The 72,089-nt window shown below is 44.4% G+C and overlaps 1 protein-coding gene across 1 annotated transcript; it reads right to left on the bottom strand.

Annotated features, from left to right (window-relative positions):
- Positions 1-9,785: 9,785 nt before the first annotated feature.
- Positions 9,786-35,378, bottom strand: LOC115329447 (ferric-chelate reductase 1-like). Its single transcript, XM_040214341.3, has 4 exons — positions 35,334-35,378; positions 30,742-30,962; positions 13,804-14,017; positions 9,786-9,927 (listed from the first exon to the last, which is right to left on the bottom strand). The coding sequence occupies exons 2-4, from the start codon at positions 30,953-30,955 to the stop codon at positions 9,795-9,797; spliced, it is 561 nt and encodes a 186-aa protein (XP_040070275.1). The 5' UTR covers positions 30,956-30,962; positions 35,334-35,378; the 3' UTR covers positions 9,786-9,794.
- Between the last annotated feature and the right edge of the window lie 36,711 nt (positions 35,379-72,089).

Genomic DNA, 72,089 nt, shown 5'->3' on the forward strand with positions numbered 1-72,089 from the left:
TATAATGTAATATGTCTGCACGTTTAAGTAGAAAATGTTCATGTTGCTGCTTACTAAGTTACACAGTTTTCAAGATAATTTTTTTTTAATGTTGAGCGCGTTGGGGAAAGAATTAGACACGTGCGAAATGTGCGTACCAGTGAACGAACACACACGTCTGTGTTTTTCTCTCGAATGAATCTCTTTCGTTCATATGTACTTCTTTCTGTCAGTTGTAACGGGGCCAATTGGTTACTTTTTGGGTTAAATCAGCAAATGACTGACGTGAACCTCGGCATGTTGAACGAGCATACGCATTTAGATGATGCTGCGGTTGTCTTTACTGCGCTACTGAATCATGACGAGACCGTTATACGTGTTTAAGTATATATAAGTTTCTCGCTGTAATCGCTCTTTATAAAAAGCAATTAAATACCGCTATTTATTGATCAGACTAAAAGTAGCAAAATACGTCACGCATTCCAGTTAAAAAGAAAGAAATGAAATCGTTTCGTTACGAAAAAATTAACGAAAACAAATTTTATTACGTAGGATGCCGTCGTCTTAGATAAACACGGTTAACAATTGACGCGTCTCTGAAAGTTAGTAGAAGTAAAATAATGGGCGTAACGTCGTATGCTGTTGATGACGGAAGGTGACAGCTTGGTTTGACTCGCTAATAAATAGAAGGCGACTAGACATTTCTTGGAATAAAGTGTGGTACAAAGTTTACTGAATGTAAGAAAGTTGATTTTATTTGGGAAAGAAAAAAATGAAAGATGTTCACAAATCTCTGTAATGCGAAATTAGAGCGCAACCCTTGAGGAGGAGGAGGGAAGGGGATGGAAGCCTCCCCTCCTCCTCCTCCTCCATACCGTCCCCTCCTTCCACAGTTTCCCCACTCAATTTAGCTTGAAAATTGACGCCACATAACCTCAAGACCAATTCAGTTTCCCAGCTAAATCTAGCGGGGAAAATGACGTCACATGACTTCGTGTCAAGTCACCCATGAACAAATTCAGTTTCTCCGCTAGATTTAGCGGGAAAATTAACTACACGTGACCTCAACACCAATTCGATTTCCCGCTAAGTTTAGCGGGGCGGAAGAGCTGCGCTCTAAAACAACAACAAAAACAACAACCCGACCTCAAGTATTGCGGCGGCATATGCACACGGCGTGCCGTCCGTGTACCACATACCTCCGCTTCGTATCACCTAATAAACCAGGGCGCTAAAAAAAGAAAGAACACGAAACGTTTACTTTTGCGAACAATTATATTCTTTCGGGGCCGTTTTCGAGAGCCGGACATAGTACCTCTAAACGAGACGGGCAACTATCAAAAGAAGCACTGGTGCGCGTCCCCCCCCATTAACCCGAATATTTCGAGTTCAAGTTTCTTTCCGTGCACACCCGCTTCAATCGTTATTATCTTTTCTCCTCTCTCGTGTTTTCTCTTTTTTTTTTTTTTTTCATTAATTCTCGCGGCGGCACAGTTTGCCGTGACGTTTGATTCGAGGCCCGTTGTTGTCGGCGTTTAAGTTTTCGTGTTTCGCGGACGGATGTATATATGCATATACACCGTTTCACATTATACACTGGACCACAACGGACGCTACGAGCAGTCCCGGCCAATGCAATGTCACGTGGCCTTTAATAGGACCGCTGCCGCAACACGCTGGGTGCTTAGTCACGTGACAGATTCGCAGAGCCGGATTTGCCAGGATGGATCGTAGGTTCCGCTGCGCTCCTTCGTAAGCCGAGACGAAGTACAACTCGACGTGCGCGGCCTTTTCGAGACTTCGTGTTCTCTGTGCACGCTTCCGCAAACGTACGTCCACACGCCGAGCGTAGAGCACGTCGACCAACAGGTCCGCGTCAGGAAGTGCGTTTCTGTCTGGGCCACGACCAGGAGTAACAGCTACGGCAGTGACGACCCGGCGTCTCCGCGGGTGTTCCTAGTGCGGCTTCCACGACGAGAGCCCCGGATATGAAAACCCAAACACGTGCCGGGCGGTAGAACGCGCCGGTGTCAAGGGCACCTGTCTTTCTGGCGGGTCGTTGTTGTTGAGTCCGTCGGAAAGAACCCCCTTCCGCGAGCAGTGTGTTGTCTTTGACGACGATGGAGGGATTGCGGACTGAAGCCGTATTCTCATGGCGATGAAATGTATACTGGTAACCCGTATCGCGTGGTTGCAGTCATGTTATGTTTTCTTCGTGTTTCTATCGAGGTGAGCTTGACAGCGGAAATCTCAAATGCTTTGGAACGGAGTTAAAACTGTTATTTCCCAGACGTTTCTGTTTTTCTTTTTTTGGCACCGTCCCTCTTTTTTTCGAGACAAACGAAAATGCCGAAATTCGCAAAACGCTGGGAGACGGCCTAATATGTTTATTAAAACCTCAGAACTGGCGCAGTCTTGTAGAAGGGGGGATCGGTGAGTGAGCGCGTTAACGCAGCGCAGCTAAGATCACGTGCAGCGAAGGTCGCAGTCTTCAGACCCCAGACAACTTGGGTTCAATCCCTGCCCGTTTCGATCTGAACGAGCTTTGTACCTGCGTGTGTTCGTGCACGGTCGCTTCGTGAGTGCCGCTTCACCAGAACATGCTTAGAAACGGTGATCCAGCTGAGTTTCCCGAATGTGTCACTAAAGCTACGACCCAGCGGACAAGAGCAATGCTTATGCATTGCTCGTTCCTCGTGCTGCTCCTTCTATACTCCGTTTCACCTTATGTTGTACCGCAGCGAAGGCTAGAAGCGCGAGCTCATATACCGTTGGCAGCTGCCCTTTGTGCACGAGAGCTTGTGCCGCCGAGGTGTGCCATAGAACAAGGAGCTCGCGCTTGTAGCCTTTCCTGCGGTACAACACAAGGTGAAACAGAGTATAGTTCGCCACCAGCTACTGTGACTAAAGCCCCGCTGGTCAGCGCCACCTGGCTCTATATTACTCAATGCGGCCGATCTGAAAACTCTCGTTTACCCCGTCAGAAAAACCTTCTCGACAGGCTGCCCCCCCCCCCCCCCCCCCCCCCCCCGTTACCAGCAAAACAGAAACTAGTATCGAGCGTTCGTGGTTCGTGTAATCATTACACCTGATGCACGTTCAAGACCCCTGTACTGGCAAAAGGTATTCCATATAGCGGACACGACAGGTGCCCCTTGATGCTGAATAAATTTTTCGTTGGCGAAACATACAGACAACATAATTGAAGTCAGGGTGTATTTTTGAAACGAAGTAGCCAGTGGTAGCGAAAGAAAACAAAACAACAACGAATGTTGGCGCTTCTCATTCGACTCGGGCTCACTTGGTACAATGACACAAGTTATAGGATCGCAAGAAGCGAGTGTGGTGTTCTGATCACGAATCTACCTGTCAGGCGTTTCGATGTAGGAAGTTTCGGTGCGGACATTTCGGTGAGCGGTCAATCAAAATCGCGAGTTTTTTTTTTAGTATTTTTTCTAACCGTCATAAACACTATTTTAGCTAGAAATGCATTTCTGCACTTTCTAATTTTGTAGACTTGGTCATCCATTTACGGTCACCTACTGATGTACGACCTCACTGACTATGGTAGGCGCAGCACCATCTTGCGTGAGGGCTGGAGACGTTGGACGTCATGGTTCGTTTGCCGGTGTCTCTTTTCCAACGTACGCACTATAGATGCATCACATCGTGTTTACACGTTGGTTCGATAGAGGCATTCTTAACGTCTTCTGAAAGGTTATGGGCTTTATTATTGGTAATCCGTGTAGGAAGACTTAGCAGTAAGGAGCTTGAGAATGTTGAAACTCACCCGAGACTGTAGTAAAATGTGGGAAACTTCGGGGAACTTTGAGACGTCCTTCTTCCTGTGTCCTTTTTCCTCGACGAAAGTTCCCATCTTTTACCACAGTCTCCTCTAATGTTCAACATGATCAACATCCACCAGCTCACCTGCACACTCAACCTGTTTCTGACTCTGTAACTCTACAAATTTCCCATTGACATATCGGCTCTTAAGAAAACATTTAAAAAACGAGGTATTTAGTCCTAAAAGTTTATTATTTAGGCTTCATTACAAAATACTGAAACTCTCGCAAGACGCTTGCACATACAGTTGGTTTCATTAATGCAAAACGATCCGCTTTTAAAGAAAAACAATTTAAAAGCGTGGGCGAGATGGGTTGAACGCACTCTAAACTGACCGCAAAAATCGATTTCTTAGCTTATCCCTCTGGGATAAACTACAGAGGTGTTCAAAGCTGGTGCATTAATTAACTGAGAGTATGAAGACATAAAACCCCCGAAGTCGAAAGAAAGAAACTAAAAACTGGCGTTGTCTGTAAAACAATTATCGCTACGCCTTTTTATTTCAGAATCATCAGAAAATAGTTGTGGGCTATTCTGGCGTTTACGATTAAAATATTTGTGAAATGGAAAAGAAATATAATTGGCTTACCTATGCTTCACTTCGACTGTCCCAAATAAGCGCCACAGTAACACATCATAATTTTTAGTGCAGATACAGAGCATAGGGAAAACATAGTTTTTGATTTTTCTTGATTTATTCAGGTGAGCCAATCTTTCTACAATTTTAGCGAACGCGTCCACCAACCTCAGGCACCTCTGTAGTAAATCCCAGCGCGATAAGTTGAGAAATTGATTTATGCAGTCAGTCTGAAGTGCATTCAATCCATTTCGCCCACGCTGTAAATCTTCTTCTGGGTGACGCGAGAAGGGACACGTGACTGTGTTGTCGGTCACAATTTATTTTGGGTAAATCTCGGCGCTCTCTAGAGCGATGGAATACTACATGGCAGGCATATGATCGTATGAGAAGTATGATAAGCGTTGGCTGCACGGCAAGTTGACAGATTTCGGAGTTCTCGTCTCGCTCTCCAAATGCATTCCTCTGGTATCCGTGCTATTTCACGTCGTGTTTCTTGAAACTGGAGAAAACAAATTGAAACTCATATTTACGCCGAAAATTCTGTCCACCGAAAAGTCCAATGCACCGAAACGTCCGTACATCGAAATGTCCTGCAACAAAGATTCCGTGCACCGAAAAGTTTGTGCACTGAAAGTTCCGTGCACCCAAATGTCCGGGCACCGAAAAGTCTATGCACCAAAAAGTCGGTGCACCGAAAAGTCCGTGTACCGAAAAGTTCGCGCACCGAAACGACCGCACCGAAACGCCTTACACAGAAAATGCACTACACCAAAATGTCCGGATACCCCTTACCGAAACTTGCTGAATAAGTCTATTCTACGACATTCCTTAAAATTACGCCACGAGTTATTCTCATCCCTGCTGAGATCCGCCATGCAAGGGGAACACATTTAAGAAGCAGAAGCGACGCTATATAAAAGCAACGAACCAGCAGCAGAAAAAGAAAAGCCGCGGTTCACTTCGGCAGAACGCATACGCTCTGACATCGTAAAGTCGCCTGCTTCCGATGCAAACTGCGCCATATTGAATCGCCATACTGGAGAGCAGACAAAGCGTATCCGGGTACCGTTCGGTAACCTCCGCAAAATATATAATTTGAGATTCAGTCCTTTTCGTTTTGTTTCTGAAGCAACGCACGAATTTTCCCCATTTTCTGCTTCGGCGCTTCGTGATCCCCCCTAAGCCTAACCGACCGACGCGAGCACGCAGTCGTCGCCGCAACCGGTGGTTGTCGGAACCACACCAATAGGAAGTATAGTTGGTATAATTTTCACAGTCACTCGGCGGTGGCGACACGGATAGCCACGGCTCGGTTTCAGGCAAGCGCGATCTTCATCCCCCATTTCGCGAGGACGCCATTCTGGCGCAAATGCGAACATGTTGTATTCTTCGCTCTGAATCCTATAGAGCCGTTCGACGGCGCCGCAACGCCTCTGATCGAGCGCCTACCGAGCTGGAGGTAAGCATGACGGTGGCGCGGTGGCGACGATTTGGGTTTGAATGGCAGCGAGTCCGGGCTCACTGCTTCATGACGGACTTCTTTTTTCGCTGCAATCCCTGTTTTGTTTCTATACGTATGGGCGGCGGATGTGTGTTCGTCTTCGCGGGTCGTCGCTTCAGATGATGAGACCCCGTTTTTTTGACGGTATAGAACTACCGCGGCAGTTTTACGGGGAGCTATCTTCGCTCGGCTTATGTCTGTGCGTAAAGAATACACAAACAATAAAAAGACGGGGGCCGGTGTGGGTTGTTCGACGTAGATCGACCGTGAAAACGGTCGGCTTCTGACGATCGCTCAAGCTTGCTCTTTACTCTGATTTAGCGTTTTAGCCTCCAGTCCTCGTTCTGTAAACGATTTGATTCTTGTAGAACGAACAGTATTTGCTTTTATTGCAAAAATAAAAGTTTATTTAATTCTTTGCCTACCACAAAAATTAAAAAACAAAACAATTTGAAAGTACCGAATTTTTTTATGTGCCTATAAATTTAATATGCAATACAAAGTCCAAAAACAAATGCCAAAATATTTATTATGAGAAATCTTTGAACACATTGCAAAAGAAAAAGGGGCTAAAGTTCCGCTTCACTGCATTATCGCGGACAGTACACATCACCTTGTACATGGACGTTCAGGCCGGGCGTAGCAGTACTGCAAACAGTTCACATCACATTGCACGCAAAGTGAACGGAAAACGTGGAGGGGTTGGAGGGGGATTTTCTACACTGATTCTAGTCCATACCGACACGATGTCCTCATCGAAATCGGAGTCGTCTGAGCTCAAAGCCAATAAATCAGTTGCATTGCTGTCGCTGTTCGATGAAAGATTCATTTCCTCGTCTTCTGAATCTGAAGAGACGTTACAATATCTTCGTTTTCGCCCGAAGTTTGAGGCAAGATCGTCACTATAAACGCAGCGACCAGAAGTTGACGTCGCCACTTTTTAAATCCCCTGTTGCTTGCGTTGGAACAATTTTCTGTCAAATTCAGAAATTTACCAGGTTTTTATTTTCCGTGAAGTGCCATCTATCCACGGCAAAGCTCACTAGAAACACGTGGACTAGCCCAGTTCGTCCGTGGTAGCGTCTTGGACCCCGAATCAACGTGGACGAGTCCGGCTCGTCTTCGAGGGGAGCGGTACAAACAGTGTGGACGAACTCAGGTAGTCCATGGTAGGGAAAGGGTTAGTATATATATTAAATAAACTTTTATTATATATATATATATATATATATATATATATATATATATATATATATTAAAACTTTGAAACTATATTGAAACTTAAAAAAGAAGAAAGAAAAACATCCAGACAAAAAGGATTTTTTGTTTCCTCAAGACAACTAGGTTTCTTTCACCGAGCACGTAATCACAATGCAGATAAATAATGCTCACCGAAGGCTTAAGAGACAGATGATCATGTATTTTCTTCCCCGATTATTTCTTCATGCGTTCTTATCTCCTCATATTGCAATGTGATTGGCTCCGGAACGATCGTAAGATCACGTCACGTGACCATGCTGCCGCATGATTTGGCACGACGGAAGCCAGCCAAATTTAGCGGATGACGTCAATTTCGTGTCGCACATTTTATGACGCTCTTTCTCTATGTCCCTTTTATATATGGAAATTTCCTGCATAGGCTTCTTTTATAATAAATTTTACGTAAAAAATTAAGAAACAAAAAAACGAGCTCACAATCTAATAGAGTGGTGAAGAATGAGGCGGTGGGAGAAGTTGGACAGTCAACCTATTTCTTCGATGCATAGTTTCAAGAAGTTGATGAACTGCTAGATTGATAACGCCGTGGTAGCGGTACTTTCGACTCTAATGGCGCACCTGCTTGGCGCGGTAAACATTATTTGAGTGAGTGGTTGCCGCGACACTTAAAAGAAAGTAGCGCACATTTGTTTTCCTCGATTCTTGAACCAAAAACGGTTTGGCCAACGGCCGTAGTAAACTAACATTGGAAAGATGTGTTAATGATTGCTTTTAACCACCGAAAGATGTGTTAATGATTGCTTTTAACCACCGCTATTTTAAGCTTCACCTGTTTCCACAATTGGCAACTTACCGTGTGCCAGGCATTTTGGGAGAAATGGGACAGTGGCTCAGTTTTCTCTTTATAAAGATTGGTGCTCTGACTGATAGATAAACCCTCAAGTTAACCTGAGATGATGGTGAATAATGTAATTTTTGTTCATATTGAATTTAGGCTACCAGATATTTGCTTTGCGTAAAATATTACCGCACTCTTAATATCCGGTCCAAAACCACGGGTAACTGGAGGAAAAAAGGACAACTTCACTCGGGCTTTGTCTCTCATTAAGCTCCGTCTGCGTATAAGGTTCACTTGTACAAATTTTAGCGCTATATTGCATGTGTCCCGTTCCTGTCTAAGGGAAAGGGTGGAATGGGACACATGCAAAATTGTGCTAAAAATTTCACTAGCGAATATTAGAAAACGAAACACAATTTGACACAGGCATTTCTATTTTTGTTTTAAGTTTCTAGAGGAAGTAGGACAAAAAGCTGTTCAACCGACGTGAAGGCTCTTTCACGCTTCATATGGGACCATTAAACTTGTTTCTGTGTGCCCATTAAACTACACAAAAATGTATAGAGTGAAAACCGTCCCATTCCTCCCCATTCTCCCTTACATGTTGTGACACATTAAGACCGAACCGGCTATCCTTGCTTTTTTTTTTCTGTTTGCCTTTCCTTCCAAATAAAAAAGTCTGTTTTCAAAACTACTATTTTGATGAAAAATCATCATTTGATGTTCCAGCGGAAGTGGCAATAGTTAACGCTCAATAATCCGTAGTATTAATAAAATGCGAAAAAAAGCGAAAGCCGTTTACAACTCCCTATAACGCCGAATTAGAGAGCAGCTCTTGAGGAGGAGGAGGGAAGGGTACTGAGAGGAGGGTATACCCCTCCTCCTCCCCTCATTCTGCAATATCCTCCGGGGAGGGGGGGGGGGGGTGGGGCTCGTGCGGTGCATTATGGGACATTTCCCATAATGCACCGCGCGGTTACGCCGACGGCGACGCCGACGCCGACGCCGCTCAAGCCGGAAACGGGCGCCTAAGAGCTGCGCTCTAAAAATCGATATTGTGTTTGATCAGTTCCGCCGCGCAGTGAGGCCGTAGCGTGGGCCTGCGTGATTTTTATCAGAGCTGTCGTGTGCATGCGTACGTGACAGAGTGATGAGGAGAATGGCGCTCGGAGAGGCTCTACCAAAGAGGCTTTGCAGACAGCTGACGCTTTTGTCTCCTCTTTGCAGCTAGTGCAAGCATTGCAATTAAGCCGCACCTCAGACAGTCAGTTGGATACACTCTAAACACCAGGAACACCAAGCGCCGCCCGTGTCGTGAAACGTTAATCCGGCATCGCAGTCGCTCAATGCACGTCCGATCCAACTCTCGACTCTTCTTTTACACACCTAGGATGGCTTAACATACCTAAAAAGAAAAGAAAAAAAGAAAAAAAAGAAGAGCGCTGGGAGCCTGTTAGTTGTTATTCGATTTTTTGTTTCATCAAATTTTTATTACCTTTCCTTTCCTCGTGTTCACGTATATCAATGTGCATATTTAGATAGCAATTTTTTATGTTGGATGCATTCTTTATTAAAAATAAAATAAGGACCGCATGTTCAATATGGTTGCTCTGATGACCACTACCTCTACACAACGTCGCTATTTATAGTAATATTTTTAAAAAAAGAAGACAAATAAATCCTCAGGAACACACGCATACATGCATAAATACATATTTTATTATATTTTTGATACAGATAGCGCGACTGCCAGACAAGGAACCAAAGCAATATTTCGCACTCAGCCAAACACATGCCACACGTAAATTAACACAGCTGCGGAGTTCCTTTCCTCATTTTGTGTATAAATAATTTTCCAAGGGGTGCGAATATTCGTCCTCTTCCTGCCAATTGATCAAGTTGAGTCTAGGAAGTGTGCCGGCCAGACCTAAATAGAAGTTGCTGAAATCCTTTACAACGGTGACCCTACAGACAAAGCAACAACAAGAATAACACACAGTTAGAACCATAAGTTTGCCTGGACGGTCTCACATAAAGTACAAGGTGATATATTACACCACGTTGTTCCTTTATTGAGCCATAGATATTAGTTACTGTAATCTCTGACAGCTCAAGAAACATGGGGGTATGGCGAGTTACAACATCCCAAAAACTTGGAGTACACTTAAGCTTCTCCTTTAAGAGTGGAACGCGACTGCTAAATATATAAACTCCTGCTCGTTCCCGAGACGTGCGAGCGTCTTCTACGTGGCCCAGTCAATAGCGTGTCTGGCTCGCAACCGAGGGTTCGGGGGTTCTAATCCCTCCTAAACACTTGAAATTTTTCTTTAAGGAAAATGAACTACATTATTATGTGAAACCATTTGAGACACGCGGTGACCTGTAATTCGCATGACATGTCACGTTTTAACCACTCATTCCACGCGTGACGTCACGTTCCCTTGAACGTTGTGGTTTGTTTGAAATTCCCGCGCGAGGTCTTCTGGCTGTGACATCATTACCCCATGGACCAATCAGGATTTTCTCCTCCTGCCAACACCAACACCTGTTTTCCTGTGACACGAGGTCCCGAACGCTCTCGCGTGGATCTTGCTCCGCGACGAACCAGATTGCGGCGTTGGTCGATAAGAACACCGAAAAACTCGGCAAGAAGCGTGAACGTTATAAGCCAATGCAATGTCTGGTTCCCCTCAAGGATGCAACGAGGTAGTGGATATATAAGTGTGTAGGATGTCGACATGAGGAAGTACCTGGGAAGATAAAAATAAACACTGCAATTTTCTTCTTTTGTTTTATAAATTTGAGGCTACCAGTGTTTGCAATAACAAGGCAAACAACAACGGCAATAAAAACATATCGAGACTTAACTATGATTGCGTATAAAAGGATGGCGTTTGTCGCCACTCCTATGCCTCTGCGCGCGCACACACACACACACATACGCACATGCACACACACACACGCACACACACACACACACATCTTTCAAAGTTAAATTATTACGTTCATTACTATAGGGAAATTAAAGTACAAATTCCAATAAAAATAAAATTAAAAATAGCTTCGAAGAATTGGAAAAAAGAAGATGTGTACTTGATTTAAATCAAACTGTCTAGTTTAGATAACATTTATATTTTGTTAATTACTTCGTCTCGAAGTAACACTTCTTTTGTTATTAAACTATTTTCAGAAATAGCGTATTCAGATATCAGTAAACCCGCAGACAAAACAAAATATGTATAAAATGTTTATCCACTGTAAAGCAAATTAAGTCGTAAGGTTCAGTTGAGTTGAGAACTCTTCAGTCTTGAGGTGATCCACGTTGTATTATTTGAATACCGGCTGCTCGATTATTTTATTTAGTGGACAATTTCACTTTGTTCTTGGCATGTGAACGCAAAAGTAGACAAAGGACACACAAAAACGCGTCAGACACGGACGCTGTCCGTGTTTGACGTGTTTTTGTGCTTTTGTGTGTCCCTTGTCTCCTTTTGCGTTCGCATACCAAGATGTTTAACCAACACGCTCTGCTAATTCTATCTATGTTAACTTCGTTCGCCGTAATGCAGCAAGAATGTGGGCTGAAGATTTGATATGTGTTTGCCTCATACGCACACTTTTTAGATTGTCTCCATCATATAAATCTTTCTTACCAAAAATATGTTGCTTGGAGTAAAATAAATGTTCAGGTAAAAATCAATCAGAAGTGGTAAAAATCAATCACAGAAGCGGTAAATAAAATATCGAAATGATTTTTACAGCGAAGCTGTATCCCTCTACCAGCCAAGGAAATTTTCGTGTCGTCGGCATTGTAAGCCAAAAACTCCCGGCGAACAATTGAAGGCAAAATAGCTTATCTCCTTTGATATCATGCATACAGCACACAGCTCAGTATCCATTTCAATAAAAAAAACCGCAAAGAAGCATCAACAAAACAAGCATCAAAACCACATGATGGATGATAAGGCGCGTACGTGAACAATAGGAACACCCTCCCACGCGTTCAGGTAAAGATTAGGTTTGCAGCTGCTTTGAAAGGGGTTGACGTCATTCGAAGCCCTCGTGTGAAGTGAAAACCGCATAATGGATGATAACGGCTCCTGCGAACAATGCGAAGCACGTTCCTTCTCCCCGCGTGTGTTTTCGTGTCGGCGTTCTCGCGGAAAAAAAGACTTCCGAAGATTGAAGCGAAAAGTACAAACAGCACGCATACAACATACAGCACGACATTCGATTCAATAAAGAATAAGTACAAAACAAGTATCCTAACCATATATTGAATGATAAGGAGCTCCTGAATACAATGCGAAGCACGTAGTGCTCACCGCATACGCTCCTGGTGAAGATTACTGTTGCCCAAGCTGCCGCGGCGGCGGCAGCTTGCGACGTAGGGAGTGACGTCACCAGCCTTTCATATATAAAAGAAGAACCCGCCAATACCCCGTTTCACCTTACGTCCGGACGCAGCGGATGCTACGAGCTATCTTAGCCAATCCCGTTTTGTGGACGTGGCCCGTGATACGCTTTCCGTGCGTCGCTGTGCCCCCTCTCTAAGGTCATGTGACACTCATGGCCTCCGATTGGCTCCGATGACTCGTAACGTCCTCTGCGCTAAACGTAAGATGAAACGGAGTATAGCAACTGATTTCATTGTTGCTGCAGCACCGCGATGAATAGGCACCGCATAGTTAGGACTCCCGAGGGGCAGCGTGAATACGAGGAGCGGCAAAAGGGAAAAGAGACGGCAATACGACCAGCGGCGGCGTGCTGCGACCGGCGGCGGCATTTCGTATAGTGCAGTAGGCAATCGTTGCAAGTGATACCACAGCTTCGCTGACCAACCGCCTTCACAGCCGTGGATTGGACCCCCATTTTTTTAAATATTTAATTGGAGTTATATTGTGCAAGCAGTAAAAGATAGTAAAATTGTGAATTACATTATGATATAGTTTTATTATTCGATCTCCACCGTGAAAAATAAAATGTTCTAGTTCGAACCATTTGACAAGATATGGCCACATACAATTAAGCACAGAGGTTGCCGATTCATTGATCTGTGCGAAACGCTAATTTACCAGTGCCTAAAATAGTTTTGCTAAATATTCCTCATTGTAAAGAGGCAGTACCAGCTAGCTACCCCTACAAAACCACAGGGTGTTTTAGCATACGCAAAAAAAAAAGAGGCAACCGGCAAAAAAAAAAAAAAAAAAAAAGGGCCTGGTGAGGCTAACTAAAAAAGTAGCAATAGAAAAAGTGGGCTATACGAAGCTTTCCTATTTTCGTGCTACCCACTTAATCTCACGCCCATAGGTACCCAACACAAGACACGTAATCTCCATTATGAATTCCAAGGAAGAGTAATATATTTAGAAATTCTTCAGGGTAGGTTAAGTTTCTACCAGCATTACGAGTTAGTCTCAAACAATTGCAAACTTACTTGCAGATATAACCCTAAGATCACATAGCAAATTCCAAAGCTGCGAAGGAGATGGAAATAATTGATATCGTAGTTTGGATAAATTAACTCTGAAGTGTTTTTCAAGTTTTTATAGGGTAAACGGTATGGCCTAAACCGAATGAAGGGCAAAGGACGACACACAGTTTCTACTTTCTCTCGTGTCCTCGCCCTTTGAAAACTCGGCTCCACCTTTTCTTCGTTCTCTCAAGAAAGTTAGATGGTTTGATTCTTTTATTCCTACGCCCCAACTCTCTAGATGGCCCTCGTTGCTTAAAATATATTTGGCTAGGTGGCGCGAGTCACCGCCCGATTTAAAGAGAGGAACCGCCTTGCATCCTCCCATCCATCCAGGTCTATTGAAGAAGGTAAGCGGAGCTCCTCACTTGAAATGCACTTTGCCCGCGCGATCGGCCGGAGCCACCCAGTTGACCAAGACGTGGCGCTTGTCGTCGTTGTCGGTGTGCGTGATTCCGGCGCAGTGCGTCATCTTTTTCGCGTCGGGTCCGGTGCTTCTGAAGGAGCCCAGGTCCTTTTCGTTCTCGTCAAAGGCCTTGATGAGGAATCCCTTGAAGGGCGACCCCACGCTCAACAGCGACACTGTAGATACACACATCATCATCATCATAATTTTTTGAGACCTGCAGAAGTAATACGTAATGGAGTTGGCATACTGAAAAAATATATAAATATTTCAAATAAATCAATGAGCACACCATTGCCATTATTCCAAGACACTGTAATCTAATTTTAGGGGCTAGAAAGAAAAAATAGCAGTCGCTACAAATACGGTCATGTCTCGTTAATATGGACCCCGCTAATAGAGAGTTTTAGTATATCGTGTTTTCAGGCCACGCTAATCGTAGCGGGAGCTCGCGCTGCCACTTCGACGCATGCTTTGAAGCGCGCGCTCGTAGCGGTAGCGGGCCTTTGAAAACAATCCACTAAAACTCCCTAATATAGAAACCCCGCCATATATGACACCACTTTCGGGGACAAATTAGGAAAATGCATGCAATTTTCTCTCGTTATTACGGACAACTCACATTATAGACAATGTTTTACGGGAACGAAGGTGTCCGTATTAACGGGACATCACTGTGTAGTAGTGTTATTTGTAGAAACAATTGTGTCAGGTGATGCATTCCACTCTTTTATTGCGAACTTGAAGTAAAGTGAGACCCGCACTCACAGAGCACTATAGGACTACCATAGGGTACACGAAGTGGCTTTCATTCAGGTGTCTTCACGGAAGGTGTGCTCGAGTTTGGATCGCCCAGTTCCAACCTGGCGAGCCATTCCTTCCTCAGTGTTTTTCTCTTTGGAATAATAATAAAACTCGCACCCCATTTACAGTGGTGGATGTTGTATTGGGATAAAGCGCTGGATATTCTATTTTTATTATCCAGCGCTTTAGTACCGGAGTAGGAAACAGGTAACCACCATTCCCCGCACCTCGACACTTTAGCAACATGAGCGCTTGCTTAGCTCGACAACATGTATAATTTCACCCAATAAAACAAGGTTTACAGTGTTAGCCAAACTTCGCACGAAACGAGCTGATTAGCCAAGGAATCTGCGCCGGCTGCTCGTTCTCTCCTACTGGCTCTTTCGATTCGGTACGAAAATATATGTTCCATATAGTGATAGCAGTCTCATGCAGCTGAAAAACGCCGCAACAAAAAACTAAACGAACAATTGTTTGGATATTGAATCTCTCTCGCCGAATAAAAACACATTAAAGAATAAAAAAATAAGGGTACGTGGAGGAGATTCTACGTCATAGTTCTCGATTCCCGCTTAAGATGACAGTGAAATGCGTGGGCTCCGGGTAAAAGGAGAAAAGACAGGCTTTTCACCTCCAGAGCGGGGTGTGATATAGAAAGTAGGCGATTCATTAGTCTAACAAGCACGTAGCTTTCACTTGTGGAGGTGGAAAGCCTGTCTTCATTCTCATTTCCTCCGGAGCCCACACATTTCACTGTCATCTTAAGCGTAAATAGAGAACTTTGAGTCACCATGTTCTCGCAGACTAAAGTCCTGCTGTATAAACAACTAACGACTAATTTTTTTATTTTTTTGAGAATTAGGACGTTAGTTTCTCTGCGCGTGCTCGCGCTGACTGGCGGCTGCTGGCTCGTGGAAAGATCGTGCACCACTTATTATATACACTAAAATGTTTGGTTCAGTATCCCTTTAAAGAGGTCAGGAAATGAAATGAAGTGGCCGTGAGCTCTGTACCTCTGAGAAGGGTGGAAAGTTGGGCTAGTTGCTAGTTATTCATTCTGATTTAAAAACGCCCAAAAAACGAGGATAGGATAAGAAAACTGGTACGACGGACAAGCGGTCACTCTGAGGTTTCAATAAGTATACCAGTTGCGAGTGAGCGCTTGTTTATCGTACATATTTTCTTGCTCTGTCCTCGTCTTTTTTTTTTTTTTTTTAAATCAGGATCTCTACCTCTCGCTTCAAAATCGGTCATCGAGAATCGCAGTGGATATCGCGCTCGTGACGTCAATGGCCCCCGCACGGCCATGGGTGTTGTAGGTGCTAGCGTTGTTCCGCTTGGTGGCGTCAACGTGTGACAATCTCGCCTAGTAGTAATATCCGAGGACAGTACGCCTATACATAGCTTGCCCATAACATCATTCGCGGCCATGCCAGTATTTTATGTGCCACGAGCGTTCGGTTCACCGCAGCTCGAGGGAACCAGTAAATGAACCTTCAGTAGCTAGCAATGGCGACACCTGTAAGCTATGTGTATTATAAGCAGACTTGTACGTAAAGCGTTACAAGTAATGAACCACTTGTAATTGATTACATTTTACTGTAATTTTTTAACGCTTAAATTACTTCCTTAAAGGAGTAACGATCCTTGTAATTGAATTACTTTTTTGCTGTAATCGATTACAAAATTACCCATTTCAGTTTTTTTCAATTCCTTTTTTTTAGGGGGAGGGGGGGGGGGGGGGGGTAGAGGAAGAGCTTACTCAAGGATTAGTAGGCCGCTTCACTATGCTTCGTTTCCTGGGTACTTTTTTCTTTTTTGGTGCTCCAGAGACAACGTCCGGATATGAAAAATGACCTCATCCAGCGTTTCTTGCGAGCAATGTATACGAACAGCGCTCTTCTTTTTTTCACGAGAGAGATTGGGTGTGTTGACGTCACTCACTCAGCTCTAAGCAAAAACGGTCAAGGCTTTCTTTTCTTTCTTTTTTTCGGAACAACTGAGCGGCAAGACCCCGAAAATCATGCTGCCGTAAAAAAAAAAAAAAGATTTTTGAATGAAAAGTAACGTGGGAAGTAATCGATTACTTTAGAGTAATTTTTCGATTGCTTTTTCGAGGTTGTAATTGTAATTACAATCGGTTACTTTTGTTCAGTAACGTATACAAGTCTGATTATAAGGCAGAACGGCTCGCTCCCTCTCCCCCCCCCCCCCCCCCCCTACCCCCAACTCCTCCGGCTCCCTTTTGGTCACACGAGCACTTCCCCAAAAAGAGAAATGGAACGCGTTTTAAATCGAAAGGCAGGTTGCGGTTTGGTGGTCTTGTGCTACTGCTACCTTACGTACAGAGGGACTGCTTTTGACTAGAATAGATTGCAAGTAGTTCGAGTTTAGTGTATTTCTCTGTACAAAAAATTCCCCCCCCCCCCCCCGCCCCCCTCCGCGGCTCTTGGAAGCTTCTTGGTTTTGTTTGCGGCTCTTAGGCCGGGTCAGCCTGGCCACTCCTGCTGTAAGGTATTCACTGGGTGCCATATTTGAGCGCATTGTTCAAAACGCGTCTCCGATTTTTTTTTTTTTTTTGTGTGTGGGGGGGGGGGAGGGGGGGGGGGGCGTATTGTTGGCCTGGCAGAGGTCTCCGCATCCTCAGATCAAACTCCTAACGTCTGCAAAGAACGGGGATCTTGATGGTGTGGAATGCACGTAATAGACTCGTTAGCGTTCTCCCCCAAGTCACATTCAGGGCTAACTAATTCCATAAGAGAGATATACTGCCGCGAACTGGCTCTGCTTCTTGGAGGCCGATGACATGGCGGCATTCCAACGGAGCTTCACAGATCGCCACCAGGCGCAATCTTGAAATGCGTTCGTTTGTTTTAAAATTAGTTTTCTTGAATTTTCTGCCGGCTGCCCAGAAACAATAGTATAGACTGGTGTTCCTCGGCCGTCGCCACAACATAGTACATATCTAAATTGAGAAATAAGAGCAAAAATTTCGTTTCTCTACCTTTTTAAGAATGCTATCGCATTAAAAAGGCTTTGTTTTAGGAACTTTGGAACATTTAACCTTCCTCATAGATATTTATATTACAATAAACATACCACCAGATACTGTGATGATTTCCCTACAGACTCATAGTTGTTTCAAGTTACTGTCAAAAACAATTGGTCCACTACAATAACCTGAATATGAAGCCGAACTGATCAATGGTCAGTGACAGAGTAAGAATTCAGTAGTAGCACAGCCTCCAGCAGTTGTTCCTTGCCATTCGCCGTGCTTTTGATACGCGTGTGACGAAGTGCTATCAAATCCTGAAAGCTGGAATTGGGGGCGGAGCATCTGCTGAAAACTTATTCCGTCACCAACAATAAATTGTAAGCTTGCAAAGAAATAAAAGAGCAGTATTCTTGTAAAAATTGTTTGCAATACTGTGTAAACCGGTATAAGTGGTGTGAGAAATAGCAACAGTTTGTGAACGACGGCGAAGTTGTAGACATAAATCATAGCAAGATTTTGATACACTCTATCATGCGGTAGCTCGTATCAACATTTTTTTTACAAATTAGTTATGCCAATTTTTTTAAAGGAAATTTTCTTTATTTCATACACAAAGTGACTATGTACTTAAAAATGGTTTGGACTCCAACCAACACGTTTGCTTGAATTCAAACGAACTCACTTTAGTAGCATTTCTCTCCCCCACGACTATCGTTCGCGCGTGTCACATGGCTTTTATTTTTAAGTTGAAACAAGACAAAAATAACTTGACGTGAGTTTATAGCATGACTTCTTTTTACTTGCAGTGATTTATGCTGATAAGGGGGCCTCCGCTGCCGCAGTTTTCGGTTAGAAGTAACAGCAACTAGTTGGGTGATTTTGTACTTGGGCCACACGGGCAACTCAAATGCCATTTACAACGAATGACATTTGAACGATCGGCCAATCAGCGCGCGACACTCCAAGCGTGGAGTGCTCCCCGCGCGACAGATCGCGAGCCGATCGTTGATCACACGAATGTCATTCGTTGTAAATGGCATTCGAGTTGCCCATGTGGCCCAAGTATTAGATACTATAAAACAAAACTTTGCATGTCAAATTTTTAAATTCAATCAATATTTTCAGATGTTATCGCCTAACTTATACAAGAAACGAATCTATAAATATTTATATTTAAAAAAAAAAGATATCGGGACACAAAACAATTGTTTATCGTGAAGATGTGGGCACTCGCATTTGATCGCACCGTCGGGGTTATCGCGTTTTGTAATAAATGGCCTAATAATACTTGTAGCAGAATTTCCGTAAACAAAAACTAATGTTATGGGTGGAACCAGCTGAACATTTAAGGAAGGAGACACAGAAAAGACAACCACTCGCTGGACTACCAAATCTTTTAACAGATCGTCCTCCTCTTCTACTAAATCTGATGTGTATCAATTTTTTTTTTCTTTTATCTATTCCTATTTTTGCTTAGCAGAGAGGGCGCCCTTCAAAAAGGGCTTTTCTTGCGGCTGTAGGGTTATTGAAGCGGAGCTCACGCAGTTTTCTTCTTCGTTGTCTATAGCCAAGGCCTCCAACATCTCCCTTGCAAGCTGGTTTTTATGGTGCCCTATGATGCTGGCTTGCTCAAGCTTTGGTTTGCACTTGCATGTTCGACAATGGGCAGCGAGGTGTCCTGGTCCCGCGAGATTTTTAACGTTGGCCGCATGTTCACGTGCACGGTCATTTATGCATCTCCCCGTCTGTCCAATATAGCATCGTCCACATGTTAACGGTATGCTGTAGACGACTCCTTTTGGGCACGGAACGTATTTTGTCCTGTGTCGGGTGTCACACCTGTCTTTCTTGTCCGTTTGTGTCCGATTAATCTTGCGGCATAGGGAATATGCCTTATTGGGGGCCGAGCACACAACTTGAACGTTTGGCCGGTTTGCTATTTTTTTTCAATTTGTGGGTGACCCCATGAATGTACGGGATAACTGCGAAGGCCTTCTTTGTTTTTCTTGCTTGTTCTTCACTTTGGGCATTGTTCCTCTTGACACTGCGGCATATTTTTTCACATATGGAGGCCAGTAAGGTTTTTGGATATCCGGCATTGTGAAGTCGTGAAATCTGTGCATCAAAGCTTTGTTGGACTTGATGGGGGCAGGTCTTCTTTAGGCTTGCGGAGAGGGCTGCGATGGCCACTCCTTGCTTAACATTTTTGAGTGTTCCGAATCATAAGGAAGAAACCCTTTTCCCGATCGTGTCTGTTGGCAATACCAAGCATGTCTGTTGGCAATATCGGGCATGTCTGTTGGCAATATCAGGCATGTCTGTTGGCAATATCGGGCATGTCTCTTGGCAATACCAAGCACATTTTATTACGCCGAACCGTTTCCCATAAACTGGTAACCTCCACATGAGATCGCGGTTCTGTTCCGGTTCGAGTTAAATACCGAATGCTTGATTTCGGTTACAATTTTGTTACGGTTTATTTAAAAATAACGGTTTTGCTCTAGGCCGGCTTGCTAGAACCGCGTCTCAGCTGAGACTGGGTTAAAGAAAGTACTGTAAAGGGTGGGGCGCGAGAACGCTCTATCTCCACTGCACTCGTCACATGTTCAGTGTTTGACGAAGGGCAAAGGCACTCGTCACATGCTCAGTGTTTGATAAAGGACATATTTCCCCTATGATAAACTTGTCTTTATGACGCAATACTAGCATCCCCGTTATGCCGGTTTGTTGTATGCAATATAGTTGATATCAGCGTTACGTTGAAAAGCGTAGACACCTCTTTTTGATTTGCTGTTCTTTTTCAGGGGAATATAAGAAAATTAATGAGCGCAATGATGGTGACACCGATTCTTTATTTCACCTTCATAATGAAGCGCCACGATATGAAAAGTGCTATGAACGCTTCGATGAAGGAGACGGCACCGAAAGGCTTCAGCGTTTCTTTTATAATTCGACATCACAAAAGTGCGATAAATTTAAATATAAAGGAGCCAAGGGAACAAGAAACAACATTGACAAGTTATCGACTTGTAAATACGATTGCGAACGTAAGTTCAAACGCAATGTACAACTGGTTGCGAAATAATACAACTGAAGTACTTATACTATATCTAAACATCGTGTACCATAACGTACCTAGGTTATATAATTCTAATGGTCCATGTGCACAAAACCAAACAAATTGATAGTAACTAACTCACCTATCTCGCACTAAAATCACTTAGTTGTTTCCACATTTTTGTTTGCTTTCTTAAGCAGTTCTAATTTCAAAGTTCGAGTGCTTACCTCTTGGCTCCTCAAATGCTCACTTCGTAATTGTTTGCATCCCAAAAACGAGGAACATAAATTAAGCATGGCTTTCTTATTACAATTATTCTTTTCCTCCAAAATTCATTAATGGTAAAACCTACAAGTGTGATTGAAGTCCAACAAATCAAGAAATATTTATTTAGTTGTAAGAACTGTTAGGGATTGACCATATTGAGTTTATTACGCATTGACGTGTTTGGCTCTCATTTGCAGTTGTAAACAATTCTTTCAAATTGAGAACTTGTTCTGTGTATCACAATAACACTTACTGTTCTTCCATGTCCCAACGCTTTGATTTATTTTTTTCGAGTTTTATTTTGTTTTTAACGAAACGGAAATATGCGTGCATGATAAACATTCGCGTATTCGATCTACGCACGTTCCATGGCTTTCCTTTTCGGTCAGAGCGTGGATTAAACTGCAGATGAAACACGTTTTTATTAAAATCAGCACAAGATTGAAGGCACAAATGAGATACAAAAAGCACGACTTATTTCTCAGCTTGGAGCAGACATGCGAAAAATAAAAGTAACAGACATTTACTGTGCAAGGTTTTGCACATTTATTAATATCGTCTTAGATTTAACGTAGTTTATGGAACTTTTTTCATATAGTGAAAAAGAAGATGTACAAAATCTTGATTTCGTCTCATTTGGCAACACATTCCAAATGATTTCTAGATAAGTATACTGATGAGTAAATTTCAGGGGGTTGTTATTGCTGCTGTTTTGGTTTAGCTTCCAATAAATGTTGTTGCGATTTTGATGTTTGTTTTTGTTCTGGAATGCATAGTTGACAAGTGGATTACTTAAGTTAAGCAGAGCTATTCGTTGGACATTGAAAAAAAAAGAATGCGAATAAATGAAAACACCAGCTCATCTCTTTTTAATATAGTCTAATCATTCGTAAAAAGTATCAATATAGAAAATAAAAACAAAAATGCGTGGCATTTTTGTAATGATTTTTGTGTTCAAAACGGTTGCTGCTTGAGAAAACAAAATGACGCATTCGGGCCTCTAGATTTCCCCACGCATGCGCATTTATGCCCCTTATTGACAAAGCAAGAGCACTCGGAATTTGTTTCACCGTTTTGTCTCGAACCTGAAACGAACGCTTATGGACACTACGACGCCATGGCCAATGGGTGTCGCCGACATAACGCTGAAGTGAACAAATCACCAGTAGATGTATCGTTGTAACAAGTTTTGGTTCGAACGCTGTGTGCGCTGTGTGTTTAAAATGGCGTTTGAAATCCCAAGGCGAAGCCCCATTTACGTGAGATTTCTAAAGGCGGTTTTCAATAACGACAAACGTGTCACGCCGGGAGTTGCGAATGAAGCTGCTCTCAAAAGGTGGCACAATATGTCGAGAAAAATACGTTACGACAGCGGTGGTCGATCAGCTAATTCAGCCATATAATTTTTTTGTTTTAAAGAAATCGTTTAGAGTGATGCTAATATCGAAGCTAAACGAAATAAAGTCTAAAGCGATGGTGCAATCCTAACAGAAACACTCCGCCCAGTTATCTATTCTGGTTTCAATCTCGAAATGAAGCCTGTTGACGAAATAATATTTCAAAGACATAATTTTCGCAAATGTTGCGACTTAAAAGAACAAATAAAACATTGCGAAACATTTATCGCATAAATACATCAGGTACAACAAGGCAATTTATTTTCTGTAAATACTTTACTTTTTTCCGCTAATTTGTTTCGGCGAAGGGACAGAGATACATGCGTGGTGCCCGACAAAGTTTCCGGGACTTTACAAACAGCATAGCAGATTAAACATTTATTGAAGAATGCGTGATTTATTTTAGAAAGCATAAAGTAAAGCAAAAACTAACGTTAGAAAATATCAACCACGCTATCAATACTGTGATAACGCAAAGAATGTCAATACTAAATATGTATTCGGCTGGAGAAACATTTGCCAGCACAGCAAATTTTCCACACTTTCGAAGAATCGTCCACAAAAGTAAAAGCGGTCTTTTTGCGATGTGAACACATGTTATAACAGGTTATCTTACGGTAAAAAATAAAATAAAGACGATCAATAAATAAGTTCTAATCGCACCCTGTCTTAAAAAAAAGAAGACAACGATATGAAATGCAATTTCTGGTCTGACCATTCACCAAAAGCTCGAAACAAAAAGTTTAGGCATTTCTTACTGTACACATATGTGGCATATGCTTATAACTTAACTTTATTTATTTACTTGGAAACAAAATTGTATCATTCCAGCTTTAGAGTAAACTTTTTTTTAAATAATGTGATATGAGAAAAGTTTTAAACTTATGAACGGAGAAAGTGGCATAGGGGAAAACGTAAAGCAGTAGCAAGGAAGTATGCACCAAAATGCTGGGAACAAAGAGAACCCAGACTAAAGGAACAATCATACACCACCGCACCGGTACGCTTACGCACACGCGAACAAACGCTGTGAAACACACGCTCCCACGCAGTTGTTCACAACACACCAACAAAATAATTGAACACGCCCCAGGAATTCCATACCATATGTTTGCACAACACTGTTCAGACGCGCGGAAGATGCCATATCAGAGCTCGCAGCTTTCGATTAAACCCAGGCGATGCAATACGAGCCGGGAACGCTCGATAGCAAACACACAAAGAGAATGAGCGTCGGGAGAATGCTAGCAGTCGAGCTGCACTTGCCAAGTGTCTCATAAACAGCGACACACGAGACGCCCATTGAGGCTGGTAACGTTCGGCTGTCTAAACAAAAACAGAGCACAATTACAAAACAAAAAAAAGAAAAAGGAAGTGTCAGTTTTTCTTTTCACTTTTCTCTTGCGCGCCTTTTCCTGGTGCATGCACGGAAGTGTTTTTTTTTATAGCTATATATATACTTTACATTATAGCTATATACTCTATATATGTATATACTCCAGAACGTACAAACCTGTCCTCTGTACTCCTTCTCGTGAATGGGAGGAGCCAAGGAGTTAAGCAGGCAGCGCGGAGGAGGTGACGAAACTACTCGTGCTCTGAGCTCACTGTGACGTTAGCTCCATATAGGAACCACATTTGAGTGAGCGCTAGACAAGACATCGATTTCGCGCCAAATAAATCTTACGTTGTTTTTGCTTTCGTTCGTATTCAGCGCAAGAAGTTCGAAGGGGTTTCCCTCAGACAAACTAAAGGGAAAAGGGGGAGGGGTATAACCCTTCCCCTTGGATGTGGGTAGGGAAATCACCGCTGTAATCTATTGTATGGATAGACGAAGTATTGCAGGCGTAAGATGACTGGTTGAATGCAGCCAGATGGAAAAGAGGGTAAGAGGTCATCTGGCCATCAGAAGGGTTTCCATAACTTTGACTACGGAAAGCGTGGCATGAATTATCCATATTTGATTCTTCGCTTATAACCATTTTCTGCAAAAAACTGACAACTTTACTGAATACAAAGACAGCCCTCCTGGAACGATAACAAGTAACACCCTGACGGCACTATTAGTGATTTTATGAATGTGTCCTGGGAAATCCAAACTTACCTTCTTATTATTATTTCAGGGGAAAAAGAGTGCAAAGAGTTACAAGAGGCAGGAAATGGTACCGAATTTCTAGTTCGATACTACTTTGATTATGTAGAAAATACATTTAAAAAGTTTTTTTTATGGAGCTATTGGAGGAAATGGAAATAATTTCTTCACACGCACCGATTATGACTTTTACTGTGCACGTAAGTTTCACCTATACCACTTCCGGAATTTATCTTTGAAAAAAAAAAAAAAAGCAAGACGCATGTATTATTCAAAAGGAAAGCATATTTTCTCATTTGTATATTTTATAACCAATTGGTTATAAGGCAAACTATGCTATTTTTTATATTAAAGGGTTGGACTGTCGCCTTTCTTATTCCACAGATTTTCTTTTCCAGATAACAATGGTTCATCATACACCAAATAAAAAAAAAAACAGAGACAATTTAAAAGATCAGCTTGCAAAATAAAAATTAATATGATATAAAGCAGACAAGTTTTACTATGATGATATAAATCAAACACTTCCCGCACTAATCATTCCGAAAATATTTCATTTTATTTTCTGCTTGTATATTGTCTGATGCTTTATATGTGTATTTGTTTGGTGTTTAAATTTATAATCAACAAGCAAGAAAGGTTTCTATAAAACGGAGCACGCGCAACAAGAGGTGCTCTTGGGAGAAAATCCGTGTTGAGCCTGCTTTCGACCTTCCGCTTTCTTTGTCAACTACGTTACTCCCGATTGCAACAAAACCAGAACGCAAAAGAAACGAAAACTATAAAAGTACGTCTTACTGCAATGAAGCAGGAACTCGAAAGAAAAATCAATTAAAGTTTTACAACTAGCTAAAATATTCAAGTTGTTTTTTTCTAGTAGAGGATTATAGCACTAAAACGTTTTTAATTAAGCTTTACATTCACAGTAATTATATTATCCGCATCGTTATCAGTGATTGAACAAATTGATAGTTTCATTTGCCAAGTTGAAAAATAAATCTGGCGGTAAAGAAGCAATATTTTATAGCTGAACTAATTTAAATGAAGTTTATGTAATTTAAATTCAATAAATCTTATGTAAATCCTAATTAATTTTTATATTATGATTTGGTTACTCTTTAAAATATACTGGGCATTAAAAAGAAAAATACATAAAAAATATCAGAGATAACTATATCGCTGGAACGCATTAGCTGTCCCTCTATTTTTACTAAATTTATTTTATAAACATATATTTAGTTTCGCGGATAAATTTGATTGAATCGGGGGATCCTCGGATGCGGAATTTCAAGGGAAAGTCGCCATGTTTGAAGGGCCGATGATGTATCACTCCCAGTATCCCCATTCGTCATGCGAACGTCAGCGTCCCCTAGTGGCGTGGCGGCGCAACTCTGTCGTCTCTTGCGTGCACTCGCAGACTTAGTTCTATCAGCGCTAACTGGACTGCTTATGGCTTTCGACTTCCGTGTTTTCATTCCGCGCTTTGAACCGATGAAGTTATGTACGGTGTCTCACGTCGACGGAATCTCATTTCAGCAGACTCGGAACAAGCAACAAGCTAGGAGGCAAGGAAATGAAAGTAACCGCGTAGCCTGTAGCGTGCGAGCGCGCAAAGCATGGACAAGCTCTGAATGAAACAGCATTAAACTCTATTATTACAGTGACGTGGTTCATAAACTCCACGATGTCACTCATCTGGGCAGGCTATGGGCATGTTAGGTCAGAGTTCCATCATGGTTGCTTGATTACCCGATGGAAATGATCGACGTTAAAACATTCATTCTTGTTATTTACTGTAGCTCTGAAAAATTGCCAAACTTCGCGTTCAAACTAAGTAACCTATGATAATTTTATACCAAGAGTAATATTGTTTAATTATCACGTCTTGATCCCTTTAAGTCTACCTCGTCGTACCGAAAAACAACTAAACATTTAGCAAGTTTAGGAAGGCTGAAGCTTTGAAACGACTCATTAAATGTTCAAAGAAAAACCAATATAAACGATATATTTAATAGATGAGACGACTACAACCTTAGTTCCTTAGATAAACTAAAAACGACACGACTAAAATCAAAACTAAATATAAACGTGATGATATTAAATGTTTTGTGTACGAGTTTTAATTCGAATCAGAGCTCAGAGACAGAAAGTTTAAATGTCATGTTAAGCTTTGAAGTCACATACAGCAATGCACTTGAAGAATAAAAACGGGTTGGACTAATGTTACATTATAGAAAGCACATAGGTACAAGCTACTACTGTTGAATACCAAGCAGGCGTACACCTAAACAAAGTTGGAGTTAATCAGAGAAAGAGGGCGATAGGCACCTGCTAGATCAGAGAGCGGAAAAGCAGAAGGGACACATGTTGAGCTTTGCTCTTGTTTGAATTCAAGGAACGTATAGGAGCAGGATAAGCAGAACTCTTGATTTCTTCAAAGCGCCACGCCTCTCTCGTTGAGCCTGTTTCGCTCAGGCGATCCAGCGTCAAGCTTCACTGCTTTGCACCGGCGTGTTGGTCGAAACAGCTGACACGGAGGAGCATTTTTTTTTTGCTTCACGACTTTAGACGCTTGCTTGGGTTGGCGAATGTTTTGGTACTTTCCCTACATTTTTAAATATTATAAAAGTTAAGGCATTAGCGTCTATTTGAACATGGGCGCATTTTCGGTATTTTAAAGTATTTTACTTTATATGCATTCTGGAGAGGCAGAAACTCTAGCAGATGTTATCTGTAAACATTTAAGAAGAAAACAGCAAAAAGAGGGCAAACAACTGAAGAAAGCGTCGCTACAAATGATAATTACATAATAATTAAGGCATGACACCTAAAGATAAATCTCTCAACGCAAAATATTTTTTATTATAATGTGCCTATCGGATAGATATACATATTTCATCTAGGCCAAACGAAACTAGCGTCACACATGCCTAATTTAGGATGTATATAATATAAAACGCTAAGCTTAGTGCGGGAAATCGACGTCACGTGACTTGATGTCACGTGACCTATACAAGCAGCCAGTTTCCCCGCTAAATTTAGCGCACAAATATGCGCCACTATAATGCATTTCATCCATTATAGGACTTTGAAGCTAAAGGTCACTGTTAGTTTATTCCCGAAGTAAATATTCTTCGTGTTGACACTACTTTCGGATCCCCCGCAGACGTCGATAGAAACGTATAATACGCCTAATACGATGTGTTTTCTTTTTATTGTTCTACAGACAAAGACCTAAGCTCAACCGAGTTTTTCCGTAAACACTGTAGGGAACAGCCGATTGAAGGTGACGAGTGTACCTCCGGAAAGTTTAACATCCACAGCCTTTGGAGTTATAATAACCGAAGTGGCAAATGCGAGCTTCTCGAGTATACTTGTTGCGGCGGCAACGATACCAAATATGATACTATAATATGATACTATACAAGAATGTCAACAAATGTGCGGCGATTACGCCTATGAGTGAGTGAGGCCTCGATGGTCCTGATGTGGATGACTAAAGATGCCGTTTTCTTGAAAAAGTAATTACTGCTTTATGTCAATAAACTTTCTCATTCATCTTTGCTTTCTTTATGCTCCATTGAATTAATTAATGATATAAATTTGTACCGGTGGAACAGGTGGGATGTTGGTATTATGGTGCAAACCACAAGAAAAAAAAAAACAAAAAAAAAACGCGACGTCGCTGTTATGTGTGTCTTGTTCAGGGGCTCGAAAAACATCCTTAGCTTCCGAGCAACCTCGTCTGAATATATTTTTTTACTTCAAATATCCGCTTTGACTTCTTATGGAGAACAACAATTAATTTTACCTGTTCCCGTAAAAAAAAAGTCATTGTATGTGGCTATATAGATGTTTTATCAGGAAACCGGAAGCATTCAACGCAGCCATTGTAAAAGCAGAGGGCTGAGTAAGGCCGTAATATATGTAGTTTGTATCGTCTTACTTCTAACGTTGAAATATGCCCGATTCATTTGATTTCAAGTTAACCGTGTTTAACGAACGAAAAGTTAGGGCGCAAACAAGCTGGTGAAGGTTTAACATTTTAGACAAACCCCCGAGACTGGGGGGAAAGAAGGACAGGACAACAGGGTCTCGGGGTTTCGTCTAAAATGTTAACCGTGTTTTTTTTTTGTTTTTTTTTTCACTTTTAGCCCTAAAACAGGTTTATCTTTTTCAGTGACATAGATCACTTACCGTCAATGAATACGCACACATAATGGTATCGCGTCTGTGGAAAACATACAGGATTATTTTATTTGCGGTTTTAAAATATTATGCACGAGAATAGCCTGGTCGTGCTTTATTTATTTAAATGCATACAAGGCGAGACAAAAACTCACAGTGTGGATCCTATGAGCCCCCAGTTCACTGTCCCTCTCCCAATGCTGAAGATGACATTCTCTTTAACACATGGATGTGAATAAACTAGCCTAAGAGAACTCAGTGTGTTGATATTTTATTTAATGGACTATATACCATAAAGAAAGTTCGAGGTTCTTAATAATAAAAAAAAAGCAAGTAAAACTATTTTCGATTTGGATTCAGCCGAGAAACCACGCTATTCAACTTCTTGATAAAAACTATCCGGGACACTTCACATAACGTTAGAGAGACCACCGGTTTGGTGGTTCCTAAGGACAGCCTACTCTAGTCTCTTTTTAACTTCTAACAAATACACAAAAGTTTATTGTTAACGTCTGTTAAGGAGCTCTTGTCCATGCTGCTATAGCTTTTTATCACTGGAAATTGAGAAGCTAATCGATGTACGTAATTATTTTCATCACTTTTTCAATTTTGAGTTTGCACGGTACCATTTGAGCCTCTTACCTGAACGAGACATGTTCCATTTCTTTTTAAAATACTGAGCGCCATATTTCTCAGACTTTTCGTCAATATTTTTTTTTAATTATTAGACTTTCGGGGTTATTTTTTTATCGCTTTGATTTGTGCTTTTTATTTATCGTATTTTTAAGTGTGAAGAACTGGGACAATGATATAAAAATTATATTACGAAAAATGCAGAATTTTTGAGAGCTAGGATTTCGCTAGCTAGCGGGCTGGGCAGAATACAAAACCCGAGTTGTGTTGACACTGGGTTGTCCACCATGACAACGTTCGTTCTTACACCGCGCTAAATGTTCAGCAGTTTTTTTGACAAAAAAGCGGCCTGACATCCGCATCTTACCCTACTTAGTCACCCGATCTAGTCCGGTGTGATTTTTTTTTTTTTTTTTTTTGGTTTTGATTAGCGGAATAAAAAAACGTTATCAAAGAGAAAATTTTAGCCGATGTGGAAGAGGTGAAACAAAAAGCAGCAGAAGCGCCGAAAGGCATAAAAATCTTCGAGTTTAAAGGCTATTTTGAGCATTGCAAGAAACAGTCTTCATAAGGGGATTGCATTAGGCCGAAAGTACTTTGAAACTTTGAAGGTGACTGAAATCTGAACATGCAAAAATATATACACGATTTTGTAAAATTACATTCTAATTTGTTTTAAATCCCCCCCCCCCCCCCCCCCCCCCCCCCCCCCCCCCCCCCCGGATCTCGCACAGATCATGTCAACACCCGTTCCACGCACTGCACCTTTCTCGTTCCTGCCCGTTCGGATTTATGCGGTACGTCGTACCCTCGTGCGGTCATGTAATCAATACTGTGTGATGCCCGTCGGAACTCCAAGATTAGCAGTTGTGCTCCAATGGCTCAATTGCTCCTCAACAGCGTTGAATCAGCGTCGCCATATTCCACACTCCTAGAAATGTGAAGCGTCAACTTTCCAGCACATCACACGGACAGGGAGCTAAACGAATATCGAAACTGCTTCATTTTTGTTTCTCTAATTATATTGTCAGCCTCTTTATTCCACCCGCCCCGCCCCCTCTCCCCTAGGTAGATTGCAACGATTGACACTCTCGAATGCTTTGCTGGAGAGCAAACAAGCAGACGCTCTATATTTTTTTAAAGTGCAAGGACAAACTAAACTCGCGCCGTGTAAACATCCCTACAAAAAAAAAAAAAAAAAAAAAAACTTGTTAAAAAAAAGTTTGGGTCAAAAAGGAACACCGCTTTTCTTTTCTTGTGTTTAACGATCATAAACTCGCTCAACTTACCACACCACTGTGTAAACATTCCCAAAGTACAGTTTACATTTATTCTGGAAGAAAAACAAACCCACAGGCATACATACTTGCTTTTGCCTGTCGTTACCGATATAAAGGCATAGAACAATGAAAGAGAGTGAATCGTGTACTCGCTCGGGGCGAATTTGACACCGACTCAACTTTTACCTAAGAAAACATCGCTTGCATTGTAGTAGTCCTTTGCCTGGACGAGACGGTATCCCTCGGCGTAGCCTTCCTCGGCGCTTTTGCCTTCGCAGCCGTGTTCAGGCAACATGTCCTTGCACGACTCTTCGTCTGCTCCGTCGGGGTGACCCTCGCAGACCCCGAGAAGCAGCAGAAGCAGCAGCAGGGCTGATAATGTCACCGTTGGGGATGCCATTTTGCTTCTGAAAATCGTTTTATGAGAAAGAGATCGAACCACGTGGAGGTAAAATTACGAGAAAGCGGAACACCGTAATCGGGTAGAGCGAGAAGCGGTGATGGTTGGTTGGTGTTGTCACAATATGTCTGAACAACCACGGTGGCTATAATGACAAGCAGAATATGTCACTATAGTCATTATATTGACATAGTGACTATGTCATTATCGTCACCGTGTCCGTTGTGACGCATATTCTGAAAATGGCAACCAATGGAAGTATCACTGCTTTTCGCTAGGAAGCCATACAGACAAGCAAGGAAGAAATGATCATATGCATGTCAGTTACGAATGCTCAGCAGTGTTTTTTTTTTGCTTGAATGTAACTAAAACTTTAAAAAAGTCTTTTTTTGAAAATGTCGATGTTTGGGAAGAAGCAGAATAACTTGAGTTTACTCAGACGAACGAAAAACTGTCTACGTAATGTTGGCAAGTAGTTTTAAAAGCCAATAACTTCATTTTGCTTCACTATATGCGTAAAAAGATATATTTTCAGCAGTGAGGCCATGACTGCTTTGGCACATTAAACCCTCAAAAGAATTTGCGTGAGCAAACGCTAAAAAGTGCTGTCAAAAAAAAAAAAAAAATAGAAAAAAAGACACTATTCGTTGCAGCAACAAAACGTTCTGACGACCTGAGAAATATTTATCCTTACTTCTTTTTTACTAGCACGTTAACTTATTAAAAGATGCCTGCACCCCAAAAAACGTCGCTGAAGAGGTGTTCAATAGCAAACATTGTTTAGTCAAAATTTGGTTCTTGTCTGGCAAGTTATGGCTTGAAAACCCCTAAATACCTAAGGTATAAACAAACTTGATATTCTTTGGCCGGAGTCTGCAAGAATTGAGGTCCTAAATTTCCAAACAAGTACCAGAGTTAGGATTCACAGCCTGGTAGTTCAGTTGTCACCTGGGCCGGCTTGCTAGAATCAGCGTCTTAGTTTACAACTGTGTAAAACTAAGCCTCACGTGCCTCTACGCTAAAGTGCTAGCCTGCGGCAGTGCTTTCTTTCCTACGGTCTCAGCTAAGACGCTATTTATAGCAAGCACCACTGGCTTTTTTTGGGGCGTATGTTTCCGAGAAATTGTCAGAAATAGGCTTCACATCTGGCTTTTTGGTTTTTACCTGACAGCCTTGAGCCTAAATTGTGAAACAAGTGCCAGAAAGAGACTTCACCGCTGGTTCTTCGGTTGATAAGTTGCCCCTCTGGCTTCCCTCTTGCACTTGGGCAAATATGTGGTAAAAAAAAGCAATAGCAAAGCCTAAGAAACACGCTTTGGCACTGACTAACGCCGTGACGCGAAACCTTATTAGTTCCAATTTAAGCGCCTATAGCTGGGATCTCAAACTCATTTGAGTAGACTGAAGGGATCTCACGCTCTTGCTTGTGACATCTCTGGGTTTGATTCGTTTTGAGGACTACTTTCGGCTCTTACCTGATGTGATAACAAGAATTAAAATGACACCGCTTCGCCACCATATTGCAATTATTTTTATTGAACAAAAGAGTACGTTCATAAAGTTCATATCATTGTCACGAAGGAATAGAGATTCAGCAATCAAACTCGAGTAGGAGTTGAGACTTTCTCTACGTGTTCGCCATCAAAAGTTACCCACTTTTTCGAGCGATGGGCCACATGCCGGAGGCCATTGTTATAGAACTCCACGTTTTGAGTGTTCAGAAATCGCTCCACTTCAGCTAGCACTTGGTCGTCGTCTTTGAAATGCTTTCCTCTTATTTGACCACGCTGGAAGCGTCTGCGCCATTCAACCACAGTGTCATAAACTGGGGCATTGTCCCCTAACAACGCTCCCAGATTGGAATGAAAATCCTTGGCATTGCTTCCCTTCAAGTGGAAAAAAAACGGATCACTGTATGTGCTTGGCACCGACGGGTGGTGCCATTTTTGTTTCGACTCCCCAGCGGCGTTCCGCGCTATACTATAGCATGCAATGTTTAAGTGTGCGGAAACTAGAGGGACGCGCGGTCATGTTGAGGCCTGTTTTGTTCCGTTTTTTTTTTCTTCAATTTTTTGTGCCGCTAATACGAACTTTATGAACACCCCTCGCAGTTCTTGTTACCCAATTCACTCGGAAATTATTCAAACGTATTATTCATATACGACAGATATTGTAAACGACTTATTTTTCGTGGGCTCAATATATTCGCGAATTAGGTCAAAGCTAAAGTTTTGGAATAATTCGCGGTTTCTACTTTTCGCGACGCGGTGGGATCTCAATATAGATTCCAATGTGCTCATATTTTACCGGAATTGTTCGCGGGACTTATTTTTTCGCGAATGGTAGGCGATTCGCTAAATTCTCGCACATTACGTCCTTGCAAAAATTAAGTCGGATACAGTATTGTTTTTCTGACTATTTAATGGAGGCAGTTTGATAAAATACATTAATTATGGTGATGTTCTTGAAGGCGAGAATTCCAAGCTCATGGCTTTATACATAATGACAAATACACAGCGCAAAAGGACGAAAAGGGAAGAGACACACCGGATAGAACAGAGCGCTGACTCGCAACTAGATATTTTAATAGAATCTATCTATTCTATCTGTTCTATCCGGTGTGTCTGTTCCCTTTTCGTCCTTCTGCGCTGTGTATTTGTCATTATGTATAACCAAAACCAACTAGCCCAACTTTCTACTTTATTACAGTTCATGGCTTTATCTTCGGCAGTCGCTCCTGCTGCTCGAGAGTTCATGCAGCTGAGGTGAAAAAAGGTGGGAAGCAAAAATTCAAATGAAACAATGTGATTATGTTATGAGAGAAGAGCTACTTATGGAGCAGAAATGAATCGGTGGGAACAGACATAGCCTCTTCTACACTCGCAAAGCCTGGCAGTTCGACAACGGAGCCATAGAGTGCCCGGTCGCAGAATCTGAGCTCGAGGATCTGGTAGCACACAGCATTTCTCGGGGAGCCTGTACTCAGCGCACAGCTTTTGCAACGGCGAGGACCCGAAACATGGTTTTCAAACCCGACGAGAAAAGAAACGGTAGCCGGAGGAACGCAAGGAGCACGAGCGGACACACCATCGCTCGGGACAAGTGTGTTTCGGCGTCTCGCCGCAGCGCGGCGCCCGTTACATGCTTCTCCTCTCATCCGTTGTCTGCCGCTCTACCTTTTCCCTTTCGGAGGCCGCGTCTCGGGGCGATCTGCCTGGAGGCTATACATGAGATTATTATGGCGCGCGCCATTTCTAGCGCTCGAGACCTAGGAACAAATTTGTTTGGCTCGCAGCCGGTTTCTTGCGGGGAGAAAGAGAGAGGAAAGGGGGAAGGAGAGTCTTAGGTGAACACGCTTCAGTAAACCACGTGCTGCTTCCAGATTTGCTTAGGCACTTAAAAAAATAATGATGTCGACGGGACGACCCAGGAGCTTGTGTCCAGAAAACGAGTTTCTACAAAACTCCAGTGTCGACGAAACGTGCGCTCACAAAGAAGTTTTTCACGAAACGTATTTCAAGGAAACAATACCTTGTCTAGGAGGAAAGTTTGCGCGTTTACGTTTCTGAGGTGCACACAGAGAGCAATCACGATGTTTATTTGTAGGCTGGACGACTGCGTATAATGCAGCAGGTAACTGGACCCTAAACACCGCTTTGGTGCGACTAAGATTAAGCATTAAGCATACCGTGTTGCTAAGACTGGATGAAGCTTCAACGTAACATACGTCACTAAATAGGTGTGTTTGTGGTTGTTGTACACTTGCCAAGTATACGCGTGACAGCTTTAATAGAATGGCGTTAGGTCATCCTCAGCCCTTATGTGCAAGCTCGGGACGTCTGTGGGGTAGCAATAATTGAAATGAAACAAGCGGATGCATACAAGCCATTACACCAATCGGCTTAAAATAAATTAATCAAGTTGGTTAATCTTTTTTTAAATATTTTTATTTGCAGCCTCTGTATCAAAAGCGCCACCTTAAAATGTATATATTATTATCCAGGTCCTAATAACTAAACCATTCTAGTGAAATGTGACAATAGTGGTTTATGAACGAAGTGTTTAGATGTTATTTGTTCTCTCGTGCAATTCAAAACTAGAATAAGCTAACAAACGAGATCATCAGGATAACTTGTCTTAATCATCTTGTAATGAATGTGTGCATATAAGCTATCCAGGTAATATTAAGTTGGTGTGATAGCGCATTTATATTCAGGCGACTTTTTAAACACTTCTTCCATGGTTCCTTTAAAAAAAGATAGGAGTATTCGCAAATAAATAAATAAGCTATGAACAGAATCGTACATAACGACAGTAAGACACTAGATATAATACTATATAAGAACAAGTACGCATTATCTCTCTCAAAAGATCTCACCTCGCAGAGCTGTAAAACCAACGTCGTACGGAAGTTTGCAGCAGGCAGTATGGCACTGTTGCGTTCATATTCTCCACGGTGTGGGGGCAACGATAAGAGCGCGATTCTTATCTCATAACGCCTCATGGAGGGCGTATTATCTGATGCTATACTGTCGTCACGCTCCTTTTCAGTAGCACATCTTCTGTGTAACGGAATAAAGCGCTTGATTGATCAAATTCAGAATGTGGTCTTCCCAATCCCAAGCATTTGTTTTTGTTGTTTTGTTAAGGGTATGAGTGCCTTGAAGCGTGTCTCGCACGTAGAAGCTGCAATTATAACTTCTTCCGACATTGTAATCTCAAGCTCTTCAAATGATAATTGGTCAGTAACATCCGATTCCAGATTCGGGGGGTGCGATAATTTCCCTTTTGTTCTCTATTTTGTTATCTCGGTCCTTATCAAAGTACCCAAGCCATCTGTATACGCGAGTTGTTTAAACGCATGAGCTTTTTTTTTTTTTTTACATAAAATAATCTAATTTAAAGAAGATTCAGGGTGCAGGTGAGCTGGTGAATATTAGGCAACATAATAAAACCGTAGCCACGGATACAAAAACATACAAGACGTATACACAACACTGTCATGTATGTACGTCCTTTTTGTTTCTGTGTCTACGGTTTTATTATGTTGCCTAGAACTAACTCGTAAGTCGTCTTGTGTACACTGTTTGAACATACATGTTCAGGCAATACACCGAAATAAATTAAGTTTAATGTACCATTACATTGGGGATTTGAATCGTTTTATATGACAGGTACATTTTCTAAGATATGAAGATGAATGAACAGTAATTGAAAGAATGGTACAAAGGTTACAATTACAAAGTAGCCTAAATACAAAACATTTGGCGCGTTGGGATTCGTACTCCGGGTCTCCCAACCTCTGGTCGGGCGTGCTAACCAGTGACCTGATATTGGGCGTCACAGAGTTCGAATACCGGCACCGCAAAAAGGTTGTGTCTTACGGCGGCTTTGTAACTCACGTTCCGTTCGATCAATACTGTTAATTCATCTGCCTATTTTCGAATAATTTGTGATTAGAGACCGCGTAAGATAATGAAAGTGCCCCGTGATATGCTACATGCACAATTGAGCTTAAAATTAAGTTACAGTTGCGGTTCTAGCCAAGTTACAGCTAAAGTTACAGCTATTCAATTTAAATATTTTCTGAACTTGAGTTTATGGTAAACAAGCTTACAGTAACTGCATCGCTTTCTGGCCAACCAATACCGCAAAAAAACTATGCTGGCTGGTAAAATAGCATGTAAACTGCGCAAATAAAAACAAAACAAAAAACACGGGGCTGCTTTTTGCGTTGCTGCAAACTGAATAAAAATGTGATAATTTCTTGTCTTCTATGAAGGCTACATTTCGCTGATTACTATCGAACCCTATAGTGGGTAACTATGCACCAGGTGTCCACTCTATGTTTACCGATACTAAAGCCCCTAGATAAGAGCTTCCTACAAGTAGCGACATTCTTTGAAGCGCCGACTGCGTGACGGGGCAGGTTTTTAGGAAGCGAATGGCGGCGCACAACAGAGGTTTGAACTGAATGACGCCATTTCGTTCCAGAGGAATATGCTCTGTCATTCGTCTTGGTTGTTGTTACTTGTAAAATAAGTATCAAGGGACTGTAAGCCGAAACGTTTCGCTCTCCCTCTCTTTCTCTCTCTCCCTCCCGGAGTCTTTTTAGCACGTCGAGCACGGTCATATTCAACACGTCACCGCTTCTGTTCACCAATCTCCTCTTCAGCACGCTCGATCGTTTCGCGAGGCAATCTGAAGCACGTGGCACCCCGAGACCCGCGCCTGCGAGCGGTAAGACTCTCCCGCGATCCACGCTAGCGCGCAGTAAGGAGAAAACATTGGCACATCATGTGCCTCACTCTCCCTCGTATACGCACGCGTTTTGATGTGACGACAGGAATTTTCCGAGGGGGCGGTGGGTTACTTATAGCATCCTCGATTATCCACACCGGTGCGCACAGAGGAAGCGAGGTGCGCCCCGTTATCTTCTTTTCAGTTGTACTGATGCGCGCCGGACGTCCTCTTTAAACGGAGCACACCCTCACGGTGTGCCCCTTCGTTGCCCTAACGCGCACCAAGAGAATCAACGGTGCCCCGGGGTGCAGTCCTATCAGGCATTGCGGCCTGGAGCGAGAATCGAGGAGATAGCTAGAAGACGCGCAATCCATCGAGATGGGGACCTTGCGAAAACGAGCAGTCTTTGCCGCGGCACTCGATAAATTCTTCAGGTTTTCTGACAGCGAGGCTTCGTACCATACCCGGGATTATCGCTGATTGCTGTGCTGGCAAGGAGCGCACGAAAGTTATGAACTTCGTGAATAACGTTTTGTGAGGCGTTTTGATGACACCGAGGGTGCGGCTATTATCTGGTGGTACTATTTCTTGAACCAACAATAATGGGCAAAATATGCCCGTTGAATTGTGACCCGCTTCGTGAACCCATCCAAAGTCACGTCCACGGTGTTCATTTGTGTAGGACCGCTAAATTAGCGAGTAAAAAACCAGAAGAAACGACAGCAGACGGGCACCGCACGCGGACGAACGCGAGAAAAAACGAACAAAACGCGAGGTGACACATCGTGCGCGCTCGTCGCGGTACACTTGCGCGGCAATGTTTGTCTTCAGTGTTACACCGACGTCGCGCTGCACCGCTGAGGGTCGCTGTGCACTGTCTTGGTTTCAGGGCAATTCCGGTGCGAGTTGATCGAATACGCTATGAAAGAAATGTCTAACTACTGTTTGAGGAGCGTGTTTTTTTTTTTTTTTTTGTTGTTGGAGGGTTTGAATGGGGGTGAGGGGGGGAAGGGGGGGTCGGGAGTTTGGGTCACGAGCAGTGTGCGGTGGAGCAACGATGGCTAACCAGCTTACCTGTCGTGAGGCAGCAGCTGGTTCGGTGGTAATTGTCGTTGCGTAGGAGGCAAAAGGCTCAAGAATAGTTGTTGTTTCCACCGCTGTGGGGTGATGGTTTGTTCCCAGACCCGAAGAGGCTGAGGCAGTGGTCGCAGCTTCTTGCGGAAGTCCTTGCTGGCCGTGGAAGGTTGGGAGGGGGGGGGGGGGGGGGGGGGGGGGGGGGGGGCAGGCCGCAGAGCTGGCACTTTGGGGTTGCAGTCGTGGTCGGGTGGGTTTTTTCTTGTGTGTCACTGCGCGGACACTGTCGTGTCAGGATTTAGGCAGATGTCCTGCCTGTGTCCGAGCTCCTAACAAAGGGAGCAGCACTGCACTAGCTGTCTGTTGGTATGGTTGCCAGCGAGTGAAACGTCCGTACGCCTTGATATAGAATGGTAGGTGGATACCAGGGATGGGCAGTATTTCAAATACAAGTATTTGAAATACGTATTTCAAATACTTTGTGTATTTTGCATTTGTATTTAATTACAAATTGGGTAACGTATTTGACGTGTGTATTTAAATACTAAAATGTGGGTATTTCAAGTACAATTGTAAATAAATACAATTTTGTGGGCAAAAATACATCCCTCAAATTTATTGTCACTGTCCAGGGCAGGAAGAAAACTACGTTCTGCACCGAATGCAGTGTCTCTCAATCAAGCACAAGCATTTAGTGACTTTGTGATTACGGTGCTAGTCCAGGGCTAGAATAGTGACCAAATCGACGTTCACAGGCACACTGGCTAAATAAGTGCCTGTGACAACTAGTGGTGCTTTCCAGCCTGATTTCCATCCATATTTTTGCCTGGAACATTCTAAATGCACGGGTCGTCCAGATTTTCGTAACTGGTGCGATTTCTAACAATAAAAAATTCTCTAGCTAGTGATGCGCGTCTTGGTCGTCTTGGTTCTTTGTTGGTCTATACCAAAAAGTTATCGACAAAAAAAGCTGCTTGAAGCTCTTTACTTTTTTCACCTATTACGTCCAAGCTGATTGAATTTTTTGGCGATTATATTTCTATTACCTTACTATCGCACACTTACTCCCGAGTGTGCGATGCAAAATTAAAATAAGATACCCAGAAACCCGTTACAGCTGCCGTGAAGTCGCTGACGCAAATTTTGAGGAATGTATTTGGAAAAGTATTTGTAGGAGACCAAATACATTTGGCTGTATTTGTATCTTGTACTTAAATGCTTTTTTGGAAATGTAATTAGATTTGTAATTAAATACATTTTTTGACGAAGTATTTTGTATTTGTATTTCGATACATATTTGCATGTATTTTGCCCATCCCTGGTGGATACCTTAGAAGGTGACCACTGCCGATGTGGAGTTGCCTAGCATGCGGGAATCTGGCAGCCAACGGCTCACGCAAATGTACGCGAGCCGTTGGCTGCCAGGATTTGGGGGAGTTGGTGGTCAGGGATAGTGCCCTGGTTCATGTCAGTGGTATTGTTTCTGGGAGCGGATTGAGATAAGGTAGAACTTCATGGATCGTTGCCCCCAGTTTAATCGTGAAAATTTCGCTCAAAGCGAAAGCGCTGTTTTCGTCGAGCATGCTCGCGACGATAAGATTTTGCGGGGCTTGAACTTGCACAGTGACTCGAGCGTTCGGGTATTTTTCTTGCCTGAATTGTAAGCTCTGAGTGTGTTGGCGGTCATTCCAGACAGCTACTCGTAGTCCAGTTCGTGCCCGAAAGACGACCTTGTGGTCTGTGTTGGGTAGTCGGGGTGTTGGCGTGCCGCGTAGAAGGCGCGTAGGTTGGCTGGCGTGCGTGACACTGAGGGCCGATGCAGGTTTGTTGGTGGGTCCTTGAGATTGCGGCGCTCGCGTAGGATGTGCTGCCAGAGGCCGGGCGGTGGTAGGATCCGGCCACTACGGGTGTTGAACTACATGGCATTGTGGGCGGAATTGGTAATGACGAGGGCTTGGGCTTGGGGTATGAGCCGGGAGCCCCAGTGGAGAGCCGGCGGCCAGGCCGAACGGGGTTAGGCTTAGCGGAGGCTGTCGGCGTGGCCGGTCTCCGGATGGCGTAGAAGCGTAGAACTCTGGGCGAGTTGTTGATGCATTAGAACGTGAATACAGCACATACAAACGACGGACCAGTAGAGGAGTATACACACAGACAAGGCGCTGACTTACAACTGAAATTTAATAGGAAAATCATGAAGGCCGCGCATAGGCGCACCAACCGGGGGTGCTTGCCCCGCCCGCGTCGTTCAAGGGATACCAAGGGTAACGCCCCCCGGCCTGTCTGGTTTGTCCCCCCCCCCCCCCCCCCCCCCACACACACACAAACACACACACTCAAAAACAAGTTTGTACGCCACTGAGGCCGCGAAAAAACCAGAACAATCTACCACACCCACGTCCCCATTGGCTGAGATATTCTATCTCTTTTTGATAGAGGGCCACAGAAGGAGCACTGACACACGTGCCCCCTCTGTGGCCCGTGTGTCAGTGCCAGTGTGAAATGCCGGGGTTGTGGTGGATTGTTCTCGTTTTTTTCAAGGCCTTCATGTTTTTTCCATTCAAATTAAGTTGTAAGTCAGCGTCTTGTCTGTGTGTATACTCCTCTACTGGTCCGTTGTTTGTGTGCGCTGTATCCATGTTCCTCTGGGTGGTGATTTTGTCCAGACGGTCAATTTGAGGTCAGCTGGAGTGGTACCAGCGTTCAGATTGTGACGTGAGGAAGTCCCTGGTGACTGTCTGTGAACCGTATATGGTCTTAGTCATCCAAAAGCGGACTCTGTAGCAGGAGCCCATGCGAGGCGGTTCTTAGCTGGGTGGTCCCGTAGCTAAGTTTCTGTTTTTGGTCTAAGAAAAAGTAAACTCTTCTTGGGACACACTGTACATTGTTATCAATTTGATAAACAGCTAAAATAATGTGGCGTCTACAGTAGAATACGACTCAGAAACACGGATAGACGTAACGTCGTGTCGGAATTCATAGCAGTCCGGCGCCGGGATGCCTTTTGTATTTTTTTATCTCTTCACCCATTCCTAGCAACCGGTATGCTTATCAAGAAATAATCTCGAGTCGACAGCACAATTAACCGCTGGTGTGGACAGTGAAATCTTATCGCCTTATCGCTTCGTGAGGTACAATATAACCGCGAGACTGGAGATTAGATTCAAGCTCAGAGTCCCTCACTACACAGGGATCATATAACTGCCCTTATCACGTTATTACGTCTATAATCGGTTAAAGAGAAGCAATGGGGGCAGTGAAATTTCACTTTCGCCGTTCTTTTTTGTTTTTCAATTTAACGTTTTTTTTAGCGAACCCTCAAATGCAACCCGAAAGATCGCAATTAATTTGAAATAAACATTCATCCGAAATGTTGCTTTTTGCTGAACCGTTCGGCGGCACGGTCGCAGACAGCTCAAGAAAAGCAGGCCGTGACGAATGTCCCTCGTATCTAATTATTGCTCATCAGCCAATCAGATTGCGCAATCGGCAGATAAGAACTCCGAAGAACCAATCACAAAGCAAGAAGCGTAAACATGTGTTTTTTAAGCTGTCAGTGTCTTTTTAATATCATGTCAGTCAATAACGTTTTTTTTTTTTCAAATATAGATATGTTTTACTGCACATTCAAACATTTTCCGCCAACATATTACACAAAGGTGACGTAGACTGATATCTGCAGCACGATAAAAAGGAACTGAGTGCTTAAGTGGGAAAGTTACGATCCCTTGCGTGTTCGATAAAAACGCGGATGGAAAGTCCCTGAACTTGAAACTGACTTCCTTGTTTTTTTATTTGTTGGGCATGCGCGGGAACGTGCAGAGTTTCCTGACAACGATTTCTTGTTTCCGAGAGAAACGTACGGTGCTTGGCTCAAGTCTTCACCAGTCGCAACGCGCGCGTGTGAAAGTGTCGGTTTGCACGCCCCCCACAGGAAAGTTGCCAAACACCGATCACCACTTCCTTCCTTTTCTCGAAGTCGCACCAGCGAACACGCGATCGACATATTTGTTTTGTATGTTTTTCTTGATTTGGGAGTAATATGCGTCAGTCGTGTTGATGATCGCGGTCACTAAAGGTCCGGAAATTACGTCTTCGGGCAGAGTTCGATCCTGGCGTTTTCGCAGAACAGCTGCTGTCGGATCTAAGGCCAAGCTTAAGAAAGACAAAAAATAACAACAAAAAACAGCAGACAACTCTACAGTGACAACGACATGTGCAGAGCAAATGAAATAAGAAAAACAAAAAAAAAAAAAACTAAGTTACCCAGCTACAGTTTTTTTGCGAGTACAACGGCCGTTTAATATTGCTGTTGACGTTATACTCCGTTTCACCTTCAGCCCGAGCGCAGTGGACGCCACGAGCCATCCCAGCCGATCCAGCGCCGGGAGAAAGTCGCGTGACCTGCCGGTGGGGCGGGGCGACACAGGGAGCTCAAGGTCGCATGACACTCCCTCAACGCCGCATTGGCTGGGATGGCTCCTAGCGTCCGCTGTGCTCGGACGGAAGGTGAAACGGAGTATAGGACCATCGATAAAATGAGTGTTACTGAAAAAAAAATGTATGCGTCAGTCTGACCGCCGATGAACGGGCGACGGGTCGAGGACGATGTTCTAAAATTGTATTTGAGATACGTTCAAGTCTATAATCATAATGCAATTAAATGCGAACGTGCAAGCGAGCTGGACAAGAATGACGAAAGTAATCCCTGGAGAAGGGGAACAAGAGGGACAAAGGACAAACATAAATCTCCAAATACAGCTAGGTGACTGGTGAGCGACCGAAAAAAATCCGCCTGGTCCGGGTATCGAAACCGGGACCTCTCCATTACAAGTGGAGCGCTCTACCAACTGAGCTAACCAGGGGTCTACTGACGTCTAACCAGGGGTTAGACGTCAGTAGAGCAAACGGGTTTTATCAGTAGCCACCAGTCGAACACCAACAAGGGTGAAGCTTGCAATCCACTTGTATGGAGAAGTCCCGGGTTCGATACCCGGACCAGGCGGATTTTTTCGGTCGCTCACCAGTCACCTAGCTGTGTTTGGAGATTTATGTTTGCCCTTTGTCCCTCTTGTTCCCCTTCTCCAGGGATTACTTTCGTCATTCTTGTCCAGCTCGCTTGCACCTTTGCATTTAATTGCATTATAATTATGACCTTAAATTGCAAGCTTCACCCTTGTTGGTGTTCGACTGGTGGCAGCTGATAAAACCCGTTTGCTCTACTGACGTCTAACCCCTGGTTAGCTCAGTTGGTAGAGCGCTCCACTTGTAATGGAGAGGTCCCGGGTTCGATACCCGGACCAGGCGGATTTTTTCGGTCGCTTACCAGTCACCTAGCTGTGTTTGGAAATTTATGTTTGTCCTTTGTCTCTCTTGTTCTCCAGGGATTACTTTCGTCATTCGACGTTCAAGTTTGTCACATTTTTCTAATTATGTTTTACGTCCGGGTACCAAGTTTTGTTTCATAACATTCTTGCCATTAAAAGTGCGCCAGAGCAGTGATTTGCGCATACATAGAAATGGAGTCATCGTCGGCAATGCACAAACGTTAAACCTAAACCCCGTGTTTTTGTTTGGTGCAATTTTACGCATGTGCAAATGGATCGCATGCGGGGATTCATTCAGATCGAAATGGGTAGGGTTGCTGGGTCTGAAGTGAAACCAAGGATCGTGGGCTCTGAAGTGCGAGGCTTGTTCCACGGGCTCCGAGCTGCGGGTAGTTAAACGTTTTTGGCGCTAACACGCTCAGCCACCGGTCCCCCTATACTCCCTTCACCCTTAAAAGAGCCATGAAACAATTGACTTACTTTCGCTAAATACTGCTTATAATCACTTCATAACGTTATTAACTGAATAGACTTGCCTTAGTTTTTCTTTCTATAGGCAATGGCAGTCGCCAAAGAATTCGAGAAAGATGAGCATCGTTCATCACCTCAACTCGGAGCCAAAAAAAAAAAAAAAAACGGCCACGTGGCTTGGAGCTTATTCTGTACAGCCAACGTTAATCATACACACGCGCTGGGGTTGGCAAAAAGGAAACGCGTGCTGATCTCTAGGCATTGTAAGAGTTCGGCTGTTCTCATCAGCGCAGTAATAGGACACGAGCCACTACCCGAGTCCGTCAAGGGATTGATTTGTACGAGCCAAAGTCGAGTGCTCACGCTGCTCTCGTGTCCAACCCATAAGCCGCGTTCGACTGTCGTCAGGCGGGTGGTTTCGATCCAAGAATTACATCATCACGCTTTGCGAGGGAAAGACTAAAAGAAATAGTCACTTCTTTTCCTCGCAATTTTAACGGGGAAAAGGAGCTTCTGAATCAGTCACGGTCTGTGCGAGTATACTTGGGCCAGACTAGGACCAGTACGCCTCTGCAAAGTTATGAACATTCCAGCCCGATATCGTTTCATGGCCCTTCTAAGTTGAGACTGCAGCCAATGCTATACATCCACGAGAGCTCGAGGTGGAAGCTTTGAAATGTCCTTCTGCAAAACGAGCGCTCGCCTTAAAGAAGTTAATTTCAAAGCCAGGAGCGCAGGCTAGCTCGCGCTTGTAGTTTTTGGCTGTACTCTCAACTAAAGGGCAATCAGAGTATTCGCCCCAACATTCGATCGGAACAGCTCATGTGGCGAAAAGCAGAAGTAGACTTTGTTTTACGCTTACTTGGAGCAAAACGAATGCCGCACACGCGAGGCCGAAGCCATGGAGGCGCCGATGCACCGCTCGCGCACTGGAATCAACTGCAAAAAAATCCCTTAACCGTTCCAAACGACAGCAACGATCAAAATCCTCCAAAGCCAACACCGAACCTGCGTCAACGATGTATCGTCACGATGCCTCCTGCGCTAGGTCAAAAACCACAACATCAACAAAAATTATACTAGCTTGATCATGCTGACAAACACAGGGTTGCACAGAATGCCTTGTGAATGAGCAGGGCAGATGCTATATGTGCGTGGCGTCACGTAACGTCATGAAGTCACATGACCGTGACGTCGCACGACGTTGGAATGTCACATGACGTCATAATGGTATCATGGCAGCGACATAATTACGTCACTGCGATGATATGGCGACGTAATATTGGCGTCATGGCGACGACGACGTAGTGAAGTCATCTGACATTGTGACGTCACGGTGACTTCATGACGACGCCATTATAATGGCTTTCGACGTCCCTTGACATCATAGCGACGTGATGAAGACGTCATTATGACGTCGTGTGACGTTACGATATCGCGTGGACGTTACGTTGAAGTCATGGTGTCACGTGACGGTTCCGCGCAACGGTCTTCTCTCAGAATTGGGCAGACAAAACACATTCTGCGCTAAAGAGAACGCCGGCGAGAGTCCTTGCGGTCCCAACGCACGGGACCACCCGAACCTCGCTGTCCGCGAGCACCCCGCGTTCGATTTCTCCGAAATCCGCGTCGACGATTTTCTCCGAAACCCGGGACGCCGCCGTAAAGAACGGCCGCAAGACAAAAAACAAGTGTGCGTTCCAGAAGACGATCGCTTAAAACCCGTCACAACGACGAGAAAACGCGCTCCCCAACTTAACTTCATATTTACAACAGCACCCTTGATTTGTTTTCCGTGTTCAGACTATGCGGGGAGCAAGTTGTCTGCTTCTTGCGCAGGAGTTGCAATGACGTCAGAAGGACGCCGAGTTATGATTGGCTCTGAGCGAAGGATAGTGGATAGACCTCAAAGCAAGCTGCCTCGTGGCCTACCCACTATCCTCCATTCAGAACCAGTCAGAGCTCGGCGTTCTCACGGTACCACAGCCCCTGCAGAAGAAGCAGACGAACTTGCGCTCTGAATGCATACTTCTGGAGGAGAAGAGGTCACGAGAACGCGCAGGGACGTCAGAACACCGAGGGGTGGACGCAAGGCTAGCTGCCTTTGTCTCTACCACTGTGGTATGCACTCGTTGTTCGAACGCGAACGCCGGACGTCGGCGTTCGTTGTTTGAACGCTTTTGGACCATGAGTATAGAGACAAAAGCAGCTAGCTTTGCGTCTATCCACTAATGGTTCCAACCAGAGCTCGCTGCCTAGACGTCCAACACGCTGTCCTCTACTCCTCTCTTCCAGTTTCTACCCCTGTAGAAAGCATTATCATAAAAAAAATATACATATTTACAAAATTAACTTTTTGGCACTAAATAATTTAGCTCGAACTAATATCCGCTTTATGATCTTAGAATCACGTGGAATACATACGGTCGTACCTCTCACTTTCTCGCTGATGTACTGGTGCAAGTTTTATTCGGGGAAAACTGCGGTACTGACAAAGTGCTCATGCTTGCTCGGTTGAAGTGCTTCTCTGCACAACTCCTGCGCCTGCGCATTGCAGAAAAGAGCGAAATATTTGGGGCTGCCTTATGCAAAGTTTAATTATTTGCTCATTAAATGCGATAGCATTTTTTGGGAGACAGCCTATTGTTTCCGAACACGTCCTTCTATCACCCGTTTACTCAAGCGCGAAAAATGTTAACAAAGCGTTTGTGAAACGACAGCGGGCAGGGCTTGTGTCACGTTTGTTCGGTGGGACGCGGCCCTAAGTACCCAACACGTTGGTCACAAAAACAGCGGGGCATAAAAAAAAAAAAAGAGTTAGTGTTTATTTGCGTCTAACATATTGTGACGTTAAAGCCAATTTTTATTTTCACTTCCGCAATTCTCTTGTTTTCGTCTGGATTACGCCGCCGTTGATTGAAATGGCATCAGGAGTGTCATTTGTCGAGCAGAGAGCCTAGATCTAAGAGGTGGAGCAACTCAAAGCAAGGGGAACGTTTGCAATGTAGTAGCGAATGAATAGATGGATGGATGCTGATGGCTGTACCATTTATAACGGGCGGTAGCATGCGCCACCTAGCCTGAAAAAAAAAGTGGCATGATTCCTCCCTTCGCTTCTGTAAGTCAATTTCCTCCGAAAACGGGTTACTCATGCGCATGCGTGCTTTGTCGCATGGCGAGGAGGATAGCTGGAGGGGAAGCTGTGCCAAGGAAACACTTGACTCGATTCTGTTACAACTACCCTCCTCTCCAGTATTCGCTCTGAAAGAATTGAGTGCTTCGAAGGAGGAGTTTTTTCTGCTTTCCTTAAAACCTTCAAAGAAGTATAGAGAACACATCTTGCTCCGTGAAATACGAATGGCATTATCGCCGACGGCTTTTGCGTAATTGGAACGGCTGGACGCGCGGGGCCTCGGGGTTTTTTTTCGCTGAATTGGGAGGAGTGGCTGTCGCCACCTATTGTCGTGGACAGCGTTGGAGACAGTGGAGACGGCCGTCTCTGCTATCTCGGCAAATTCGGCGTCTCGATGCGTCGACGGTAGCCCTCTCCCTTGACGCGGTGCGAAATCTCTACAGCGTGGACTGCCCGATGCGTTCGCTCGGAAGCGGGGTGTTCGCACCGCGAGGGGAATACTTTTTGCGCTCTAGGCGAGCCGTCTTAAAGGTCCGTTTACACACGCGGATTTGACGGCGGATCCGCGCTGGGAGCGAGCTTATTTTGGAACCTGCAGGAGACGAAATCGACTCGTCGTTGTCGGACAATCTTGACGTCGGTCCCGGACCGATCCAGATTTTCCGCCGGCGAATAACGGATTTCGCTACCCGGCTCTACAAAATCCGCTCACCGCCGACGCGGATCCGCCCGCGAATCAACAAATGTGAACGAACCATAATGAAAAGGAGCAGAGTAGAATGGGTATTTTCCCTATACACCAACACAGTACTTACAAACAAGCCCGCTTAGGCCACACCAGGTGTGTGCACTGCGCGTGCGCAGAAATAATTTTGGGGAGGAGTGAAGCGTCTGCGCATGCGCAGTACCGACAGCAGCGCCACCGCTGTGGCGTGACGTCAGTGAGCTGAGTTGGTCTATACTGAGTCTCACATTCTATCCGACTGTAGCCGAGAGTATGCGATCCAATGGAGCCATTCACCCAGTGCCAAAAGTGCATTGTCATGATGGTCGTGAATTTTGTGCATTGACTGTCCCTGGCTAGACCAATAGCGCAAAAAAAAAAAAAACCGGCGCATTTACTGCGTGTGATAGGTACAGCCGGTTACGGCAAACGCACAGATATGAGGAGCGCCATGACGATGCACTTTTTGGTACGGCTTGATTGACTCCTGTCGTATTGCAGTGTTGGCTCTTGTTGGATTTAATGTGAAGCGGAGTATATGCAGTAAAGTGCAGGGAGCTTCAGAGAAAAAGAAACGTGTTTTTCGGTCAAGGTGAATAAACTGTGCCTCGCAGAATGCTCGAAATCCGTGAGAATGTGACGTTATAGCGGTTGGGATAGAATGCTAAAGTTCGAGAACATGAGATCACCCGGATCAAAAGCTAATTTACAAAACGAACTTTTTCTATGAGCCAACGTCGACCTCAGCCTAATTACGTAAAGAAAAAAAGCACACATTTGGGGGTTTTAGCATCTATTTCAATGAAATAAACTCGTCGGCAAGAAAAAACAAACAAACAAACGATATTCTCTTTTTTTCGTGAAAAACCCGAGACTGAGGTAATGACAGACGACGACAAGTAAGAAAAATAGAACGTCTCGGCTCCTTCTCTTCCTTGTCGTCGTCTGTCATTACCTCAGTCTCAGGTTTTTCACTAAAAAGTTTAATATACACCAGCTCACTTTCGCCCTTACGTTCTGCTCATATTCTCTTCCTTGCTGACAAGGGATTTTCACTGATATAAATCCCACGAGCGTTCACTCTATCAATTCTTCTTTTGACAATATTAGGCTTAGGTGGATGGCGGCTCATAGAGCAATCTTGTTTTTCCTAACTTATCTTTTAATCCAGGAAACATCATCATCTCAAAACTTTCGAATTCTATCATAACCGCTAGCATAACATTCTGGTTGACCTCCAGCTTTCTGCGATGCATACTTTATTTATCCGGACCGAAAAACACGCTTCTCTTTTCTCGGGAACTCTCTGTATTTGATCGACGTCTCCTCGCGGCTCGTAGTACAAACAGGGCCTATAAACCACGTGACCCCAATCAAAAAGTTGGAAACACTCTCAAAGTTAGGCACACTCTCGTCGAGTGCAGCTGGAGTGGGTACGAAACGCTCCCCCGACCCTCTCGCACCCACCTCGTGGCGTTCCGGGATTGATTAGGGGAAAAGTCGCTGACCGTCGAGAGCGTTGCCTCTCGTGTTCGAGCTCTGTCAACAACGAAGCGGCTTTCCCCAGGTGTCACATCTAACGCGGGCGCCTCTCGTAGCGAGCCGAGAGACAGATTAGCCGGGAGTTCGGCACGCGCGCGCGTGACACGAACACTCCAAAACGTGTAATTTGCGTATCGGCCAGTCCTTTCCCGTGTCCCTTTCACTTTCCTTATTCCTCACCGAGGAGAAAACAAACAAACAAAACACCAAGGGGAGCGAAGCTGTCTGAAGAAGGTGAAGAGAGGAGCTTCTGGTAAACCTCAGAACGTCGTGCCGACGTTTCAATAAAAGACCTCGCTTCTTCAGAGCTTGACGTCACAGTGTCTGAAGAAGCTAGATCTTCAAGCGAGACGCCGTTCTATAAGGTTTGCCAGAAGCTCCCCCATCAAGGAGAACATGTGAGAGTCACCGACAGGTGAAGATGCGCAGGGCGTGACCAAGTATGATCACGTGTCAAGGCGCGTGATCATCAAGAAACGTGATCATAATTAGTTCTTCGGCGTTTTTTTAAGTGGCTGGTGGCGAAATTTAATTTGGTGCTAAGCAATAGTAAGATTCTTAGGACTCGCCACGTTCCGCGTTTCTTAAATTTTCAGTTACTATAGTTGGCTTATCTTGAGCACCCCCCCCCCCCCCCCCCCCCCTCCTTTTAGATACTTCCCTACCGAAAAATCCGGTATAACTTTCCCTATCCGGCATATGGAACCGGAAATTTGTTACTGGAAACTCGAAATCCAGATTGAGAACAAAGGAATAATTTCTGAAAACCTAAATTCCAGATAGAGTCCAGATAGAATCCAGATAGATTTCTGGTTCCATAATCCGGATAGCGAAAAGTTATACCGGATTTTTCGGCAGGGTTACGACGTTCCTTTGTTATCTAAAGGTCTCGTATATCTAATATTTGCGAAAGCACTGCAGTTTTTTTTAATAATGAGATGGTTATCGTATTGAATTTTGAATAAACTTTGTATAAATAGTCGTTTCATCAAACATCACACCATTCAACCCGTGTTCCCTGCTCCCTGTCCTTTTTATTCGTCAAACCTCGAGCGCATATAAAAAATTACCGCATCTCCACGTGGTGAATGATGTTGATTGGGGCGAAGCTCGGGTGGTGCTGATGATACTGATTTTGGTCACAGGTAGTGCTGATGGTGCCATTTTCATTCATGTCAATAGGAGAATGTGTGGTTTTTTTTTTTCTTTTTTTAAAAAGACAGATGGGATGGCAACTCAGAACCCCCTAATCTTTTTTTTTCTTTTTTTTTCTTGATACTGATTTTGGTCATAGGTAGTGCTGATGGTGCCGTTTTCATTCATGTCAGTAGAAGAATGTGTGGTTTTCGTCTTTTTCTTTTTGTAAGACAGATGAAATGGCAACTCAGAACTCCCTACTCTTTTTTTTCTTCTTTTTCTTGATACTGACTGATTTTGGTCATAGGTAGTGCTGATGGTGCCGTTTTCATTCATGTCAGTAGAAGAATATACGGTTTTCTTATTTTTCTTTTTTTAAGAAGACAGATCGGATGGCATCTCAGAGCCCCCTATTTTCTTTTTTCTTTTTTTTTTTCATTTTTTTTTTGGTCTCGCTGTTGAACTTACGAGCAGGAGCTCGTGAGGTCCTGCTCGTGAGCTCACGAGCAGGGGCACGCCGGACGTTTTTTTCATTTTTTTTGCTTGCTCTCGCTGCTAAACTCACGAGCAGGAGCTCATGAGCTCCTGATCGTGAGCTCACGAGCAGGGGCACGCCGGACGGCGGACGGACTTACGGACATAGCTATACTTCGTTTCACCTTATGTTGTACCGCAGCCAAGGCTAGAAGCGCAAGCTCATAGCATTGGTAGCCGCTCTTAAGTCACGAGAGCTTGTGCCGCCGAGATGTGCCCCAGAGCATGGAGCTCGCGCTTGTAGCCTTTCCTGCGGTACATCATAAGATGAAACAGAGTATAGCCCCTAAGAAGCTTCGCCCTAAAAGCTGGCTCAAACATACACCTCAGTGCTGAATTAACGCAGACTCAGTGCTGATTCAGCGCTGAGTTAGCGCTCCATTGTAAGTGCGAACGAGAAGAGACCGGGTCACACGCGGCAGAGCGCTGAGACAGCCCTAATACAGCGCCGCAAGTCAGGGTTAGCTCTAAATTAGCGCCGCGATGTACGCGCGAGCAGTCCTTGATGAGGATGAGCATAAAGATGTACGCGATTTCAGATTTCTCGAGGACAAACATCCCGGCGGCCAGAACTACACTCTAAGAAAAAAAAAAATCTGGCCGTAAAAGACCTTCCAGGGGTCCTTTGGCTTTGAATATAATGCAATTAAATGCAAATGTGCAAGCGAGCTGGACAAGAATGATGAAAAATATACCTGGAGAAGGGGAACAAGAGGGAAAAAGGACAGAAACAAATCTCCAAACCCTTCCCCTTCCCCTTCTCTAGGGATTATTTTCGTCATTCTTGTTCAACTCGCTTGCACCTTGTCCAACTTTCACCCCTGTAAGTGTTACACTGGTGGCAGCTGATAAAACCTGTTTGTCCTACGGACGTCTGACCCCTGCTTAGCACAGTTGTTAGAGCGCTCCGCTTGAAATGGAGAGGTCCTGGGTTTGATTCCCGGGCCAGGCGGATTTTTTCGGTCGCCCACCAGTCACCTAGCTGTGTTTGTCCTTTGTCTCTCTCGTTCCCCTTCTCCGGGTATTATTTTCGTCAGTCGTCGTCCTTCGGCTTGCCCATATTTTGCATCCTAGCTTGCTGACGCAAGCAATGCGGAGCTGCGTAAAAAAAGAAAAAAAGAAAAAAAAAAAAAAAAACACTGGCTAGGTAGCGCAAGCCGACGTTCAATTCCTCCACCTATCCATCCATCCAGTGATTACGTTTCGGGGAAGAGGGGGGGGGGGGGGGGGGAAGGGGCGCACGCTTTGTCACTCTTGTTTTAACACGGTGGGGTATTGTGACTTCCCGTTTATAAAGGTGGTAATGACATTTTCGGAAGTGCAAGATAAGAAAAACTTGGTTATTCCAAAAATACAAAAAAGGTCATCAGCTCTAACGTTGACTTAAAAAAAAGAGAAGCTTTTGAGCTTATAGTAAATTTGTTTCGTCACTGCACCATGTGTGCTCCCGTGGCTGGGCTTAGGCTTTATTGAGCTGATCCACCGCAGCATTAATTACCATCATCGGTGAGTGCCTCCAGTCTTCAACACGAAATCTAACAGTCAATGTTAGTGATCCTCGTCACATTCTCGCATTACAGGGATAGTAGTGAGTTCTGGTATTGCGTATACGAGCAAGCGTAAACACTGTGCGCTTGCGTTAGGTCCGTCGCGTGTTCCCCACATTCGCGTGCGCGGAGCCCAAACAGCATCTTGGATTGGCACATGGCGACGACACGGATGCGCGGCGTGGAACACGCAACGTCAACAGAAACGCACGGAGCTTGCGTTTGGTCCTTAACGCAATACTAAAACTCCCGGATTAGAGAAAGCACCCGGGCACTCAGGCCGCAACACTAAAAGCAGGCACTATACCTCGTTTTTCCTCAAGTCGAGACGCAGTCGTCATTACGAGCGGTTGGGCCCAATCAGAGCATGGCGTTCGTCATGTTCCCCTACGTGTTCTGTCACCGCTGAACCAATCATAAATAAAAAAGGCCCAGTCACTCGTGCTTTCTTGAAGCTGCTTGACTGGTCTCATTAGGGAGTTTTCGTAGATCGTTTTCGCCGTCCCGCAATGGCCCTCCGCAACCTGCTACGATACCCAGAACTCTACAGTCAAGGCTATCGGCGCGCAGGCGCAGTAGCAACCTCTTCGTTGCGGAGAGCATAGCGGAGGGGGAAACGCGGTCTACGCTAACTCCCTATGAGCTCATAGCGTCGGCTGCGTCTGGAATTAAGTTGAAACGAAGCATAGTGTGTATGTGGGGACAACGTTTCTTGGCGGTGAAGCTCAAAGCTACGAGTACCAGTGCACTCGCGCACGCCGAGGGCCAATCGCAGCTGTGCTCGCGCAGTCTTCCCTTTTTCGGAACTGCCACAAGAAGTTGTCCCTGAGTATAGGTATTTCAAATGTGATACGAGCTTCGCCGACTACCCGTGTTGCACAACGTTTTTGAGACACTTAAAAAAATGATACACGCTGATGCATTAGTGTCAGAGCACGCTCGAGACAAATACCTTACGGAATGTTGGGTATTTGTCTTGAGTTTACGGGCCATTCAGTGCCGAACGCCCCAGATGGTGATACAAACCATCGCCGATTTCTTTGAAAAAAAAAAAAAAAATTGTAGTTGTCTGCCAGGATCTAAATATGTTCTTAGCAAAATAATTTTTCTAGAAAAAAATTATACCTGGGTGCACTCTGAATTGTCTGCAGTGAAGTCGAACTAGGCATAAGCTAAAATATTTGAAAAATTTAAGGGATTAAAATCGGATAGCTTGATTGTATTTAAATACTCTACCCAGATTATTCTTTGGTGTAATGCCAAAGTTTATTGCACCTAACAGTTTTCGTGTCGGTTTTGCTGGAGTAAACATGCAGAAAAAAAAAGTTGACCTTAAAAAAGCGCTGTTTACCTTCAAGATATTTTTAAAAGTACCGTATTTTCCGGGCTGTAGTTCGTACCCGGTGCATAGTCCGCAGGGGTGCATTCGGGGTCAAAAATTAAATTTATGAACCCTGCGCGGATAACAGTTTGATTATCCGTATCCGATCCGCATCCGCGTACTTTGTATCCGTATCCGAACCGCATGCGCAAACTTTTTACATTATTTTATCCGTATCCGATCCGCATCCGCATACTTTGTATCCGTATCCGAGCCGCATCCGGCTAATGTGGAACCAGATCCGACTTACAATCCAGGCATTCAATGTATATCAGAACATCAAGCGAAAATGAAAAAACAACAACAAAAAAAACATAAAAATACAAAAAGTGCTTTTTAAGCTGTTTGCTTATCTTTGTACAAAGAAATCTCCGGGCCGCCGTTCAAAGGGGACGTCATTTTATCATTATCAGTTTCATCGTATTTATATTAAAAGCGATCAGCCTTCTCGATACACTGTGCGTCGAAGGAAAAAATATCTCAGTTATGTGATCGTCCAAGGAGTCCGCGACACTTTGCCCGGAAGTGCACAAAAAGAATGTCGAGGCACATGTTTTGTTTTTGGAATCATGACTACAGTACTTTTTGCGGAGAGGGGGATGTTTCTTCTACTTTCTTGTGACTTGTACGTTAGAGGTTTTCTTTGCCCGGAGAAACTTTCCGCTCTTTCGCTGCCAATGTACTAGCTTTCTCGAGACGACTAATGCCCTGAAATCTTCACTTTTTTTTATGGATAGCATTTTTGACGAGAGGCAACGCACTAACTGAAGCGATCTTCAGTGAAAATTAGATCTTTCTTATGATCCCTCTTGTTTCTTCGAAACGTGTTTTCTGGAAATACATTTCGTGGACAACTTTTTATGGACATATATTTCATGGACACTGGGTTCGTCAATGCTGTACGTTTTGTGGGCACATGCCCCTGCGACGTTTTGTTCACAACGCATTTCTTCACTAAGCCGCTAAAAGCTAGCACGCGATTCACCAAGGCGAGCTTAACCCCAAACCATACCCCGTTCCCCTCTGTAATCCAGGCGAGACGCAAAAAGGTTGTTACAAAAATAGCAGGGTTGTGTGCGACGAAACGTCTCAGGTTTTTCGGTGAGAGGAACACGAGAAGCCTTTCGGTCAAACGTCGCATGTCGACGAAACGATCTGTAGACGAAAGGTCAGTCGACGAAGTGAATGCCACCGGGCAAAAATTTAGACCCGGATCTGCGGATATCCGCATCCGCAGCCCCTGACATCTACATCTGATCCGCAATCCGCCAAAATTTGTCTAATTTTTATCCGCATCCGCCCGTTTACTGCGGATATCCCCAGATATCCGCGGATAATCCGCGGGTATGCAGGGCTTAGACAGTCCGCACACGGTGCATAGTCCGCACGCCGTGCATAGTCCGCATTTGGTGCTTAGTCGTCGCAAAAAGCTTCTCATACACGGAACACTTTGCCAAATGTCTGCTTTCGTTGTTCACAAAAAGCTCGTATTATACTTAAATCACCATTAACATGCCCTTTCATCGACAAAATCTCTCCATGCATAGTAATAAGGAAATATCTTCAAAAACAAATTTCCTGTATAGTCCGTACGCGTAGATAATCCGCACAGCCTAAAATTTTAATTTTTAAACAAGTGCAGTCCGCGACTGTAGCCCGGAAAATACAGTACTTAAAACTTAAAGCAAACTGGACCCCCCCCCTCCCCCCCCCCCCCCCCCCCCCCCCCCCGCTTTTTCCGGCACACACATAAAAAGAAAGAATATATTTATCAGACTAACCCAACACTTCGCCAAGCACTGTTTTCAGAACCACCTTACATATCATCACTCACCAACCATCAACTAAAAGTTAGATTCCCCCACTGCGGCACATCTACTTCTAATGCGATCCTTCTTACCCCAAACCTCAGTTGATCGGAATCTCCTCCTCGCAGCCCATAATTTCAATTACTAACACTGTGGATGGTGAACTGAAATTACTATTTTGTTAAATAATGTTTCGAACTAATCTTTTTTTTTTGCCTTTTTCAATTTTTATGTTTATGTTACAGTGTGTATGCTCTCTGTAAGGCCTTCGGGCCCTGGGAGGAAAATAAAGGAAATGAAATAAAATGAAAGTTGTCCAATACTGACTTTTTCTGAAGATTGAGACGTAAATTAAACGACAAGACCCTCCAGATAAAAAAAGTGAATATATGAATATGTCATTACTTCCTTTCCTGCATATTTCTTTTAGATCACTTTACTCGAATACCACCTGTATTAACGGGGGGTAATGTTACTTTTAATGCACAATACTTACAGGGTTAGCTTTCAGGGGGTTCGGTTACGTGCTTACGCTTAGCGTCTTTGGTGACTGCACGTTGATGACGTCATGGGGCTCACAACCGTTGGCGTCTGACGGCGGTGCTGGAACAGTGACGTGTCGCCGAAAGAAACTCTCGAGTCACCGGGTTTTCACGCCGCACTGTGTCGCCACGTGACTCTATGATGCCACGTGACACCACTACATCACATGACGCTGTTATGTCACGTGACGTGACGATGTCACATGAAACTGTGACGCCACTTGATACCGTGACGTCAAGTGACACTATGACATTATGTTGTCTTACGTCAAGTAGTATATAGTGTGTAGTCTTTACTTCAGACGAAAGGGAAGTCTGGGAGGCTGGGATGATATGTTACGTCAAGTTACACTATGACATTATGATGGCACGTGACGTGACATGACGTCACGTATCACGTATTACCATGACGTCCCAGAAAAGCTTCAATATTACGCATTTAGGGCACCTCTGGGATACACTAGAGAGACAGGCAGTTTTTCCTCACCGGTCAAGTTCAGTGACACCGAGCGAAGGCAACACGCACAAGATCTATGACTTATCATTAAACATCGGACGGAAGAAAGTTCACTAACACGCTTCGCTATCAATCAAGGCAAGTTCATGTAGCAGTGACCCCTCTCTTACCTCTTTCATTCCTTTCATTCGGTCTTTCTTTCCCTTTTCATTCCGTATTTCTTCTTAATCGTTACGCGCAGATCCTTACATAAAAGCGCGCATACGCACGCACAGACGCACCATCAAAAGAACGGGCTCGATCACCCGCGCCTGCCCATTTAAAGATTCCTGACAGGCGAAACATCACCTAGACACTCTCCGCTTGAAACGAAGATAGTGCATCTCAACGTTCGTTATTAGCAGACTAGTTTCTCTCTCTTTTCCTCTCTCTATTTTTTTAGGCGATCCGAATTTGCTGCTTTTTTGACCCTCATCCCTGTCAACATGTTCGCAAGCATCACTTTTAAATGGAAAGAAAAAGTACCTTTTTTTCACGATGCCCAGCAACGAAAAGAAACGTGGGAGCTGGATCCATCATGCGATCGATCCCGAGTAAGAGATGGGTCTGCCTCCGGTCCCCAAAAAGCGGACGATTGCGGCAATTCGGTTCCTCTGCATCCTCCCACCGCGCCTTGTGCAATCGCAGATTCAAAGGCGAACGGGCCCAAGGTGATCCCGATGTGAGGGTGGTTAAGGAAACGCCGACCGACGGCAATGAATAGGAGACGAGTACTTCTCATCAAGACTCCCTCTCTTGCTTTTTATTCTTATCTTACGGCTTAGACGTTTGCGTGGGTCAGTGTTTTACGATCTCGGTGGAGGCGTACTGCAGTCAGCTAAGAGCAGAGCACCAAGGGTCCCTGATTGATATTCTGAAGTGCTGGGGTGAGGTTTGTGTCAAGCTGGAAACGCAGAAAGAAGAAATTATTATACATTTCTACTTAGGCTAACTATACTTTGTTTCACTTACAGGGCACCAACTCAAGGTACTTTCCTCGGGAACAGTACGAACGCAAAAGACAGAATCTTTAAATTAAAAAAAAAATGCGACTTCATTTTTACTTTATAAGTTCACCACTTAGTAAGTTCACCATTTTCATTGTCGTATAACAACTGTGAAGTGTTCATGTAAATTTAAGAGCACCTGATCGGTCATTGCGGTATTTGTGAAATTCTCAGAAATTTCGTGCTGGAGTAAGATCGATCATAAGGCTTTGTCATTTGGAAAAATGTTAAACTCGGAACCCTCCTAAATCCTGCGAAGAATGTGATACCACATTTTCTTGATTGTAGTGGTCGAAACCTGCAGCCCTCACATCAAAATTGTAATTCCATACTTCATCATACGATGTGTGTGCAGCGCTATCAGTCGCAAAGGGCTTCTGTTTTTTTTTTTTTGGTCAAAAGCCTTGGACTCTGATGCGTGCACGCATCAGAGCCGATCAGAACCATCGAAACAATTTTAAAGGCAGTGTCGGAATCGGTCTGCCTCAGAGTCGCTATCAATTTTGCTGGCGTCTAGCGCTATGCACTAATGAAATGTTACAAAATATTTCGGGCATGCCAGTCAATATATGTGCCGCTAATTACTTCCACAAACAAAATTCCCTTATAACTCCATATTGGGCGCCACTTTGGTGCAGTCCAACTTCAAGCTAAGCGCAACGCATCAAATTCAGACTTTGGATACTCCTATAAATATAGTCAATCAGTCTTTAATGGATGTTTACATTTGTCTCCTAACAATTCAAATAAATTATTTAAAAAAAAACTTTCTTCTCTCAAATAAATAAACAAACAAACGATAGTTTATCAACGCAATGAGTTTCTCCGGTGCCGTTCGCACGGCCGGTACTCTGCACGCACCCCCGAATACACACCGCGTCATGTATTTCTCCTTAATATACCTTTATTAGCTTTTGGTCGCTCCTTTGACTTTGATTCTCCGGTTAGTCATTCAGTGAGCTCGTGTAGCCGCCAAAGGGTTCGCCTTCTCGTTGCCTTACCTCCCACCAGATGCCGCTCGCTGCCGGACTCCATGGCGACGCCCCAGGCCCGCGCACGCGCATTGGGCGCGTCTCCCGTGGCAACGCCTCGGACTGCTGGGCCGCGCGAGCTCCGAGCCCAAGCTCGCTCGGCAAGCTGGCCGATCGTTGCGCGTGCCCCGGGACTACGCGGTCCAAACCTCCGTCGATCTTCGGCGAGCAGTGTGGATGCGGTGCGCGGAGTCCGGTGGTCAGCGGCGGCGACGGCGAACGGCGGGTCCGTTGCGGCGCCGAGCAGCCGGCCATGGCAGCGGTACGACGCCGAAGACGACGCGGTGCCCGGACGACGGACGACACGAGCTCGGACCACGCTACCCTGTCGACGTCGTCGTGGCCGTCGCGGTGGCGGTGGTGCTTTAAGGCCGCCCCGGTCTCCGCGGGTTTGTCGGTGGCGGCCGGACGGCGGGCCTAGCGGTCCGTGAGGACGGCCGGCAATGCCGGGGGGCCGCAGGGGCCTCGTGGCCCCACAGAACACCTTCCTCGAGAACATCATCCGCCGGTACAACTCGCTCCGTGAGTGACGCTTCCTTTCTCGACTCACGGTGCTTCCGTCGGCACTTGGCACGATGCGTGGACGTCAAGTGTCCTCGTTAGTCGTTTGTTTTCTTTGACATGGTCGATTCGCCGAGATCGTCGGCAGCGTTAATTGAATGAAAGTGGAGAAATGTAGCTGAAGGCGAATGCAAAAACTGCCGATGAGAGCGCTTTGATTACACTAGACTCAAAAGAGCCGAGTGTGAAGAGGAATAGGGAGGCGGATATGACTTATTTTTAGGTATGATGTCGTAACCTGCGGCTACGGTGCCAATTGTCTCGGTTGCCATTCGAGTTAACAGATTCCCTCAGAACCTAGTGCCATATATCCCTTCTCGTGTTAAGTCCGAGCGGCACCAGCTCTAGGGGCCAATGAGGCCGCTTCTCAGAAAGCGCTAGATCACCACCTTTTTAATGCTTCTAAGCGTGTGCTGCCGCCAACTGATCTAATCAAGTGCGAAGTATGTGCGTCGTTAGAATTTGCTCTTAGTGTGTGCTTTTGTTGCAGCTAAATTCTAGTTTCTTTTTCACTAGGATGAAACGAAGTACACAAAAAACAATATTTGATTAAGCTCACAAAACGGAAGTCACCTTTTGGGCAGCCCATGCAGTCTTCCGCGGTACTTCTTGTGCAGGAACGGGAGTTTTTCTCGAACTGTTGGTGACACTCGGACGCAAAAAAAGGGGGTCGTTAATGAAGTGTGTTTTAAACTGACGCTGGTCGTTCAGCATACCAACGAAACAGTGGTTTGCTATAAACACGACGACAGAATTGTCTGCGCATGGCCAATGTGGCAGTACCGCAAGACAAGGAAGGAACACGCCTCCTGTCTTCAGACTGTCTTGTTGTACGATGTACTGTAGCGACACGCATCGCGGCTTCTTTAGATGTCTTTTGAGCGGCGATATTCTCGATTGCCGCCGTAGCGTGTGGCGGTGGCTTCGGAAAGAGACAGTCTCGCCGCGCCGGGGACAACCGACCGCTTCGCTCGGCGTTCCAACATTGCGACCGACACCAACGGGCCAATTGACCCGTCCGCACTCGATAAACACACCGCGCGTCACTTTGCTCGAGGCATGTAGGTGTGTGCGTACTTTATTAACCTAACAAAAAAAAGAAAAAAAAAAAAAAAAAAAAACATCGTAAATGTGTCACGACATGGAGATTTTCTTTTTCTTTTTTTCGCGGAACGGGTGCACGCCCGTCCGTGTGTCGAAATCTATTCGACCGAGGTCAGACTGCAAATATGTCGTACAAGAGGACGGTTCCCGCTGACACGGCCCGATGCACGTCTTTTTCTTGTACGACGACGAAAAAAAAAAAATGTCTGCAAACAAAAGTTTGAGGCGTATATACGTGCGAGCATAAAATCAAACTTGCTTCGAACTTGCTTCAGGCCCGTCCGCAGACAGTTCTGCCATCATGGTTGGATGGATGGTTATATACTCTCAGACAGAAAGAAAGGGGTATATCCTTACACCCCTCGTCACATATACGACACCCCAAAACTTTAATTGAACGTACAGCTCACTGACGTTAAACCGACGGTACCAACTTTCACGAGCGGCTTGAAAGCCGAGTGGTACAACTTATGAAAATAGCCAATGTACGCGTGATTGACTGCATAAAAAATAATCGGGATTTTCTTAGCCCTACTGCAAAACCTCAATGTTTTTCTTTCTGTAATCTTTAATATGTACTCCAGCTGTTTAATATGTTGCATCGCACCGGCATCAATTCTCTCGTAAAAGTTCGAGGTCAGTTCACTGTACGTCGAACTGAAGTTTTGGGGTGTCGTATATGTCACAACCGATGTTATGGCTACACCTTTTTTGTGTTTGTAACGGGCGGTAGCTTGTGCCACCTAGCCTATGCCTATTGAACTTCCTTCAGGCCCGCTCGCAGACAAATCTGCCCGTCGTGTCTGTGGCGAACACCACGTCTATTGCACGAGCATCTTATTATCGCTGCTCTGCAGCCAATCAACTTACGGTATCGGCCGACGTGAAACACCTGAGGACGAATCGGGAGGCTATGAAAGCATATTATAGGCCACGCCTCTTGTTTTATGTACTTTCAATGGCTATGAGCTCGATAAAGAAAAGACGTTTATGATTTTTAATCGATGAACAAAGTTCGTCGAAAAGGAATCGGGAACATCGGGAAATCGAATCCGGCGATCGTGATTGGCCGGCGCCGCGCTTGACCTTGGCGTAGGACCAATCACGTGTGTCAAATCCCTTGCAGACTTTTTCGCCAAGTGGCAAACAGTATACTCAGTTATAGTTAAAGCCTCAGTTACACAAATCATACATGATACTAAAGCCACGGTATTCGTAACGGAGATGACGACGTGATTATTTACGGATAGGCCTAAAGAATATTCGAGGCATGCTTGCCTTCCACTAGATGTAGTACGCTTCGAAGACGTCAGCGGGCAATTTTCGTACGACCGATTTATGAAACGATCGTCGTGCAAGAAAGGAACACGCCTGAGATGATAGCGTCGGCAGAAAGTAGTTTGTATGGCGTATCATATATCAGTGTGACCGCGAGGATTAAAGGTCACGAAATACGAAGCCAGAATCGGCGCGCCTCGTGTGAATTGTTATTCGGCGATGAGAACTGCAATAAGATGGAATGTTGACAGCGCGGTTGCAGGGTTAGGAGCTGCGGCCGTTTGCGCATCGACGCAGCAAGCGAACCACACGCCGGTCGATATACCGAGAGGGAATCTAAGCTTCATCATTCATCCGCAACTACCACTGCCTGTTTTTGCTTTTGTTTTTGTTTTTATAAATGAGGCGGAAGCTGCGACACGAAGGTATGTCGACGACACCGGTGGCGTACTCAATACGGGCTCCCACTACTGCAATATGTCCACAATAAAAAAAAAAAAAAAGTGAGCGTTTTGTTATGTTTAGTTTATTTTTATGTAAAGAAAAAAAAAACTGTATTTTTAATATATGTATATTAAAAACACAGTAATTTTTGTTTCCGCGAAAATAAACTAGGCATTGCAGAAGGCGCAGCCACCGGCCAGATGTAACTTTAGCGGTGAAAACCAGACGCCAATGTTTTAGAGTTTGCCGTTACTTCGTTTAAAAGTTTATAAGCGATATTAAGAAATTTAAAACGGGAGAATCGGGTCCTTTCCCGGTGACCGATGCTATGCGTTCCTGGGCTTCGTCGGCCGCCATTTTCTCATTGGAAGTTTTCGAAAATCGCTTTTAAGTTTTGAATTAGATGACGGTTCTATCTGAAACTTTGGCATAGGGTCCGGACTGCTGGCGCTAAATTTCGGTGGTGACTCTCCCCAAACAGTAGTTTATTTTTCCACTCGGAAAAAAAAAAAGAAACTGTAAATTTGTATTTGTGGACATCTCGTTTAAAAGCACGAGACAATCTTTCGAAACCAAATCTAATGGTCAAAGAAGTAGACAACATTTACCACGCAACATATATTGATTCAACGGTTCGATTTTGACCATGCGGTTAAACAACCGCATTATTAAGAATAGTTCATTAGTTGCACGTACATCGATATTGCAGAGAGTACAAAATACGTAACTAAAACTTGCTTAGAAACAAAAGAAAGTAAAAGAAAACTGCAACGGTCAAGATTTACTTAGAACAATATTAAATTTTATAAATTAATTTTACTAATCTTGTTTTCCGCAAGCACCAATATCACCGAAGCACCGAAGTCCCATTTTACAACACAGAAGCAATCGCGGCCATCCACAGCGATGTTCCTAAGCGCGTCTACGATAGTAGACGCGCTTAGGAATCGCCGCCATATATATATGGCGCGGCCGATTCCGTCGTTTATATAAACGATGTGTGGCATTGACGCGTGGCCCTGGCTGCGCGCCCGTTACCGTAACGAACGCGTTACTGGCAGCGAGTTTTCGTCCACCGTTTACACATTCTCAAAACGAGATGCTGGTGCATCTGGTGCGCGCTTGTCTCATTTAAGCCACGGTGACACCGGTAAGCCATCGTACAAAAGACCGTCTTCAGAGACACTAGAGAGTTTTAGGGAATCGTTTTTGCACACCCGATACGATACAATGGGAGCTCTGGTACGAACTGGGCACGTGCTACCGGATAAGACTTGCGCATGCGCAGTAGGTACCGGAGGGCCCATCGAACCGTATCGGATGTGAAAACACGGTTCCTTTGAACTTCCTAAAGTCTGAAACATGTTTCTCTTTGTAGGGCGGTCCTGTGATATTGGTCATACGAAAAATGTCGGTAGGGGCATGTTCGAAACGCACGTATGTATAAGGGAAACATGTTTCAAACATCTATGTCCGCAGGTAATCATGTCAACATGCCTGCAGCAAAACACAGCGTCTTCTTTATGATTTACGAGTAGGCCGACCGCTGTTTTACCGAAGTGGCATGCACCCACTGCTGGCTGGTTTTCTGTATATTACACGCTTCACGTTACTTTTAAAGTCGGTAGATTTTCTTGAAGTCACTCCCCCGCCCCTCCTACCTTTTCTCATTGGAAATTTCCGGTCGTAACAAGAAAACTTATGCGGTTGCGCGGGAAAGTTGAAGTACACGTACCGTCCTCCTTTTCTTAAAGAGGTAGCTTTGTAGGGTCAACCGATCTCAGAAGTCGCGTAAGAAGCACGCAATCTGTAAATGAGTTAGTCCGTAACCACTTAAAAATCTTGCAAAAAAAAAAAAAAAACAACCGTTGCCAGTGATTGAGTTCGGTCACCGGCGCGGAAGTCGAGTACGGCTGTTGACTCAACTGCGGACCCATCACGTAGGAACGGGAGGAGCAGAAGCAGGTAGCGTGAGAAAGTGCTGTGTGCGGTTAGGGGTGGAAAAATAAAGAAAAAAAGGAGTGAGAAAAAAGTGATGTAGAAAAAGCGCGCAGAACGATGGAGGGTGGAAAGGGCAAGAAATCGCGCTTCCCCTCTCTTGGTGACCCAGAAAATTCAGCGCAATGGCTTCGTGTCCGGGTGGTTCTGAAGGTGTCCGGGTGGTGCACTAGGTATCACCTTAACTAAGAGCACCACCCACCCGAAAAAGCTACCACACTTAATCGCGTTTGGCAGAATGAACCAACATGCAGTCAATTTGTATTGTGCGCATGCTCGTCTCGCGGGAGAATGAGGTTCATGCATGTGTCGTTCTCCTCTCCTCATGCCGCTCATGCGTGCTCATGCGTCCGTTCGTGTTATCACTACTGCGTGATGCACAATGAAGACTCCAGACGAGCGGTCGTACTGCACTGGCAAAGTTTCTACACAGCGGCTGAAGACACCAGACGCCCATTGGAGCTGAGCTAACTTCCCGCTATTCTAAACGTACACACAACAGTGTTACTTTAGGCTCCCGAAATGTTCTCGCGGAGCCCCAGAGGGAAGCCAACCGCAGTCACAATGCGCCCTTTATTAAATCGCGAACATCCATCTTCCGCAAATAACGTTAGAGCCGGGTCGAAATCCGCCCATCTCTCCGCCGGTGAAATACTTCCCGGCAGAAGGCACAAGTTCGCGATCTCCGTTCATAACCTGTGTTTACGTGGAAGGCGATAAACGGGACGCCAGCTGCCTTTAGACTCTGTCTGGCTTTGGATGCGGATATACATGGTGAGTGGCTCAGAGGCTCAGTTATTTTTCTTCTTTCTTTGTCCGTAATTCAGCGGTAGAATAAATGGCTCAGTAGAAAATTTACGCTTAAAATACATGTCGCCTTTATTTTCAGATTATCTTGTAAGTGCCGCTATTTTGGTGCGTGGTGTTGAGCGGGCGGAATTCGTGATGCTCGCGATTTGAAAATTCGTATAACAAATGAAAGAAGTCCTTAAATATAGCAAAACGGTTTTTTACGTCAGATTGTCCAGGAAGCAAAGTACCGTGCCTTAAAAAATGTTAAAAATTTTAATTTCAAACTTTAGCGTTGAATAATTTTATTTTGGAGTGCGTTTCAGTGTTCATTTAAAATATAAAGATCTTATTACACTTTTTTGTTCCAAGGCCCTCAATAGGATGTAGTTTTGCGTGGCAATTTTAGGAAAATTGTTCAGCTTAAAATAAACATTTTATTTTTCTTACGTATATGACCAATTTTAAACTACGCCGGTATTGTTTGGGATCCGCACACTCAATTTTGTTTTTTGTTTTTTTAAATCGAACGAATTGAAAATCAAGCCGCAAGGTACGTGAAAAATAACTAATTTTTTTTTTTTAAATCACCTTGGAAATGAAACAATCGTTGGGATAAAACCCCTTCAATGTAGGCGCAAATTTTGACGTCTGAGGTTTTCATGTAATCTATATTATGGTAACACTCGTATTCACAAATCGAGGTATATTCTATCAGTCCACTGCATTTTTCGCCGAGTAAATATCAATCAAAAGATTCCCGATTTTTTTTTTATTTTCCGCAAAAACTAATGTGCTGAAGTACCCATTTTTACCTCAAACTATGCAGGACTGGAACATGCTGCCCGATTCACTACTAGAACTGCCCTCTGTTCACACTTTTTTTTAGTTTAATATTGTTGTTGTGACGTTTCCGTTCATCTTTTGCATCGTTTCGTTCCTCCTGGTTCCTGAGATTTTTATGATGTTGCTGTGCTGTGCATTCCCTATGCCCTCCACCCCCTTTACTGTAATCCCCATTGGGCAGTGTAGGCATTAAATAAATTATAAACAAAAATTACGAAAGCGAGGAAGGTTTAGGGATACGGCGCTGAAACAGTGCAGCGTACTTCTAAAAATTTTAACCTATAAAAATTCGACACCATGAAAGCGCAGAAAGGAAAACGTATATATATATTTTTAGCATATTTGGTGTTACTTCGGTATTGAGTTTCAGATGCGTCGAAAAAAGCGTTTGTGTAGCGAATAGCAATGTTAAATCTAAAAGCTACAAGCAGCAAACATTGCTCCCAAATATGCGTTTCGGAACAAGCGTAGTGCCAACGATTGCTTGGGATTGGTTTCACTGTGTCACAGGACAAACTTGGGAACGTTTCTTCATCTAGCTTACTTTCACAAGCTCTCCTGTGAATGCGAAGCTAGGCGGAGCCACTCGCAGGTAGCTTTGGCAGCGTTTTACAGTAAGCGCAGAAGAGACTGTCACGGGGCTTTTTGAGGGAGAGATTATATAAAAAAAAAGTAGTGTTCGAATATCTAAATTTTTGAATAGTATTTAAAAACATATACGTTATTCGATATTCGCTTCTGGACGAACTACGATATTCGTACCTTTCTAATTGTTGATCGCGGCAAGTTTGTCCCGTGGGATGTTCTTCTCACCGAGCGCCTCTGCACTACGGGGAAGCAATATCTGCGAAGTTGCCGGGCCTCGCGAGTATTGCTTCCCCGCAGCGTAAAGTGGCTTGGTGAAAAGCGCACTCAACGGGGCTAACCCGCCAAGTTAAGCGAGTCTCTCAAGAGTATTCGTACGTAAATATATCTGCATCAAATTAACTGCGCTTAGAAGTGGACAAGTGAAAGGTTGGGAATAAACATTAACGAGCTCAGCTGAGGTTTTGTAAGTATGGCGCATAATAGGTGAAAGGCTTGGAAACACTTTTCGAAATTTGATTCTTAAATATTCGGCCAAACACACTATTTGCTTCAAATTCGCTTCGATCTCAAAATCAACTATTCGCGCATGACCTATAAAAAAGTATTTGTGTTTGGCGTATGTTTAGACAACGGGAACTTAGTGAACCCCGGTAGTGCTCCATGTCTCTGTTCTAGATGAGAAATTTAGTCAGTGGAATACGACTGGTAGCCTGTGTTATTTAACGTGCATCACGCAGTAGTCATTCACAACTGCACTTCGGTATGATGCTCATTCAGGTCAAAATTGGGTGAGAATCGAACCCAGTATTTTTTCGCTCTGCAACACGAGCTTTCGCTCCACGTGTTCCTAGCTACGGTGCGCTAACTCACTCGGACACTGAATCTCCAAGGCTAGAAACCCGATCTCGGAGCGTTGGTGGTGACGCCTGATATTCGAGATTCCGTCAAACCAAGGTGCATTAAAAAATAAATAAAGCCGCTTTGTTTTTGATAAAAGAAAGAAGAAAGAATGCAGACTTTTTTAGTATCAACCAGGAAGACCACACGTCAAATATTACGACCTAGTTCTGCATAAATATGTCTTAAACGGTCCGGCAAACTTTGGAACGCGCGAAGTTGCGGAAATCGGCTGACTTTAAAGGGCGAATTGAAGCGAAATCACCAGCACAGCAAAGGTTGCGGCGGCGGCGTAAACAGCGTTAAGCTAAAGGACATCAAAATTGCCCCTTTTTGTTTGTTTTTACTTCTCAAGGCAAGCGTAACGGATGACGTCAGTAACGTTCTCTCTCGGAGCTCAGCGGTGTCCGCGTTATTGGCGTAATACGCCTGCGCAGCGCGCTTTTTTTTTTTTTTTTTTTGAGCCGTACGGCTGCTCCGCCATTACAGCCTTCTCCCGCGTCACAACTGCCGCCGTCGTCTCACCGTTTATGATTAGTGTCTCTCGGAGTTTCGTTCACACTACGTGAGCAGACGGATGCCAGAAATGTGCAGACGTCGTTGGCTGTCGCAGACAGTTCGAGCACTACATCATCAAGCCCCCTGGGCGAACTCCAGCCATGCCCCCCCCCCCCCCCCCCTTTCTCCTTCTGATCCTTGTGCGATCGTACAGGTCGTACATCCCTAGAGCCGGCCTTGATCGTAGACACCTGCATCACCAAAACGTGGTGAAGACAGCGGTGCAGACGACACTTGCGCCTGGCCCACTCCCACCCTCATGGTGGCCGGCCCGCATAGATCCCGCCCGCCGTTGCGTAGAGGATCACATCAGATCTCGTTCCACGTGGTAGCAATGTTTTTGGCGGCCCAAGGCCAATATTGCTCGGCGGAGCCGAAGTTTCGGTTTCCATTTCTGCTCATGTTTGAAGTAGGATTTAACGAAATATATCCCAGTTTTTGCGAAGCAAATGACGTGGTGCCTTTTAGTTTGCCTTTTAATGTAAAATCACTCATTATTCCTAAACTTTCGGAGTTGAGCTGAGTTGCCATTACGCGAGAAAGTCGCTTAAAGGCAACTTGTTAAATACAAAAAAAAAAATCTAAAAGAAGCATCGCACCCTTCACTGCGATGCATTTTAGAGTGAAACTGGACATGTATGATCTACTGGTCGGTCTGCTTGTCATATGTTAGAGGGAGAAAATTATTCATACTAGAACTCATATATAATTACTGACATTCCGGTAAACAAGTCTCGTATGAATCGCCAGTCAACCCTGAAATTCTTGAACCTAGACGGCCACTAAATAATGTTAAAACCGCCCAACATTCAATTGAGAATATTCAAAGTGCGAGCGAGCTCTTGATGCAAGGTTGCACTAAAGAAAGTGAGAACAAAATTCAAGACGCGAAGGACAAAAAGTAGGACAGCACGAAATAGTCTCAATTGAGATTCTAATGTTTAATACGAAGCCCTCTGTGAACTCAATATATTGAGTTCAACACGCAGACAGATCGCAAACACATCGATTTTTCTTCATTTCGTTTCCTTCTTACAGAAGAAATGCTATCCCCCAAAAGCGTTTGGTGCTTGCTTCTTTTTTGATTACCGAAATTGCGGATAGCGAACAGTAATAAAAGCAAGGCTCGCAATCGTCGAAGTTGCAAAACAAGGCGGAAACCAAAATGTCCTATTATAATTCTTCAGTATCCCCCCCCCCCCCCCCCCCCCCCCCCTTCCCCTTAAGATCCCGCCCGCGGTCCACGCATTCGCCCTCGCATATTTCTCGATTGCAAAAGAAACCCACCGCAACCAAGCTGGTCGTTCCGACGCATTGTGCGAGATGAAATGTGTCGACGCCTTTGACAATAACCCGGCAGAAAAGGAGAAGGCCCCGATTTGACAGGCTTCTTCAACACAAACGACACAAAAAGGAAAAAAACAAAACATAAAAAACAGGGCGCAGACTGTTTCTTCAACTCCGTCACTTCCTTCTTTTTTTTTTTTGCTTAATTGGTTTCCACGGAATGGAGAACAAACGTTCAGTACTCACTGTACATAAACGCCACGGCTCGTTTTTCTCTTCCTTTTGTTTGGGACACACAATGCACCAAATGTCATGGGCTGCGGCACATTTCTATAGCCCCTGACAGCCTACGAAATGCAAGGCACGGCGAGCCTCGGGAATTTTACTATTGCTTGGGACCCAATAAGACCGTGGCATCAACCAATAAAACACACACAAAAAAATGAAAGACATTTACAAATCACTGTAATGCGAAATTACAGCGCAGCTCTTGAGGTATTTTGATTTTTAAGATACACCACGTGGCTAAAGAATTTGAGGAAGAAATATTTATGTGTAGAAATATAAACCCCGTACTCCCGCGTATTTAGGATAAATTCATGCGTCACGCTTCAAAAACCGCAAAGCAAAAAGCTTGAGAATATTAACCAACTCCCGCAGTCTCTTCACCTATGAGTTTTTTAGATTCTACCCGCGGAGCCTGGAACAACGTCTCTGACCATAGCATTTTATAGACTGTCAAAGCCTGGCAGATTGACTCGAGAAGCGGACGCCGAAATGGAAAAGGTGGAGCGGCGGACAACGGACAAAAAAAAAAGAGCCACGTGACTGGCGCCCCGCCGCGGCGAGACGCCGAAACACACTTCTCCCAAGCGAACGAGTGTGTTTCGGGTCCTTGCCGCTGCAAAAGCTATGCGCTGACGTCCGGGTTTCCCGAGAAATGGCTCTTTGATGCTATGTGCTACCAGAGGCTCGTGCTCCAAATCTGCGACCGGGCACCCTATGGCTCCGTCGTCGAACTGCCAGGCTTTGTGAGTTTAGAGGAGGCTGTGCTCTGACTGGTGCGTTTAGCGTCTCATTCCGCCCACGCATCCAAAGTGGATCCCGAAGTGGCAACGAATGCCGTCACAAAAAAGACGGAGTGTCATGTTGTCGGATGTCACCATCCTGGCGGCTAACCGTAAAAGATGAAAACAAAAAACAAAAGAACGAGCACGAGAGAACGCAAGTGTCTCTGTCATCGCGGCGTCACAACTTCCTAGCTACAGAAGGTTCCCGGAACTGTCAAGATGGAGAGATACATGCAGCGGAACAGGCGTCCGTTACACACCACGCCGCTGCCGCTGTCACACAGCCAGGATTCTGACCGGCGACAACGTGACACTCTACGTCATCATCAGGTGGAAATCGGGGGACCACTTTTGAGGACGCGGAAAACTCACCAGTGGGAGACGCAGTAATGCTTGGAGGTGGGCTAGTCGGTGATGCATTGTAAACATAGAAATAAAACAGCGCAAACGAACACAGGGACAACTAGAAGAAGGGACACAGACACAGCGCTGACTCACGACTTACTTTCTTTCTCATCTTATATCTATGTTTTATGTTTTAAAACATATATGTTTTAAAAAGATGAGAAAGAAAGTAAGTCGTGAGTCAGCGCTGTGTCTGTGTCCCTTCTTCTACTTGTCCTTGTGTTCGTTTGCGCTGTTTTAGTTCTATGTTTACAGTGGGAGACGCGTTCCAGGAGGGGTGTTGGAACGAAATGTTTTTCGTTCCATAACAAAAAAAAAGGGTTACGGGAAAAACAAAATGGTGCTTCGTAACGGTCAGTAACGGTCAGTAACGGTTCGTGTTTTCGTGTAAAAAAGCAAAAATAAAAATAAAATAAAGAAGAAAACGAAGCATTTATTACAGCTAGGCTGTTTATGGCTAGGGTTTCGTGCATTTTTGGTGTGCGTCAACAAAAACTCAGGCCGTGTCTACGCTTGCACCGTTCTCTTTGTCGTCGTTCCCAGCGCTTGCGTGCCTAGTGTCTTTTCCTTCTCCGGGGTGGCTGTCCCGTCGCGCGTGTCTACCTTCCACCGGGTGGCGGTCCCGTCGCGCGTGTCTAGTTTCCTCCGGCTTCTCGGGCAGTAATAGTCCTCGACATGTGTGTGCGTACCTTTCGTCATAACGACCACCGATCAAGACAATAAATGAAAATAGAAAAAATCGTAAGGTCGCAGGCGAGCTGGTGAATATTACCCATGATGACTACTTAGTCTCAGGTTAATTCAAAATGAACAATAAAGGTGTTCGTACCTTCGTTCAAAATTTTGTGTCACGTCTGTCGCGTGCTAAACAGCTTCGGTGGTCATCTACCTTCACAAGATGGAATGGCTTATGATTTTTTTCTCAAAAAGTAGGTCATTAAGAAGCCCTAGAGAGTGTACTCTTATTGCAACGACAGAAATAGGAATCCGGGTAAAAGACACCGCTAGGAAGAACGGCTCGAGGCACTGAGCCACACGTCATTCAGTATCCTCGGTGAAATGTTTGACCTTTGTTTCAGTAAAATAAACTTGTGCGCTGAGAACGCCCGCTCCACGCTAACCTGTCTGAATGGTACGCCAAGGGCTAATTGAGCTAAAGTGTACAGTTCCCGTTGTGGCTAACGTTTTCTCCCCCCCGCCCCCCCCCCCAAAAAAAAAAAAAAAAAAACCGTCAATACAATTGCGGTTTTTAGAAGGCGTAACTCCCTATTCAGCATTTTGAGGTATGCCCACTTGGTCTACCTCACTTTTCATC

This window comes from Ixodes scapularis, unplaced genomic scaffold (assembly GCF_016920785.2).
Source record: "Ixodes scapularis isolate PalLabHiFi unplaced genomic scaffold, ASM1692078v2 PGA_scaffold10__122_contigs__length_95168666, whole genome shotgun sequence".
Classification (NCBI taxonomy): domain Eukaryota; kingdom Metazoa; phylum Arthropoda; class Arachnida; order Ixodida; family Ixodidae; genus Ixodes; species Ixodes scapularis.

Coding starts and splice junctions, on each gene's coding strand:
- LOC115329447 (XM_040214341.3), bottom strand. CDS start 30,955: ATGGCATCCCCAACGGTGACATTATCAGCCCTGCTGCTGCTTCTGCTG. Junction 14,018..30,741: donor TGCAAGCGATGTTTTCTTAG/GTAAAAGTTGAG, acceptor GTGTATCTACAG/TGTCGCTGTTGAGCGTGGGG. Junction 9,928..13,803: donor GCGGGCAAAGTGCATTTCAA/GTGAGGAGCTCC, acceptor CTTTGTCTGTAG/GGTCACCGTTGTAAAGGATT.